Below are 72,089 nucleotides of genomic sequence, written 5' to 3'. Positions count from 1 at the left end.
TCGCGGTGGGGGTGTGTGCTGCGAATCGCGGGAGGGGGGGTGGGGGTGGTGCCGCGAATCGCGGGAGGGGGGGTCGCTCACCTGGTGTGTCGGGTGAGTAGCTGTGTCTTTGCTGGGTAACATAGGGAGGCAGAGGGTGTCTCACTGGGCTGGTTCTCTGTCATGTGAGTCAGTAATGTGAGTCAGAGGCTCCACCCAGCGTTAGAGAGTCAGACACACTTTGAGTGACAGATGTAGCCAAATATATAAGAGATAAATCAACATTGAGTACAACTGTGTATCAGGCCCATTGTGCCTAGTAAAGGGAGACCTTTGCCAGGCTGGACAGATAGACATTTTAGGGGCTACACATATTCATCCACTACAGTCAGTTGCATGCTAAATATTGGCACAGTAATGGCTGCAGACAGGAAGCATGCTCTTAAGGGGCCTACACATGGGGCAATTTGAGGGCATTTTCTAAGTGATCTCACTAGATCGCATAGAAAATGCCCCTACATCGCTCTGTGTGTAGGGGCCATAGCGATGGCTGGCCCCGCACAATTGGTTTTGCCCGGTGATTAATATCCAGCATGCTGGATAAATCTACTTAATCTCCAGTCGGGGTCATTGTTCTTACCTGAGAACACTGACCCTGACAGATCGCTCAGCACAGTGTTGGCACATTGCTGTTCAGCGCTGTGTGCTGAGCGATCTAGCATCGCTCAGGGCGTTCAGCATATCTCCCCGTGTGTAGGCCCCATTAGACATAAGGTGCCCATACACGCTGCAATTATCGCATGCGGTTTGGGCTATATTGCATGCAATTTGCGTGTGATACGATCGGGACCTAGTTAAAAAAAAATAGGTACTTGTGTACTTTCATGGCGCAGTGTGTCTGTGTCCCCTTGCGGGGCTCGCTGCGCTCGCCCACGCTACGGGCTCGCTACGCTCGCCACGCTATCTGAAATCAACTTCATGCCAACTCAGATAGTGAGGGTACGAACAATCCACGTTGGCATGGAGCTTACAGCCCCGCAGTTGGACACAGATGCACGGCGCCATGCTGCCGCCGTGAAACTACACAAGTACCAAAAAATATGTGCAGCACATACTTTTTGAACTGTGTGATGGGATGCCCGCGGGAGCGCGCATTGCATCGCACAGCAAAAACGCACTGTGTATGGTTACCGTAATAGCTAATAGCAATGCAGAATGCGTATTCCTAAACTGCTAGGTTTCCAGTGACTGACATGGCAATGTGGAAGAGGAGGGAGGAGAGAGACCACTCCTCCAATGGCCACCTGTTGCCCATCACTGACTGAACCGATTTGCAGTGCCTAATGGATAAAGTGGAATCATCCAACTCAAGGGCTATAGTCCTGCCAGAGATAAAGATTTAGGACTCTAGTAATTAGCTTCTAGTGATTGATTGTTAGTGTATTGTGAAGTCGGCATTATGTCTGGCTTGTGTTGGGTGCAAGGTCAGTGCTCTCATCCGTCACACATTTTCTCCCACTACACATTGTTCCTACACAGTAATTTCTAATTTAGTGATCTTAATATTAATAGTACATAGTTTTCACTTTGGAATGTATGTATGCTTATTAATGCCTCATTTATTTCTCTATCTGCAACTATTCTACCAACTTTTTTATATGATGAACCAATTTATATCTAGATATATATAATAATACAGGAGTGGTACTAGAACTGTGTGTAATAGGCGAGTTCTGCCTGCTTGTATTTAATCCAAAGCTGTTTCTATTGTGTCAGCAATGGTCTGCAGGCCGTGATGGCAACACAGGAGGCCCTGCTCTGTACCAAAATATACCCTGCAAACGGTATATGGCTTCATAACTAACTTATTTGGCCAGTTATATAAGCAGGAAGATAATAAGTATAAGATTATTTTCTTATTATTATTACTATTATTATTTTCTTATACCTAATTGTGTTAGTATTTATCAAGCACATTGATCTGTGCATAGGGGACACAATTAGGATCTTTCCTATAAACTGAGTGAGGATGGAGAACATATTGTGGTGACTGTATGGGTCCAATCACAAGTTTCCTCCGAGGCCCATCCTATATAATAAAAAACTAATGCTACTTCTCACCTCTATTGGGGAATTGAAGTGTTGTGTGTCGGTGGCCACTAGATAACAAGTGTTAATGTAGGGCAAGAGTTGTGGTATGCTTACACAATGGGGCTTATTCACAAGTGGCTGGAGTTCCTATCAATGCTGCTACCCACCCCCAAACAGCATCAGACTGTCAGTCACTGACCAACCGATGCTGATTTGCATCCCTCATTGCAGGATCCATTTGCACATGCCCAGAACAGGTCCTGCACATGCACAAAGTACTGATAATTGGTCATTTGCTTCAGTTGCAGCAACTCCGACCACATCTACATAACCCCTAATGTACTGTATATCCTGTATGCCTGACGAAGGAGCTTAGAGCTCCGAAACTGTTGCATTAAATTTTGTCTTCACCAAATGCCTGGAGTGCCGTGCGGTTTGTCACCTACTGCGGGACCTACCTACAACCTCTTCTATATCTGATTCTGGCAAAGGCATCCAGGTCCCACTACATCTGCACAGGGAGTGCCAGATCGACAAGCTGTATATATATATATATATATATATATATATATATATATATATATATATATATAATACAAGGTATCACACTGACAGATATAGGTAAAAGTTTATCAGATTGGAGATAAAATTGTGAATGTAGTTGGAGGTATTTTTCCTACACACAGTGCACACCAAATGCAAATAAAGTATATAGTGTCACAAGTCATGTCACGCATGGAAACCTTTAGGGGGGTACACACAGGCAGGCTGCTGAGTGCACTGAGCAATTTTGACTAAGCAGAGCAGCAGGTAGCAGGGGGGACTCCCAACTAACACCCCACCAACACCACACCACGTAAAACTGCCAGCCCCTCAAAAATCGGATGGTCCCGCAAAAATCAAGACAGTTGGGAGGTATGTTTATATATACGCATGGGGTAATCTCATGGCCCCTGCATGATCCTTTGTGTCCTGATGTGTATTTCGATGGCCACAAATTACTGTAACAATAAGGGATGATATCACAGCTGCGATACCTTTCTCCTGGAAGCTCCTAGCAGACTAGCGCTGTGTTGGACCTGCATTGCTCACCTAGCAGCCTCTTCTGTTTATGGAGGGCCATCAAAGATTCAAAATAATCTATGGTTTATGGCTGATGTCAAATACTTTTGCCATCAATAGGGGAGAGCCAGATGTTTTCCCTCCATCGATGGCACTGCAAAACCGATGTTTTGCTTTTGTTTTTCTTTCAAAGTGCTGGGACACAGAGCATGGCTCCGCCCCCGGCACCCATGAAGCCCCACCCCCCATGTTCAGATTGGCCCACGGGCCAGTCAGTCAAAGAAAATTGATGACCATCGATAGGTAAAACTATCGATGGTCATCCAACACCTCGTTTATTACTATCGATGGCAACTGCACCGCTGGCCATCTCTACTTCTGTCCCACCTCCTGTGCATGTGTTTGCAAAGAGCAGGTCACACATAATGTAATCCGACTCCCTTACAGCTGGTCTAATTGAGACACATTCAGGGTATTTCTTTCTATATTCCATCCATCTCAAGACCCATGTGTGTTCCATCCTAAAATATTCCCACTGGGAGTTAATTACTAACATGCTGCCAGGTCTGTCCTTCCCCTTCACCAGCCAAGTGGATAGAACAAGATGACTGGAGCAGTGTTTGCAGCAGGAAGCTGTGATATATAAGTTATGTCAGCAACCTGTCTGAGGTCTTTACAGTGGAGGCGAAAGACGTACAAATTAAAATCTGTATTTTATGACTTGGCTGCAGTTCAAGATCTCCAACACAAAAGACAGTTATAAAGAAAGAATGACCAATCATATGTAACCTCCCTTGGAAGACTGCTTCTACCCCAGCCCTGCTATTTACCATCTGCCACATGTTTACAGCCTGCCTCATTTGTTCTAGTTGGCAAAACTCCCCAGACAAAAGGCAGGATTCATGAAGTCACAGAGAACAGCAAGTCCTGCTTACACATATCAGTTCCTCGAGATTTCTATGCTGCAATACTAGACAGGGCCTACTACTACTTTAATACTGGTGACACCCTCCCTAGGCATTGTGGCTAAACATACCCTAAATTAATAATTGTAATTTAATGGTGTGTATATAAAGATAGGACTACTGCAAATTATAAGCAGACATGCACTAAGCATCATCCGCTGGTGATAATCTCTCTTCGAGAAATCTGTGTATAAATATTATTATTTTATTTATTAACAGTTTCTTATATAGCGCATACATATTACGCAGCGCTTTACAGAGAATATTTGAACATTCACATCAGTCCCTGCCCAGGTGGAGCTTACAATCTATATTCCCTACCACATGTACATGCACACACAGACATTCTAGGGTTAATTTTGTTGGAAGCCAATTAACCTATCTGTATATTTTTGGATTGTGGGAGGAAACCGGAGTACCCGGAGTAAACCCACGCAAGCACGGGGAGAATATACAAACTCCGCACAGTTAGAGCCATGGTGGGGATCGAACCCATGACCTCAGCGCTGTGAGGCAGTAATGCTAACCATTACACCATCCGTGCTGCCCTGCCTAAATATAGTACTTATATCTGTATTGAGTAGGGTGGCCAATCCCGGGATCGGGATCGGCGGGATCCCGGGATTTGGCCCTAAAAACGCCGGGATTTGAATCCCGGGATTGGAAGTTCCAATCCCGGGATTACGGGATTGGCCTGCGCATGCGCGAATCTAATGTTGGGCAGCGCTGAGACCAGCTCAGACGCTGCCCGGGCTTCTCCCAAACCCCGGCGCGCTGCTCTGTGGCTGCGTGCAGCGTGACCTGATGTCAGCGGTCACGCTGCGCAGCGCGTCTGATGCTCCGTGCACGCTCACCGCTAGGTACCTGTGCATTCACTGCTGCCCGGGTACTGCGACGTCAGTCTCCCGCACATCTGCAGTCCTCCAGACCACCGCTGCCCGGCTACCGCACATCTGCCCGCCTCAAGACCACCCGCACACGGCATCCAATGAAAGCCGCCGGCCTCTGAACATCACTGCCCGGCTCCCGCAGCAATGGCCGGGTGAGTTAGACTGGGTTTGGGGGGGGACTAAAGTTCGTCATTATATTGACGAACTCAATCCCGGGTATCCCGGGAATCCCGGGATTAGGCATTTTTCAATCCCGAATCCCGGGATTGAAAAATAGCCCCGGGATTGGCATCCCTAGTATTGAGCAATAGAGCCTAGTCACAAGCAACTAGAGATGTGTTTGGTTTTGGGTTCAAAATATAAAAAAATGCTAAAATCATGTATTTGAAACCTGTTTTTGTTCCTACAGTATGATTAACCTCAATAACATTCATTTCCAGGCAAATTTGGCTACCTCATAGCTCACAATAGTCTTCACCAATAATGGTCAAAGGCCAATATATCTGTTTACAAATGTGTTGTAAATTAGTAATGTATTAGACATTTTTATTAGTTATATCTCTATGTAAAATAGACCATCCCCAATGCCCACCCTAAAATCCAACCCACTATAAAAAGAATAACCTTGCAAGATGAAATAGTCCTTGGGCCCTTCCACTTACCCTTATGTTGGATATTAAAAAGGACATGCACAGTTTTACAAACCAAACAATTCAGCTAAAGGGAATATGTTTGTCGCTGAAGTGCTTGGTTTGTTTCGGTCCCCACAAACTAATTTTATGGATGGACTATCTCCAATCACTAATGATGAGGTTGATGATAGGGGTGTTAATTACAAATTATTATTCTTATTACTATTATAATTATGTAAAATTGATTTCACGAACTTGCTGCAAACAACATGGAGGAGGTGTCTAGATGGTTAACATCCCTACCGCTACTAACGTTGGCCTCACAAATAAAGCAGGTACCTTCACAAATGTTGCAGGATATGGGTAAAAATAATCCCAAACCCAAGAGGTAGCTCTTTTGGTCCTATATCAAGGCATTACATTTGCTTTTTTTTCTTATCAAGGGCAAAAATTGCTCCCACTGGTGGCTGACTTACACAAACAGCATCATCAACATCCTTATGATCAATTATCTGATTAGGGTCAGATATAACACAAATATTCCCTTCATCGTTTTGCACTTTCACACCAATACCTTCAATTTCTATTATGTCAACACTAGGAGGCTTCACTATGAGTACATTATGAGAAATTTCAGACTCACACATAGATAATGTGAACACTAGGGCGGAGTGAAAAAACTGAAATTGAGAAATTCAAAATCGGCTAGTGTGGGAAAGTTGTGACTTGACCTTAATAAGAAACGTGCAAAAGCATTTTGATCTGAGTCAACATCTTCTGTTCTGGCAAGAGGCCTGAAGTTTCACTTTTTAGGTGAAAATGACGAAACCTATGAAGATGCTCTGATCTAGTTATAATTATGTCAGGATGTCTTAGAGTGGTTCATTAATATACTTTAGCATAGTAAAAAACAGTACGAGCTTGTCCTAGTGCAAAGTGACTGACTGGCGGGAGAAAAAATCCCTAATAATTGACCCATTTTCATGGTCACAATTGTGAATATTGTGTGTTTTCTCCTGAGCGTGTTTATAATAGAAGAAGCACAAATACTCTAAATGGAATTTCATTGACACTGTGTGAAATATAACACTGCATAATAGCCCTTAATCAGACCTGATCGCAGTACAAATTTGTTCTCAAAATGGGCAAAACAAATGCTGCATTTCAGGTAGGGCAGATGTAACGTGCTGAGAGAGTTAAATTTGGGTGGGGTGTGTTGAAACTGAAATCTAAATTGCAGTGTAAAAATAATGCAGCAGGTATTTACCTTGCACAGAAACAAAATAACTCAACACAAATCTAAAAGTGGCCATACATCTACAGATCGATTGTCAGATCTGGCTGGTTGGAACAAATACCTGGTAATATCTGAATGACAGTTTTTGGCAGTTTTCCAGCATTTCAAAGCAAAGTGCTCTCATCCATTACCAGTATTTTGTTCCAAACAGACAGATCGGACAATAAATCTGTAGATGTATGGCCACATTAACTCCCTCTGCACATGTTACATCTGCCCCACCTGCAGCTGCATTACAGCATATAATTATGCCAAAGATAAGCCAATATATTAACAGTTAAATACATTAAAGTGCATTATGCTGTAATAAGTATTGCTGATCAATCCTGCCTAGCAGGGCTGTCTTTTTGTATGGGCTTAATGGGCACTTGCCCAGGGGCCCCAGGCGTATAAGGGCTCTATGATAGCTGAGGATCCCCTTTTTCCAGGGATACCAGAATTTTGAAAATCGGCCCTGGGGAACTGCAGATATCCAACTTCAAAGCAGCAGTCCACATCCGACCGGTTAATTACAATTTCCAGTCATATTTCTCAGGTTCTCTCTGACACTAGCGGCTTGTCTCTATTGCTGCTTTCAGACCGCATCTCTGGCTTTGACCCTGTATTTGGAAACGTTTCCAAAAATGGGTCTGCCAGATAAAACCCCTTTCACACCGCAGCACTTAAACGGTATATTACCGTTTAAGTGCCGATTTTTTGACACTGGCAGACCCGTTTTTGGAAACTTTCCAAATACAGGGTCAAAGCCAGTGCAGCCTTCAGCCCTCCCCTCCGTGCAGCTCCCACCTCCTCCGCCCCCCCCCCCCTCGCACGTGTCGACCGAGAGCGTGTCAACGCCCCCCGCGCATGTCGACGCCCCCCGCGCATGTCGACGCCCCCGCACGTGTCGACGCCCCCCCCCGCGTGTCGGCGCCCCCCCCCCCCGTGTCCACTTACCCCGTGCCGGTACCTCCGTTGTGGATCCCGGCACTGCAGCTCAGTATGCTCGGAAAGCACTTATGAAAAAAGTGTCTTCCAGAAAATGGCTGCCCCATAGGAAACCCTGTTTAAAAAAAACTGTCTTTCGTATGGGGGCAGCCATTTTCTGAAAGACACTTTTTTTCATAAGTGCTTTCCGAGCATACTGAGCTGCAGTGCCGGGAACCACAACGGAGATACCGGCACGGGGTAAGTCGACACGGGGGGGGGGCGCCGCGTCGACACGCGCGCGGGGGGGGGGCTCCAGTGCTGTGAATACTTAATGAGCGCTCATTAAGTATTCACTGTGCTGAATTTAGGACCCAGCTCATTGGCTGGGTCCTAAATACCGTTTCAGAACCGATTTTGAGCCTAAAATACCGGTTCTGAAACGGGTAGGACCCTGTATTTTAACCGGTTAGAAAAAATGTTTTTTTCTAACCGGTTAAGTGGTCCTGCACCTTTCAGACCGCACACATTACCGTTTTAAAACGGTAAAAAAACGGCAATATACCGTTTTTAAAGTGCGGTCTGAAAGGGGCATATCATGCCCAGAACCAGAGATATCAGCCTTCAAGCAGCCGGTCCCTGCTCCAGCTCCAAACGTCTGGTGTAGTTTTATATTTTTGTCAATGGATTTGCTCTGGCTCCTGATCTCTGATACCCAAGTTCCCAGCACCTCCTGAAAGTTGGGACTCTAGGGGCCAAATGTAATAGGGTGAGAGTTTCAGAAAGTGAGAGATTTTGGGAGAGTTTTCCCATGTTTTTTAAGGCAGCAATCAATTACATGGCAAAATCAACCTGGTTTTGCAGTGTAATTGATTGCTGCTTTAAAAAACATGGGAAAACTCTCCCAAAATCTCTCACTTTCTGAAACTCTCACCCTATTACATTTGGCCCTAGGTTTTTATACTATTGAAGGCTAAGAAATCTATTTCCAGATAATGGCGATATCTGCAGTCAAACAAGCTGCCCTTCCACCGGAAAATGACGAATATTAAGCCCACTCCATTATCCAACCGTCCCCTGTGTATAAAACACCCCCTACCTCCCTGGAAGTCATTTACAAGGGACCCTTCATACAGCTCAGTGCCCCCTTCTACACGTTAGTGTTCACCCTCCCACCACCTGTGCAGTAAAGGAGTAATTAGCAGAAGTTACTGCTCCAGGTCCTACATGTTGATTGGAAGATAGAGCACCCCCTGCCACCCGTGGGACATCAAAGCTGCTGCTGATAGCACCCCCCACCCCTAGGAGGGGAGAATGGGTAAGGGCCCCCATGCATTGCTTTGCCCAGGGGCCCACACTGCTGTTAAGACGGCCCTGCTGCCTAGAAATGAATACAGTGATTGGCATATATGTACTGCTGGACACCACTCATAGAATGATTAACCTGTTATTTTTTGAATCAATGTTCTTGTTTTTTTTCCCCCTAAACATTAGATGTATTTGTTTATTTATTTAGTTACAGTTTCTTATATAGCTCAGCAGATTCCTTTACGCTTTACAATAGTAGACAGTGATAAAACAAACTGGGTAATGACAGACAGACTTGGGGGTTAGAGGGCCCTGCTGCAAGCTTACAATTTATTACATCATAATACACTTCAACGTATTTAACAGTTAATATATTGGCTTATCTTTGGCATAATTATATGCTGTAATACAGCCCAATCATGTTCCCAGTATAAGGGATGCAACACTGTTTTTCTGTCAATAAACAGAAGTGATATGTAAAATGATACATTAGACAGTTTACACTGTTACTTGTAATACTTATTGTAACAGTTACTGTTTTTCAATAACAGACTGCAACAGTTATTTCTTATTTATATACACAGGATTGTCTATCTTTGTATATGCACTGCAAAGAGAGCAGCATAAATCCAATTTCATGTATTTCAGTGACACTGTGTGAAATATAACACTGCATAATGGCCCTTAATCAGACCTGATCGCAGTACAAATTTGTTCTCAAAATGGGCAAAAAAATGCTGGACTGCAGGTGGGGCAGATGTAACATGTGCAGAGAGATTTAAGGTGGCCATACATCTACAGGTTTATTGTCCGATCTGTCTGGTTGGAACAAAATCCTGGTAAAAGATGAGAGCAAATGACAGTTGACCATTTGCTTTGAAATGCTGAAAAACTGTCATTCAGATATTACCAGCTGTTTGTTCCAACCGGCCCAATCTGACAATCGATCTGTAGATGTATGGCCACCTTTAGATTTGTGTGAGTTATTTTGTTTCTGTGCAAGGTAAATACCGGCTGCATTATTTTTACACTGTAATTTAGATTTCAGTTTCAACACACCCCACCCAAATTTAACTCTCTCAGCACGTTACATCTGCCCCACCTGCAATGCAGCATTTGTTTTGCCCATTTTGAGAACAAATTTGTACTGGGATCAGGTCTGATTAAGGGCTATTATGCAGTGTTATATTTCACACAGTGTCACCGAAATTCCATTTAGAGTATTTGTGCTTCTTCTATTATAAACACGTTCAGGAGAAAACACACAATATTCACAATTGTGACCATGAAAATGGGTCAATTATTAGGGATTTTTTCTCCCACCAAAGTCATTCGCTTTGCACTAGGACAAGCTCGTACTCTCTTTTACTATGCTAAAGTATATTAATGAACCGCTCTAAGACATCCTGACATAATTTTAACTAGATCGGAGCATCTTCATAGTTTTCGTCATTTTCACCAAAAAAGTGAAACTTCAGTCCTCTTGCCAGAACAGAAGATGTTGACTCAGATCAAAATGCTTTTGCACGTTTCTTATTCAGGTCAAGTCACAACTTTTCCACACTAGCCGATTTTGAATTTCTCAATTTCAGTTTTTTCACTCCGCCCTAGTGAACACCCCTAGACCATCCTAGTGGATTTGTGAACACGGATTGGTATTCAGTGCTTTTTTGGAGCATTGATTTGTCAGTTTTTAAGTTAAAGTTTTTTAACATTGTGAAATTTCATGTATCCTTTCTTAAACTTTCTGCCCCCACCTTTAGTAGATGTTGTAATACTATCATGACTGGCAGCAGACACAGCATTAGTACTTGGTTGCTGCTTCTGCTCTTCCCTCGGCTGATTGTGATCCATATTGTCAATGCCACTGCCTAACCCTGAACGCACAATTTTATTTTATTTATTTTAACAAATGACAACTCAACACTTTGACTATGTTATGATTATGCATGACCAGCAGACCTCAAGCCTCCTGCTAGCTAGAACTTCACCTCGAACAGCTACTTTTCCCTGGTGAATTAGATCCACCAGGTAGTGAAGTGCCGCCAGGACTTATTAGTGAACAAGGTGGCTATTAGAGACTGGGCAAAGTAAGATGGAAAACCAGGTAAGATGAATCCTACAGAGCAGGAGAACAGAACTAAACTGCTAAAGTGACACAGGTAAACTGATAAAAATAAACAGTAAAAAAATGCTAGTATGAAATTCAGCATTGCTAGCTATCAGTGCTCCAGTGCAAAGGTGGAGTATGAACAGGGAAGGACACCAATAAAACAGCACCAAAGAGTAGCTAGCAGAATATAAATGCAGGTTTTAAATGTAACAATGCACAGGATGTTATAGATACAGTTAATAAAGGAAAGATTTAAATGCAACAATGCACAGGGGATGATTAAATATAAAGGCAAGGGTTTAAATGCAACAGTGCACAGGGTGTTTATAATGCAGAATATAAATGCTATTGATAACTAGAGGAGTAACAAAAGAAGCTCCCAAGTACTTAGCTTAAAAGCGGACTGCCGAGGAATAAAGGAAACCCAGAGACTGAAGCCGAGAATGGAACAACAGCAGGATATGGACTGGGACCAGGTAAAAAGTACAATAACCAATAACTGTCATCAGGTAAAGAGCAGGCTGGGTAATACAGGTAGCAATACCCAGGACAGCCAGGAATGGTAGGCCTCCTGATACACGGACGCACTACAGACACAAGGTAATGGTCAAATTATGTGACAGGTGAGGCTGCACAGATCAAACATACACAAGTCAGGCTGCAGTTACACAGATCTGCCAGAGGGGGCTATAACAGTCATAGTGCTTATATTATAACAAGGTTAAACAGAGGTTGTGACTATTTTACCTTCATGAAAAGGACCAGGATGTGATGTAAGGTGAGGGCGGAAGTGGTTACATGCCTTCACAGTGTTTTGTATTTCGTCTGGAAATAAGGTCGGTGTAGGTTTTTTTTTTGTTTAGATCAGCTGGAGTGGACCCTACAAAAATAACTTAAATGAGGAGGCTTTCACCAAATACAAAGAATCAAACAAAATTTGCAAAGGGGCAATCAAAGTAGCTAAAAGGGATTATGAAGAGTGCATAGCCACTAAAAGTAAAACTAACCCCAAGAAGTTTTTCAAATACATAAATAGTAAACGTATAATTAAGGACAACATAGGCCCGCTAACCGATATCACTGGAAAAAGTTTTACGGAGGATAAGGGAGAAGCAGAACTGTTAACTGTTGAGTTCTTCTCATCAGTGTTTACGAAGGGAGAGCAGACTGTGGAACGCACAAATGGGATGAACAAGCCGGACCTCAATATTGATTTCTCTACTGAGGAAATATTGAGGCTCAGCAAAATCAAAACAAATAAATCACCTGGGCCAGATGGGATTAATCCTAGGGTACTAATGAAATTAAGGGAGGAATTAGCTTCCCCTCTACATTAGATCTTTGATAATTCACTATCATCAGGAAAGGTACCAAAAGACTGGAGAATAGCAGAGGTAGTGCCATTATTCAAAAAAGGAAAAAAAGAGGATCCCGCTAATTACAGACCTGTTAGTTTAACATCAATAGTGGTTAAACTATTTGAAGGATTTTTAAGAGATGGTATCCAGGAATATTTAGACCTTCATAGTTTACTCAGTAATAACCAGCATGGGTTTGTGAAAAATCGTTCATGCAAAACTAATCTATTTGGTTTCTATGAAGAGGTTAGCAAAAACCTTGATAATGGAAACGCTGTAGATGTGATTTTCCTAGATTTTGCTAAAGCCTTCGAAACAGTACCAAGAGGTTGATAAATAAAATGGAGGACATGTGATTAGGGGCAAATATCTGTAGATGGGTAGGGAACTGGCTGTGTAATAGAGAACAAAGTGGTCATGAACAGTGCCGTATCTAATATGATACCAGTACTAAGTGGAGTGCCACAGGGTTCAGTTCTAGGGCCCATCTTATTTATCATTTTTATTAACGATATTGGAATGGGGTTACTCAGAAATGTATCCATCTTAGCGGACGATACAAAACTGAGCAGAGTTATTAAATCATCAGAAGATGTCACCACGCTTCAAAATGATCTTGACAATCTAGATGAGTGGGCAAAAAAGTGGAACATGAGGTTCAATGTGGACAAATGCAAGGTCATGCACCTTGGGAGACATAACCAGTGTGCTAGTTATAACCTAAGCGGGGATGAATTGGGTAATTCAGTACTCGAAAAGGATCTAGGAGTCCAAATAGACAATAAACTGGGGTGTAGTGCTCAATATAATATAGCAACAAAAAAGGCCAACAAAATTATCGCATGTATTAAAAGGGGCATGGAAACTAGGGACTCAGAAGAAATTATGCCTCTGCACAAATCATTGGTTAGACCACACCTCGAATACGGAGTACAATTCTGGGCCCCGCACTATAAAAAGGACATCATAGAACTAGAAAAAATTCAAAGAAGAGCAACATAGCTTATTAGGGGAATGGAGAATTTAAGCTACGAGGAAAGATTAAACAATTTGTGACTATTTACACTAGAGAAGAGACGTTTAAGGGGGGATATGCTCAACATGTATAAATATATTAGGGGCCATATAAGGAACTGTCAAACACCCTTTTTTCTGCTAGAAAGGAATCTAGGATGCGAGGGCACGAGTTTAGATTAGAAGAAAAAAGATTTTGTTCATCTAGAAGAAAAAAATTCTTTACAGTCAGAACAGTCAAACTTTGGAACTCTCTTCCTGGAAAAGTGGTGTCGGCAGATACTATAAATACGTTTAAAATAAGGTTGGATAAACATTTATTGGTTAAAAACATCCATAGGTATGAATAAGTAACATAATCTGTCTTTAAAATATCAGAGCATACTATACAACAAGGGATAAGCTACTATAAACATAGGTTGAACTAGATGGACGCAAGTCTTTATTCAGCCCCACCTACTATGTAACTATGGGCCTTATTCTAGTTCACTCTTAGAGGCAAATTCCTTCTTAGCTGGACAAAACCATGTGCACTGCAGGTGGGGCAGATGTAACATGTGCAGAGAGAATTAGATTTGGGTGGGGTTTTTCTTCAAAGTGAGATCTGTATTGCAGTGTAAAAATAAAAGCAGTCAGTATTTTCCCTGCACAGAAACAAGATAACTCACCCAAACCTAAATCTCTCTACAAATGTTACATCTGGTTGGGGGCGTGATCACGGCAGGACGTGAGTGAGAGCGTGCGTCTCTCCTCCCCCGTGTACACCACACCACGTGTATGGGGAATGCTCCCTTGAATCGATAGCAGCCCTGGGTGAAAACCAGCTCCATATTACCGTCTGCCGCTTGCCGTTACCTGGGTAAAGTGAGGTCCGGAGGCCCTGTGAAGGACGTAAGGTGGAGAGAGCGCAGAGGCACCTGGTGAGAGAAGGTGTCCGGCGCAGTGACGCGTGCTGTGGGGTCCTTGGATCTCTGTCCGAAATTCTGCCTGTTTGAGTGTGCTGCGGTGGACGGACGGAGACAGCAGAAACAGCGTCAGGAGTGAGCGCTGCCCGCCGGCGCCTGCGGGTGTGAGACGCGGCGACCGGGGACAGCCTGATCGACCTGCCTTCTGTCAGCCTTCAGATGCTGGGCGCCTGCGGGTGAGAGCCGCCGACATACCGTCCATCTATATCGATAAGAGACCTCCTGCAGGAAAGGCCTGGCAGCGAGGAACTAAGGACAGCCGAGAACCGTCCAGCGTTATACTGAGGTACTTTGGTATATAGCCGTGTAGAAGGCTTCTCAGTGTCAGCCTAAAAAGCGGGGTTCAATTGGCTCTATCTCGTTTGTCGGAACCCTTCTCCGGTCCCTGGGTGTGAGGCAGGGAGCCGGGTTGGAATATACCGAGGCTGGTGGACGGATTGTTTTTGTTGGAGGCTTCTGCTGGAGGCCGAGGGAAATAAAAAAAAAAAAAAAATAGAAAAAACAAAAAAAAAAAAAAAATAAGCAAGGCGCGCAGGTGGTCCCTACTGCTCATAGTAAATTGCTTGCAGAGGCAAAACTACCCTGCGAGAAAGGGGAAAAATTAAGAGCTGCATTTTGTATCGACTCAGTTTATCAGGTTGTGTCAACAGGGGGCACGGGCATCTTGTACCCCGGGACTATATCCTGTGACAGTACTGAAGTGTGTAAAGACTTTGAACCAGGGGGGATATACGTCCTGTGGGAGATATCGTCAGGGGACTGATTTGACTGTAACCATGGGCAAAACAGGTCAGACAGCCGCAGCAGCGAGGCTGGAGAAATATGCCCGATCACAGGCGGGAAACAGTTCACAGTCCAGTACTCCTCTTTCTACCCCCACTAAAGAGAGTAAAATGCCTGTGCCGCCTGAGGTTACGTTGCAACAAGTGCTCGAGGCGATCAATACATGTGAGACCCGTTTGCTTGAACAGATTAATAAAGTACAGTCCGACATTTCCTTGCTTAGGAACGATGCGCAAGTACTGCGAGAGAGGGTATCCGAGGCCGAGACCAGAATCTCAGCGGTCGAAGACCTGGTTGGCCCATTACAGTCTCAGGTTAAGGAGATGAGCGGTCAAATGTCTGAAATACGGCACAAAATGTCGGACATGGAAGGTCGACTGAGACGGAATAATATTCGTTTTATAGGCTTTGAAGAAAGGATTGAGGGAGATGCCCCGGAAAAATTCCTGGTAGACTGGCTGCTTCAGATATTTGGGGATAAGGCCTTTACAGCCCAGTTCGCAATTGAGAGAGCTCATCGGGTTCCTGGTCGGGCTCCCCCTCCAGGAGGGCCTCCCCGGACTTTGATTGCGAAGTTCTTAAATTTCAGGGATCGGGACTTGGTTTTAAGATTGGCCAGGGACAAGGTGGACTTTGTCTATAACGGTAGCAGGATTGCTGCCTTCCCGGACTTTCCCCTGGAGATCCAGAAGGACCGGGCTAAATTTAGGGAAATAAAAATCCGCTTGAGGGAGTTGGAATTGAAATATTCTATGCTCTATCCGTCCAAACTGAGAGTAGTGGCGGATGGGGCTACGAAATTTTTCTTCACTCCCGGGGAGGCGGCAAGGTGGCTCGATGCCACATATCCCGGAAGGAAGCAAGTCCTGGCAAAGTGATAATGTGCCTATTTTTTTCTTTTTCCTCTTTGCGTACTGTTGTTTATTTTTTGTTTTTATTTCTTTAAAATGCTTACTGAGAAAAATCTCTGCTGACCGCTTAGGCAGTGTTGAAGACATGGTCGGTTGTTAAAGTGTTTAAGGCAGTATGTTGCATAAAATTGAGCTTTGGTAAAAGCGTTGGTGGGGCGGTCCCTGTGGTACGATAACAGGGAATCTGGTGGTTCAAAGAGAGATATTTTTTGTATTGATGGTCTTTTCGCCAGTGTTTGGGAAACTTTTGTTTCTCTCTTTCCAGCCACCATGAATTGATTCTTTTGAGGAGTGGTGTGGGGGTGTACGGGGGGGGAGGGGGGTGGGCTTCTTTGGTGGTCATTAGTAAATTGCTCCTGGGGTGTATGTGTTAGTGTAAGAAGTGGGTTTGTGGTTGGATGGGGGGTAGGGTTTTAGGTATACCAGGGGGGTTGGGTATACAGGGAGGGGGTGGTGGGATGGGGGGGTGTGTTTGTGTATGTGTATGTTGTTACTTTGTGTTTTTATTTAGTCACAGCAACTTTAAGATAAATTCCTCCTTTAGTTGGGGCCCAAGGGGCCAGGCCGGCCGGGTGGGGACAAGAGGGGTCTCAGGTACCAGTCGGAGAGGACGGGATAAATGTAAAAAGTGGCTTATTGTTATTTCCTTTTCTTTAGATGGTCAGATTTTTGACATGGAATGTTAGAGGCCTGAATTGTCGGGTCAAAAGAGCTCTTGTTTTGAAACAGTGTAGGAGCCAAGACTCCGACATTATTTGTTTGCAAGAGACCCACTCGACAAAGGAACGGGTGGGCTCTTTAAAACGTCCCTGGATCGGCCATATTTTTCAAGCCCCTTTTTCCTCCTCTTCCCGTGGGGTTGTGATTCTTATAAAAAAAACCGTGGTATTTGAAGTGGGTAGTGTAAAGATTGACCAGGGGGGCAGATTTATCTTTCTGGAGTGTGCTATTGATCATGTGCGGTTTTGTATTTTGACAGTATATATTCCACCGCCTTTTTCATACGATGTGGTGAGACTGGCGGTGGAATTCGCTGCATCCTTTCCGGACAATCTGGTAATTTGTCTGGGGGACTTTAATAAGGTCCTCCAGCCACGTTTGGATAGATGGAATAAATCAGAGAGGGAAATCTCTAGAGAGGGTAATGGGTTTTCCGAGTTTATAGAAGAAATAGGGTGGAAGGATCCTTGGCGACTGAGGAATCCCGAGTTACAGCAGTTTTCCTGTTATTCCTCCTCCCATAAAACATTTTCCAGGATTGACCTGATTCTCGTCTCAGTTAAAACTCTTACTAAGATCAGACATATAGATTACAAATCCCGAGGAATTTCCGACCACTCCCCGGTTACTATAGAGTTGGATTTAGATACCCCAATAGGGTTTAGATACTGGAAACTACAGGCATACTGGCTTGAGCAAATTGGAGAACAGGAGGGGATGGAAGCCATGATAGAAGAGTATTTTGAGGGCAATGAAGGGTCCGCCTCAAATAATTGCGTTTGGGATGCCTTTAAGGCCTATTTGAGAGGGGTGGTTATTAAGAGGATAGCTTTTTTGAAGACCTCAAATCGCAAAAAGGTTAAGGAATTAGAAACAAAAATGACGGACTTGGAAAATGCTTTTTTGGTAAACAAGACAGACTTAGATAGGGCTGCGTGGCAGACTGCCCAGAAAGAGTGGGTAGAGTATCTCCAAGAGGCGACGTGTCGGAGGTTGGGGTTTGGGGCACATAAGTGGTACGCAAACTCTGATCGTTCTGGGAAATTTCTGGCCCATCTAATGAAGCAGGAGAGCCCCCCCAATATCATTTCTATGATTAAGTTGGAAAATGGTCAATCGGTGATAAAGACTCCCGAGATCACAGAGCTCTTCTCTACACACTTAGAAGAAGTGTACAGATCTAAACTTAATCGTAGCAATGAAGAAATTGATGAGTATTTGGCACGGGTGGACCTTCCAAGTTTGCTCCCCTCTTCAAGTGCGATTCTGGAGGCCCCCTTGACAGTAGAGGAGGTGAAGGAGGCGGTTAATTCCTTTCCGGGGGGTAAAGCCCCCGGCCTGGATGGCCTTCCCGGGGAAGTGTACCAGAAATTTATAAACAATCTAGGCCCGCGGTTGCTGAAAGTTTTTCAGCATATGGAGATAGAGGAGAGCATCCCTCAGTCAATGACTGAGGCTGCCATAATAATGATTCCCAAAAGTGGTAAAAATCCTAACCGGGTAGATTCATATAGGCCCATTTCTTTAATAACGGCAGACGCCAAGATATATGCCAAAATTTTGGCAACCAGACTCCAGACCGTGATTCATCAGGTGGTTCACCCCGATCAAACTGGGTTCATGGTTGGGAAATCCACCATGATTAATCTCAGAAGGGCTTATACTTATTTACAGGGCATAGAAATGGGGGGGTCGGACGCCTTGCTCGCGTCGTTCGACGCGAGCAAGGCGTTCGACTCGGTCGAATGGCCATTCTTGTGGAAGGTGCTGCGGGCTTTTGGGTTTGGGGAAAAGTTTATTAAACGGATCTCTTTGCTGTATCGGGACCCTAAAGCCAGAGTGACCATTAATGGATTCACGTCTCCTCCCTTCTCTCTCACCAGAGGCACACGCCAGGGGTGTCCTCTATCTCCACTGCTGTTTGCGGTGGTGGTGGAGCCCCTGGCGTGCGTTCTACGGACAGCCCTGGGGATTGGGAGCGGGGATGGGGGGCCCTGTAGAAACCTTGTGTCGCTCTATGCGGACGATCTCCTGGTCGGTCTTGCATCACCAGGAGATCTTCCGGGGGTGATAAAATTGATTCAGGAATTTGGGGGATTCTCAGGGCTCTCAATGAACTGGGGCAAATCTAATTACATGAGGATAGGGGGAAAAGTAGGTATAGGCCCAGCGTTAGATGTACAGTTAAAAGCCGTGGAGAAATTTCGATATTTGGGAATAGTGGTTGCAAGAAATTCGGTGGATTATATCCCCGACAATCTCACCCCGTTTATCACCGACCTTAAGTTAAAGTGTAGAAGCTGGGCAAGGCTCCAGATTTCACAGATTGGCCGGGTCAACCTGGTCAAGATGGCCATATTGCCCAAATTCCTGTACATTGCCCAACATTCCCCAGTCTTTATCAAGGACGAATTTTTTAGGAAGATGAAGAGCATTGTCTCCTCATTTATTTGGAGGGACAATGCGGCTAGAGTCAGAATGGAAATTCTGTGTCGGGATAGGGAGAGGGGTGGCATGGCCCTTCCGGATTTTAAATTGTACTATATGGCCGCGCAGCTGGTACAAATCTGTGCATGGGTTAAACCAGAGGAAGCACCTGATGAGTTACGTAAGCTGGTGGAGCAGGCGGATCCAGATTTCTCGCCCCTCCAAAGATTGTTTGTAAGAGAGCTCCGTCGGGATCTACCTCCTTTAATTAGCCAATCAGTTAAGGTATGGAGATGGACCTGCAACCTAACGAAAATGGTGGGTTTGGACCCGGATACCCCTATCCTATCCCTGCCAGGAATGAGGGCACTCAAAGAACAACTAGGTGGGTCAGTTTGGAGGATTTACGGAAACACGAATGTGGGTCAATGGTGCCAAGACGGGGCAATAAAATCCTTTTCCCAGCTACAATCAGAGTTTGGACTACCCAAGGAAGTATTTTTTAGATATCTACAAATAAGAAGTGCAATGACGCAGGGGGGGAGGTTTGACCCTGGGGTGGTGGAGGAGGCTCCTTGTAAAATTTTTATTAAGCAACTTCCCAATGGGAAGCGTATGTCTAAGATGTACCAGTACCTGCAATCTTTTTCTCAATCTGAGGAGTTGGGGGCCCTTCGGGCCAAATGGATTGAGGATATTCCTCAGTTGGACGAGTCTGGCTGGAGGGTGGCGGTGGCAAGTCCCCGGCACTCCACTAATCTAATGCGGACACAACAGGTCCAATTTAATATTCTTCACAGGACCTACATCACCCCGGTTAAAATGAAAAAATTCGTGGGGTCTGCATCAGATGGCTGTCCAAAATGTAGGGGTAGGCCGGCTACGTTTGACCATCTAATCTGGAGTTGTAAAGATATCAGTAGGTTTTGGGGGGAGGTAAGGGAAACCCTTGCTCAATTAGGGGTTCCGAGAGCGACATTAATTAAAATTAATATGGTTTTAGGGATATGGAAGGAGGTCGCAGTTAACGGGGAAATGAGGCAATTGGTTAGGAACCTAGTGGCCCTTGCTAAGGTTATAATAGCCAGACGATGGATGTCACCCTTGGCTCCGCATCATGGAGATTGGGTCAATCTGGTAAACCAGACTAACGAACATGAGAAATACTTACATGCCTCAAGAGGCACATTGGTAAAGTATCAGGGAATATGGGGCCCCTGGAATAGGTCAGGTTTTTATAAAACAAGTAATACGGAGGGGGTGGATCGGTAGGGTGGGGGGGGGATGGAGGGGAGAAGGGTAGAGGATCCTTTTTTTTTTTTTTTTTTTTTCTCTCCTCACTGCGGTAGTCGGCTGGGCGGCTAGTTCAGCCGTGGGTAGGGTAAGGGCACGGGGGGATCCTCGGATCAGTATAGAGATCTGAGGTACCGCCCCACTTTAAATAAAGTGTATCTGACAGGCACACATTTACACAGAGTGTACGGTCACATTACGGGCACTGCAGCTAGGAACCGAGCCCTGAAGGCAGGTATAGTGTGTTTAGCCAGTAGGCAATAAGACTCGTAGGATTAGTATGCAGGTCCTTCACTGAGTCACAGCACAGGGGGGTTTAGATATAAGTGAATGTAAAGGTTGAGTAATAAGGTTTAACTCCGGTAGATAGTGGGGGGGGGGGGGGGGGGGACTAGTAGGGGGGAGGGTGTCACACAAGATGTAGCACATAGGCACTAGACACGATCCCGCATATCTGATAGAGAGGAATTAGTAATGGGGGAGCACAAGTCACCCTCCTTATTGTGATAAAGCATAAGAGGAATATATATTTCATTTAGATCCTTTTTTTTTTTTTTTTTTTTTTTTTTTCTTTCTCTCTTGCCTATTCTCCCTCCCTTTTTCTTGCCTCCCTCGCCCCCACCCTCCTCTCTGACATGCCCTCTGCCCTATAAAATAGGGAGGTAGCATCTAAAAGAGGCGGGAGAATCATAGGAGGGGATAAGAGGAAGGCAACGGAGATAGGAAAGGCAGACTTAAGGGAATCAACAATCCAGGAGAGTTCAAGACAAGTAAATGACGGGTCAGTAGGAGGCAGGAGAGAGAGGGGAAAGAGAATTGAAATGTGATAGGAGGACTGCGAGGAGACGAGGTGAGGGATAGGGTACTGGGACCAGGTGAATAACTCGGAAAGGGCAATCATGTTTTGGTGTATAATGACTATAGGAGGCTTAATGTAAAGCTATGTCTTAGTACTCGTGGAGGTTATTACGCTGTGACTATTTCTGAATGTATATGCTTTTTTTTTTTTTTTTTATTTATTAAGTTTTGTCCTTGTCAGTGGAATGTATTGTGTCATGCTTGTTTGTTTGTATTTGTTACTGGAAAAGTAAAAATAAATACGTTAAAAAAAAAAAAAAAAAAAAAAATGTTACATCTGCCCCCCTGCAGTGCACATGGTTTTGCCCAGCTAAGAAGGAATTTGCCTCGAAGAGTGAACTAGAATAAGGCCCTATGTAACCACTATGCCGGCGGGTAACCCGTACCCGGAGGCATTACTGTGCAGGCGGGTAACCCATAGCAGGAGGAACCACTATGCAGGCGGGTAACCCATAGCAGGAGGCATTACTATGCAGGCGGGTAACCCATAGCAGGAGGATCCACTATGCAGGCGGGTAACCCGTTCCAGGAGGCATTACTATGCAGGCGGGTAACCCATAGCAGGAGGCATTACTATGCAGGCGGGTAACCCATAGCAGGAGGAACCACTATGCAGGCGGGTAACCCGTACCAGGAGGCATTATTATGCAGGCGGGTAACCCGTAGCAGGAGAAACAAATATGCAGGCGGGTAACCCGTAGGAGACACCACTATGCAGGTGGGTAACTTGAACCCAGAGGCACTATTCAGGCGGGTAATCCATACAAGGAGGCACCACTATGCAGGCAGGTAACCGCACCCGGAGCCACCACTGTGCAGGCAGGTAACCCGCACCTGGGGCACCACTGTGCAGGCAGGTAACCCGCACCCGGAGGCAGCACTGTGCAGGCAGGTAACCCGCACCCGGAGCCACCACTGTGCAGGCAGGTAACACGTACAAGGAGGCACAACTATGCAGGCAGGTAACCCGTACAAGGAGGCAGTACTATGCAGGCAGGTAACCCGTACCAGGAGGCACCACTATGCAGGCAGGTAACACGTAGCAGCAGGCATTACTATGCAGGCAGGTAACCCATACAAGGAGGCACAACTATGCAGGCAGGTAACTCCTACAAGGAGGCACAATTATGCAGGCAGGTAACCCGTACCAGGAGGCACCACTATGCAGGCAGGTAACCCGTACCAGGAGGCACCACTATGCATGCAGGTAACCCGTACAAGGAGGCACCACTATGCAGGCAGGTAACCCGTACAAGGAGGCACAACTATGCAGGCAGGTAACACGTAGCAGCAGGCATTACTATGCAGGCAGGTAACCCGTACAAGGAGGCACAACTATGCAGGCAGGTAACCCGTACAAGGAGACACAACTATGCAGGCAGGTAACCCATACAAGGAGGCACAACTATGCAGGCAGGTAACCCGTACAAGGAGGCACAACTATGCAGGCAGGTAACCCGTACAAGGAGGCACAACTATGCAGGCAGGTAACCCGTACCAGGAGGCACCACTATGCAGGCAGGTAACACGTAGCAGCAGGCATTACTATGCAGGCAGGCAATCCGTACAAGGAGGCACAACTATGCAGGCAGGTAACTCGTACAAGGAGGCACCACTATGCAGGCAGGTAACCCGTACCAGGAGGCACCACTATGCAGGCAGGTAACCCGTACCAGGAGGCACAACTATGCAGGCAGGTAACCCGTACAAGGAGGCACAACTATGCAGGCAGGTAACTCATACAAGGAGGCACAACTATGCAGGCAGGTAACCCGTACCAGGAGGCACCACTATGCAGGCAGGTAACCCGTACCAGGAGGCACCACTATGCAGGCAGGTAACCCGTACAAGGATGCACAACTATGCAGGCAGGTAACACGTAGCAGCAGGCATTACTATGCAGGTAAGTAACCCGTACAAGGAGGCAGTACTATGCACGCAGGTAAACCGTACAAGGAGGCATTACTACGCAGGCAGGTAACCCATACAAGGAGGCATTACAATGGCGGCAGGTAACCCTTACAAGGAGGCATTACTATGCAGGCAGGTAACTCGTACAAGGAGGAACAACTATGCAGGCAGGTAAAGAGGCATACACACAGAGCAATTGTGTGCTCTTTTCTAAGCGATTTAAGCGAAATGTAACCTGTACCCAGGGACACCATTAAGTGGGCAAACTCTACCCTGGGACACCATTATACAGACAGGTAACCTGTACCCAAGGACAACATCATACAGACAGGTAACCTGTACCCGGAGACACCATCATACAGGCAGGTAATCTGTATATGGAGACACCACTATACAGACAGGTAACCTGTACCTAGAGACACCATTATACAGACAGGTAACCTGTACCCAGGGACACCATTATACAGACAGGTAACCTGTACCTAGAGACACCATTATACAGACAGGTAACCTGTACCCAGGGACACCATTATACAGACAGGTAACCTGTACCCAGGGACACCATTATATAGACAGGTAACCTGTACCCAGAGACACCATTATACAGACAGGTAACCTGTATCCAGAGACACCATTATACAGACAGGTAACCTGTATCCAGAGACACCATTATACAGACAGGTAACCTGTACCTAGGGACACCATTATACAGACAGGTAACCTGTACCCGGAGACACCATCATACAGGCAGGTAAGCTGTAGCAGGTAATCTGTATATGGAGACACCACTATACGGCAGGTAACCTGTACCCAGAGACACCATTATACAGACAGGTAACCTGTACCCAGGGACACCATTATGCAGGCAGCTAAACTGTACCCGGAGACAATATCATACAGGCAGGTAAGCTGTAGCAGGTAATCTGTATATGGAGACACCAATATACAGGCAGGTAACCTGTACCCAGAGACACCATTATATAGGCAGGTAACCTGTACCCAGAGACACCATTATACAGACGGGTAACCTGTACCCAAGGACAGCATCATACAGACAGGTAACCTGTACCCAGAGACACCATTATACAGAAAGGTAACCTGTACCCAGACACCATTATACAGACAGGTAACCTGTACCCAGAGACACCATTATACAGACAGGTAACCTGTACCAGGAGACACCATTATACAGACGGGTAACCTGTACCTAGGGACACCATTATACAGACAGGTAACCTGTACCCAGAGACACCATTATACAGACAGGTAACCTGTACCCAGGGACACCATTATACAGACAGGTAACCTGTACCCAGGGACACCATTATATAGACAGGTAACCTGTACCCAGAGACACCATTATACAGACAGGTAACCTGTATCCAGAGACACCATTATACAGACAGGTAACCTGTACCCAGAGACACCATTATACAGACAGGTAACCTGTACCCAAGGACAGCATCATACAGACAGGTAACCTGTACCCAGAGACACCATTATACAGAAAGGTAACCTGTACCCAGACACCATTATACAGACAGGTAACCTGTACCCAGAGACACCATTATACAGACAGGTAACCTGTACCAGGAGACACCATTATACAGACGGGTAACCTGTACCTAGGGACACCATTATACAGACAGGTAACCTGTACCCAGAGACACCATTATACAGACAGGTAACCTGTACCCAGGGACACCATTATACAGACAGGTAACCTGTACCCGGAGACACCATTGTACAGACAGGTAACCTGTACCCAGAGACACCATTATACAGACAGGTAACCTGTACCAGGAGACACCATTATACAGGCAGGTTATCTGTATACGGAGACACCACTATGCAGGCAGGTAACCTGTGCCCGCAGACACCATTATACAGACAGGTAACCTGTACCCAGGGACACCATTATACAGATAGGTAACCTGTACCCAGAGACACCATTATACAGGCAGGTAACCTGTACCCGGAGACACCATTATACAGGCAGGTTATCTGTATACGGAGACACCACTATGCAGGCAGGTAACCTGTGCCCGCAGACACCATTATACAGGCAGGTTATCTGTATACGGAGACACCACTATGCAGGCAGGTAACCTGTGCCCGCAGACACCATTATGCAGGCAGGTAAGAGTATTATGTAGGCAGGTAATGTGCAGGGAGTACCCCATCCCCCCGTGTATGGGGGTGCGGGGTTCCTGCTGACCCAGGCACTAGAGGAGAGGCTACCCTCAGGCAGGGTGCAGCGCTGCTGACACAGTGGGGTGAGGCTGCTGTGCAGAGACGAGGCCTCCCCCACCCCCACCTCACCCGCCCCCCTGACTCCCCCTCTCCGGACAGCGCCCCGGTGCATTGTGGGTGCAGTCCGTTGTTCATTTGCCATTCGACCTCGGCCGTGCAGGAAAGACGCGGCTGCGGCGCCATCTCTTCCACGGTGCTCGGCTCTGGACGCGGTGCCGCTGCGGGAAGGAAGCCGGCTCCGTACTAAACGTCGGCCGCCGGGTGAGCTGTTCGGTGAGGCGGCTCCCTGTTGGCAGACACTTCCCGTCTCACCGGGCTGCGGCACGAGGAAGGGCGCGTGGGCTGCCCCCCCTTCTCCCGGTAGGAGCTCGCGGTCCCCCGGTTGGACGGTCCGGGAGACGCCGATATGGCGGAGATGAACCGCAGGACCTTGGCCTTCCGGGGAGGTGGCGGCCTGCCCGCAGCCGGACCCCCCGTGAACAATAACAACAACAATGGCGTCGGCTCCGGGGTGCTCTCCGTGGAGGAGGCCTCGGCCTGGGCCCTAGGCCGGCAGCTGAATGGGGGAGGCGGCGGGCCGGACGAGGAGGAGGTGGAAGTGGAGCTTGAGGCCGAGGGCCTGCTGGATGACGACGAGGAGGAGTCCGAGGCCTATCCCGGGGTGGTGCTGGGTGCCCGGGCGGAGCACCGACAGAGTGCGGCGGGCAGCGCGGTGACTGGGGCCTCGGTGAGCGGGGACAGCAGCGACGACGATGAGGAGGACGACGAAGAAGAGGAAGAGGATGACGAGGAAGCGGCGGGTCAGGGCGGGAGGGCAGAGCCGGCGGCGGCCGCGGAGGAAGGAGACGGGCCCCGGCGCTTTGGCCTTATCCCCGGCGCCCGCTCCCAGTCCCTGCTGCCCAGTATGCAGTGCTCCTTCCAGGGCTCCTGGCTGCAGGAGTTCTCTTGGCTGCGCTTCTGCCAGGAGACCGGCCTGATGTCCTGCGCCTGGTGCCAGAAGGAGCCGGGCCACGGCGGCCACGACGAGCTGGCCAAGGGCACCCGCAACTACAAGAGGGTCCTGCTGGTGCGGCACTGCCAGTCCGCGGAGCACCGACTCGCCGACCCCGCAGCTCAGGTATGTAAGGGCCCGCCCGCAGCACTCACTCTGCCCCTGGTATACATTGTACGGCCTTATTATTATTATTTGTACATGGTGACCTGGGTGTCACTACACCCTTCACAGCCGATGGGTGACTCCCCGGCAGGTGACAACGCAGCAGCCATGGTACATACGGGGCACATGCATGTACTGTATATGCAGGGGTTAATCTGAGCATATGGGGGGGGGGGGGGGGGGGGTGTTGTGGGTTCACCATCATGTGCACCACAAACGAGGAGTGGAGGGGGATTGCGATTTCGGGTGTAGTATTAGAGATGGGGGTGGGGGCGCCTTTGTTGGACAGCTGGGAAGAATGTCCTTGTAGATATCGCTGATCTCCCCCACCCTCAGTGTAAGCTGATTACTGTATCTGCCTCTCTCCGGGAGGGGTGGGGTGAGGAAGGGGTGACCTACATACACATAAGAGGGGCCTTAGCTCTGGTGTGGGTCCCAGGCCGGAAGCCGCTCCCCGCCCTCTCCTGCCAGTCCCCCATCACCCCTTCCTGTTACTCTCCCCTCCCCTGTCCCCAGGTGGGCGCCGGGTCAGGGACGTGTCAATACGTGGCTGCTCCCCAATATGTTTGTCCATGTGTGTTACTGCCAGTGGCCGTGTGTGATGATGTCACGCTCCTGCTCTGAGAGGTCTGCGTGTAGTGTGCAGATACAGATCCCAGGGCATGAGGAGTATTAGCTTAGTGGTCATGGTCCTTCTGGTATCTGATGTGATTTGCCCTAGGGCTTGCCTTGCAGTCTTACTTTACACCCAGTTTTACAGCAGGGTGTATATGGTAAAATAAGAAGGACTTCTGTTTTCAGCAGGTGCTCCATGATCCAGCATTGAGCCATAATACCAGTGCACACCTGTGTTGGTATGACAGTCCATAAAACAGAATCCTATATGCAGTTCTGTAGGTTACCTAATTAGTCTGTATTTGTGGTTTTACAACTTTATACAATAACACCTTTATGATGCCTATGGTTTTTGGGTATAGTCAAAATATATATTTAAATAAAACCTTAAGAACACAATAAATTGTGTGTAGGGGCGGGGCATACAGTTAAGGTCATGAACTTGACTACAATTATAATCTGCATATATGTAACAGCTTTTATAGCCTGCCTGTTTTTGTTTTAACCTAAATTGCAGAATTCCTCACAATTGCTGTGCGTTTTAACTATCGATTACATTGATTTTTATATTCGGTAACCATTTAATTGTTCTTTATAGGAGCCTGAAATAAAACAGGAAGTGCCAGAAAGCTACGGTGACTATAGCACTAAGCCAAATGAGAATTCCTACTGCTATCAGCTTCTGCAGGAACTCAATGACCAACGAAAGAAAGGCATTCTTTGCGACGTCAATATAGTGGTAAATGGCAAGGTGTTCAGAGCTCACAAGAATATCCTGGTTGCAGGCAGCCGCTTTTTTAAAACCTTATACTGTTTCACAAACAAAGAAAGCCGTGACCAAACCACTGTTACGTACTTGGACGTTGTTGCTATCCATGGTTTCTCAGTCATCTTGGACTTCATGTACTCTGGTAACCTTGTACTTACCAGCCAAAATGCCATTGAAGTGATGACCGTGGCCAGCTATCTACAGATGACGGAGGTTGTCCAATCATGTCGTAATTTCATCAAAGATGCCTTGAACATAAGTATAAAATCTGAAGCTCCAGAGACCGTTGTTGTAAACTATAACAAGAGAAAGAATAAAGATGGGGTTTCTTCCCGGGATCAGAAAACCGCTAGCTTCTGGGCCACCCGGAATCTTACTAGTTTGGCAACAAACGCAAAGCTGGAGACTGATGGCTTCAATTTGGATGAAACACCTCCTGATAACTTCCAAGCCAATGATTCTACGTGGATTCAGGACAGCTCTCCTGAAGTGACAGAAATTGAGCCCCCAGCTCAGGGAAAGGTGTTTGTGTGGAATGATATGGGTTCTAATTCAGTCAGTGTTCAAGAGGCCAGCAAGCCACGGAGGAAAAACCAAACCACAAAAAGATTTGTTTATAACATCCCCCCGAACAGTGAACTTCAGGTAGATGGCAATACAATGCTCCAGCAACCTGTTCCTTACCAAGAAGACGATGTGCAGTGCTTCCAGGATGGAGCAGGTAGGTTGCTGGTCTCAAAGTGCTGAAGTCATTGCGACGTGTACCCCTCTTTATTTATTTCTTAGCAGTTATCTCATTTATATTTGTTAACTGTTTCTCATATAGCGCACACATATTCCGCAGGGATTTACAGAGAATATTTGAACATTGAAATCAGTCACTGCCTCAGTGGATAATACAATCTAAATTTCTGCCATATTTACATGCACAAACAGACATTTTAGGGTTATTTTTTTTTTTTTATTGGAAGCCAATTAACCTACCAGTATATTGTGGGAGGAAACCCGAGTAAACCCATGCGATCACAGGGAGAATATACAAACTCCACACAGTTCAGGCCATGGTGGGAATCAAACCCATGATCTCAGTGCTGTGAGGTATTAATGCTAACCATTACACCATGGGTCTTCAACCTGTGGCCCTCCAGATGTTGCGAAACTACATGTTCCAACATGCATTGCCACATTTTCTCCTATAATAGCATGCCCAAACTGTCAGGGCATGCTGGTACATGTAGTTCCACAACATCTGGAGGGCCACAGGTTGAAGACCTGTGCATTACACCATCTGTGCTGCCCATTGACTGCCTTATGAGCGGCATAAACTAGACTTAGACTTTATCTCTCTGTTTATTTTATGTCACCATATGTTCAAAACGTTTGCCGTTTTAAGGGGTTGGTCTAGTATTTGTATTGTGAATAATCGTGGAGGTTTATAATTTTAGTTTTTTCCCTTGCATTTCATACCCTTACGGTGCTGTGAAAAAATCCACTTGCAGTGACTTACTACCACCATATAGAAGAGGGGAGAATATATAAACTCTACACAGTTGGGGTCATGGTGGGATTTGAACACATGACTTCAGTGCAGTGAAGCAATAATGTTAACCATTACACCATCCCTACTGTCCCTGGAGTTTTTCCTTTCTCTGCTTTGCGCCATTCAATTAAGTCAGGAGATACAGTTTATTGTGATTAATGACCAAAGCTTAGTCAGCGTAGACTGTATAGAGCACAATGCTATTGCCACATGTGGTAAGCCCCGACGTACCATTGCAATGCTAGCTAGGTCTGATTTCTGCTCCCACCTCAGTAGGGTGTAAGCAAAAATCCCCGTAGTCACTGGTTTACTGCGTGGCCAATTGAGTAGCTCTGGGCACTCATTCCTGGAGCCAAACATTGCATTCAGTTGAATCCCTTCCTTTTGGTTGGATGAGTGATCATGGCAAGTAAAGGTCTGTTGTAGCACCAAATTCTGCATCAATCTATAGTCCCTAAAGGAAAGCATTTAGGGAACAGGCGCTTTGCCTTTTTTTTTGTGTTGAAAAATAATATTCTGCAGAGAATTCACTTTCTCTATAATGCCTTGAAGACATATTAAGTACATGAAACTAAGCAATATTTGATATACTTGCCAACTGCATGTGGGGGTCAACTACAAGCTTGAACTTAGCTCAGTGTATTAAGCTACCTGTAATTTGTAAAGTAGCAGGTAGTTGCAAAAAATGTTTGCAGCAGGCATTTAGATGCAAGCTTTGTATTTAGCCGATCATTTATTGGCTGACCTATCTAGTACTAGTTATATTATCGGTCAGTTACAGAGCTCTGGGGAGTTGTGCAGTTAGGGAGTTAGAGGTGGTTCTGTAGGAGGGGTAATACTCCTGTCCTGACAACTAGCTATTCTGTTAGATAACAATGCCCGTTATATATGGCTTACCACCAAATACATAGCATGCACTTTCTATTCTTTCTAAGGGGGGTATGCAATGTGCCGCCGCTATTTCCGACGTGGAAAATAGCGGCGGCTCCCTATTCAATGCTGTCAATAACGACAGCATTGATGCGGGATCACGGCAGAACGGGTCCATTCTGCCGATAACGGCAGTGGATTGTCATGATCCAGACCAAAGATTGACAATCCACGGCTGTTTTCGCTCCCACACCCCCTTTGCTCCCATTGGCAGGCGGGACATTGAATCCCGTCTGTCGTTATGCGATCGATCTGACCACAAACGGGCGGGGATCGACAGTCGTGATCCCAGATTTATAACCCTCCTAAGTGTTCATGTGGATGTTGGCTTCCGTTTCAACTGCACATAAAATCTGGAAGTCTCCTGTTTAATGGTTAAAGAAATGTTTCCATATTAAATTGAGATCGTTTTAACGTTTTTGTTTAAAGAATTTAAACACTTAGGGAAATATCCTATTATCTTCGAAGCTGCTTTGGCCAATTAAAAACAGCCGACAATAGCGATTAGTAACCTATGGTCATTATTGCGGTATCCAATTAGCGTCTGTTTTTATCCGGCCAAACACATGAATGTGGATAATTCCCCAATTGCATGTGTTACTGAGGGTACCGGGGGCTGCTTGTGAGGAACGTAAAGCATAATCACCGCCAACAGCGGTTATTGGAGGAGAATGGTTGCCGGTACCGTAGCTAATAGGCTATTCCCCCCTCAAATTACAAACTATATATATTTTCTGAGTATTAAGTTATTCAAAGCATTTAGCTGTGCTATCTTATCTATTGGCTAAACATCTGGTTGCAGTGAGTAAAACCACCTTTTGATTGTGTACTATTCTATCACCTGAACTCCTGCATGTCTGGAATTTTATAGATCGTAAGAATGGAGAACCTTTAAACTTTCCTTTAGGATGTTTCCAATTAGCTGCTAATAGATGAAGCTACAAATAATATAAATACTCTATCTGTAGACCACATAACCCTGTCAAGTCAGCTACAGTATGAGTCAGTCCTTTATATCTTGGCCATTTGAGCCTAATAAAAAAAGCATAAGAATATTTGGGAAGATGTTTTTGTAATCCTTTTGTAGTGTTGCCAACAATAGTGAGAAGTGATAATGCTTTGAGAATAGTCTGCAGTTTACAATCAGTGGGGGCTGTACAATTCAGAGCAATGGTAATCGTGGCAGAAAGGAGGTCACGGAGCTATGCAGTTGTGGTCATCGCGCCCTGGACTTTGTTGAGAGGAGATGCCCGTTTCCATTCCGTAAAGCAGGTGTTAGTCACTGAACAGGTATTCTCCAACCTGCCATAATGCACGGTGACAATAGTATAGTATGATTTCCGCTCACACCTCACGAGGGGAGTGAGATGAAATCCTCTGGTTGGGTGCAACAGCACAATTGAATAGCTCCAGGACCTCCTTCCAAAAAAAGCATTGAATTGAACTTCAGGCTGCCTGTGTTTTTCTTTGGTCGTTGGCACTAAAATAAGGCGTAACATTTCAGTATACAACATGTTAACCCCTTCACGACATTTGACGTATATATACGTCATGGTCGGGAAGTACTTCCTGACACATGACGTATATATACGTCATGGCTTCTAACTGTCACTGCGTCTAGAGATGCAGTGACAGAGGGACGATGTCTGCTGTCCCCGACAGCAGACATCCCCCCCTCGCCGCCCGGGGGGGGGCAGGGATGCCTCCCCCGGTCGGCGATCGCTGTGATTGGCTGTTCAAATCTGAACAGCCATTCACAGCGTTTCCTGTGTTACCGGCGGCTAAGCCGCTCGGTAACACAGGGATCGGTGGTGATCGGTGCTGTCAAGTACAGCACCGATCACCACCGATGTGCAGCCCCCCCCTCGCACCCGCCGGGCACTCACCCGGCAGCAGCAGCAGCTCCCCCGGCTCCCCCGGCAGCAGGCAGCTCAGCGCAGCAGCGCTGCCCTCCTCCCCCCCGCAGCAGCAGCATCAAGCTGCACAAATAGTAAAATATAGTAAAATTAAATATTAGGTACTGAATATATATATATATATATACACATACACACACACACACACACACACACATATATAGATATTCCCGACATATGACGTATATATACGTCATGGTCGGGAGGTACTTCCCGACCGAAGACGTATATATACGTCATGGTTTTAAACTGTCACCGCGTCTATAGACGCGGTGACAGTTTGGAGATGTCTGCTGTCCCTGACAGCAGACATCCCCCTCGCGGCGATCGCTGCGATTGGCTGTTCAAATGTGAACAGCCAATTGCAGCGTTTTCTGTGTTACCGGCGGCTAAGCCGCTCGGTAACACAGTGATCGGTGGTGATCGGTGCTGTTAAGTACAGCACCGATCACCACCGATCGCCAGCCCCCCCCCCCCTCCCACCCGGCAGCCCCCCTCCCACCCACCCGCCTGCCGCAGCGCCAGCACCCCTCCCACCCCCCCCGCCAGCCGCAGCGCCAGCCCCCCTCCCAAAGCTGGTGACCAAAATGGGGTCACTTGTGGGGGGGTTCCACTGTATTGGTGCTTCGGGGGTCTTGCTAATGCGACATAGCACCCACCATTCATTCCACCACCAAATATCACTCCTTCCCTTCTGAGTCCTGCCATGCACCCAACTGGTATTTTTTGGTCACATGTGAGGCATTGCCGTACTCGGGAGAAATTGGGGCACAGATTTTGGGGTGCTTTGTCTCCTTCATTCCTTGTGAAAATGAAAAATTTTGAGCCAGAACTGCATTTTTCTGTAAAAAATTACATTTTTTTACAGAAAAATGCAGTTCTGGCTCAAAATTTTTCATTTTCACAAGGAATGAAGGAGACAAAGCACCCCAAAATCTGTGCCCCAATTTCTCCCGAGTACGGCAATGCCTCACATGTGACCAAAAAATACCAGTTGGGTGCATGGCAGGACTCAGAAGGGAAGGAGTGATATTTGGATTTTGCAGCACAGATTCTGGTTGAATGACCCCCGAAGCACCCATACAGTGGAACCCCCCCACAAGTGACCCCATTTTGCAAACTACACCCTTCAGGGAATTCATCAAGGGGTATAGTGTACATTTCAAACCCCCAGGGGTTTCACCAATTTTGATACAACTGAGCTGTGAAAATGAAAAATTAATTTTTTTCATTTTCACTGCCCAGTTGTACCACAATTGGTGAAACCCCTGGGGGTTTGAAATGTACACTATACCCCTAGATGAATTCCCTGAAGGGTGTAGTTTGCAAAATGGGGTCACTTGTGGGGGGGTTCCTAACTTTTAGCATCTTATGGTGCCTAGAAACCTACATGGTGCCTAAAAAAATCTCATAAAAAGGAGGCTCCAAAATCAAGTAGGTGCTCCTTCTATTATGAAGCCGGTGGTTTGGTCACCGTGCACACTAGGGCCACATATAGGATATTTATGAAAACCAAAGAATTGGGGGAATCAATTTTTAGTCACATTTCTCTAGTAAAATCTACTGTGTTCCTTAGAAAAATGTATTAAAATTGCAAATCTGCAAAAAAAAATGAAATTTTGAAATTTCACCTACACTTTCTTTTAATTCCTGTGAAACACCTAAAGGGTTAACAAACTTCCAAAATGCTGTTTTGAATACTGTGAGGGGTGCAGTTTTTGAAATGGCATCATTTATGGGGGTGTCTCACATACAAGTCACTCAAAGTCACATCATAACTGACCTGGTCCCTAAAAAAATCAGTGTTTGAAATTTTCTTGAAAATTTGAGAATTTGCTATTCATATTTGAAGCCTCCTAGTGTCCAAAAAAATGAAAAGGAGGTTGAAATAATGATTGCAACATAAAGTAGACATATGGTCTTTGTTAGTTATTAACTATTTTGAGTGGTATGTTTATTTGTCTCACAAGCAGAAAATGTGACATTTTGCAAATTGCAAAATTTTCCATTTTTTCACGACATTTTGGTATTTTTCACAAAAAAACACAGACTGTATCGACCAAAATTTACCACTAACTTGAAGTACAATGTGTCACGAGAAAACAGTCTCAAAATCACTGGGATAAGTAAAAGCAAAAAAAAGTTATCCCCACTTAAGTGAGACATGTCAGATTTGAAAAAAAGGGCTCTGTCATGAAGGCACAAACTGGCTCTGTCATGAAGGGGTTAATAAACCAGTTATGCTGGCCACACATCAGACCAACTTTCCTCCAACCATCCAACTAGTTGCTTGGATGGAATAAAAATATGGTACTGGATGGGAGCAAAGAAAAATCAGAAATGTGCTCACAAACCCAGGAAAATGGACAAAAACATTCAGTCAAATTGTTTAAATCAAACAGGTTCAAATACAGTACCGTGGCTGAGCGACAGATTTTGGGAGCACGTTTCTGAAGTAAATATTACATTTGCTCCCTTCCAGTACCATATTTTTATTCCATCCAAGCAACTAGTTGGATGGTTGGAGGAAAGTTGGTCTGATGTGTGGCCAGCATAACATGTACATAGTATCTTTAATCTTTCTGTAGACGTCCGTGTAGAAATGAGAAAAGTTTGAAGACCTTGCTCCTTACTGAAGCATTACAGTGTTACTGATATTCCGGAATGTAGGAGGGATGTCACCGGCATCTCTGACTGAGAGTCGCTACAGTATAATGGGGCAGAGGAAACGATTGCTAGGCCTCATGTACTGGCTCTGATATGAGGGAGTTGTGTTTGTATACTAATCGGCGTGTCTACGTATGTTTTGGTGAATGTCAAATCCATCTATGAGTAAATGTTAGATGTCAGTAATGGTTTATTAAATATCAATGTGTTATGGCATTTCCATCTTGAAAAGTACTAAAAGGTAGTGTAATTTGATATTTACAGTATTTTTTTTTTTTTTCATAGACCTTATGTAAATCCATGCTTAATTATATTCTCATCTTGGATACGTTTCAAAAGAACTTTATTCATGTTGTCACTTGCTATTCTTTTGGATGCTGCCAGTGCATTGTCTGATTCCTATTGTTGTGTTGCTTACAGTTGGTTGGTATAATTAGGTTGTGTAAAGAACCACACCTGGGGGCTCAATTACATGATGGCTTACTGCTGAGGTGACGCCTGGTCTTGCTGTGAAGTCACACCCTCCTCTGTGTGTGTGTGTAACATGAGACGAGTATTGTAAGACAAAGATTATATACATACAAAGGCTGGGGATGAAACGACTTGTTTTTGTTTTCAAGAATGTTCCCCCCAGAAGCCCCCACTAGTGTTAAGTTACCAGGTGATCATAGGTAGGGTTTACATGAAAATGCTTGATTGTCCACTAGGATACTGTAATGCGTGCAAGCTGCCTATACAGGTCCGTACAAGACATTATGGATTTTGTTGATACATATGGATTTTGCATATTGGCAAAAGGATTAATGATCCCCATTATTTTAAAACAAAATGTTCCATTTAGCTTCCGTGCAGGGGACTCGGTGGAACTTTCTTGCACCAAATAAATTGTAATTTCCAAGGGTCTGCAAATATTTATGTTTTTGTTTCCACAAAACTTTCCAATTGTGTGAAAAATAAACCTCTTTGGGCCTGTTTGATTACTGATGGTGCTTATTCAATTGGGCACTCTGCATCCCCCCCCATGTTTATTCCAAAATATGTTTAAAGCTCCGTACACACAGTTCAACGACATCAAAATCGAATACAAAAATAGTCTAAATCGAACGTGTACACTGCACCGTGTGACTCGATTCGAATTGGGATTGCATAGAAAATTAATTGTCCCTTTGCTTTGGAGCATGACGCGTCTTTTTCTGTCCAATATAAAAGCCAGTAGGAAAATATATATACTATAAACAATTAAGAGTTTATATAGCGCACAAACTTCAGGCTTTCCAAACCTTTTTGAAGGAATTCATTTCAAAGCGATGTTTTACTACTAGGGATATATTGCCAACATGACAAGGTTTTTTTTGTGTGTGTGTGTGTGTGTGTGTGTGTGTGTGTGTGCGCGCGCGCGCGCGCAACTCTGGGGAATTCAATTCAGTGTGACTTTAAGCAGCAGTGATGAGTCCCAGATGTGAATCAATTGGCCTCTCTAAATGGGTGTGGTACAGGGGTCCGACAGTCATTAGCCTGACGTCGGGATCCTGACTGTCCGGAATCAGACAGCATGGTCAGCGCAACTAAGCCCCTTGCGGGCTCGCCACCTATTCTATTCTCCCTCTATGGGGGTCGTGGACCCCCATGAGGGAAAATAGCAGGTGGCCTTCGGGAACCCGGCTGACAGTGTTTTGACAGTCGGGATCCCGACGTTGGGTAAATGCCTGTCGGGACCCCATCCGGCACCCCCCTAAACCTACAACTAGAGGATTACTGCTGCAATACAAGTTGTGGGATCAGCGAAGCACCCTTCATCTTTCAAAACCTGTGCATTTCCTCCTCCCTGTCTGGGGTGTTTCTCTCTGCTTTGTTGCTTTCAGCACAGGTCTGTTAATAGTAATAATATCAGTGCCGAAATATAGGCCACACTGCTAGAAGCACCACAGCAGAGAGCGACACCCCAGGCAGGGAAAAGGAACCACACAGGTTTTGAATGGTGCAAGATGCTAGAATGAACACTGCTAAAGCCAATCGCATTTGTCACACTAAACTGCATCTCCAGACTTAAGTGCCAGCTGCGGTGCTGTTAATCGAATAGCCTCCAGCGCTACATCCTTGAAATTCCCCCTATTGGATGTATCAAAAAAACTTAACATAGTGGTGGATCTAATGTGCCATTTACAAATGGTATATCATGCGTCCTTTAATTCCGTTCCAATGTATGTTTTCCCTCCCGCACCCCAGCCCTTTTTTAATTGTCATTTTTTGTTTTTGTTTATCCAAATGATATTTAGTGTGCCCAGTACCTCCATAGTGATGCTGGCTCCCCCTTTTCCAGTGTGCATGGTACACACATAGGGGTACAATTAATAAGATAAGTGTTCAATTGAAGATGGGATGTTGCCTGTAGCAACCAATGATATTCTACTTATTTAGCACCTTCTAGAAGATAATAAATAAAATCAGATTGGTTTCTATGGGCAACATCCCATCTTTGATAGAATTCCCGTCTTAGTAAATTTACCCCATGCTGTACCTTGCCCTGGCTACATCCTAGCAGGATCACTAGGTGTCAACATAGTCACTGCCTACCATTAGTGGTCAACCTAAACATTATCTAGTCAGTGACCTTATACCCTGTAATTGCCCCGTGTGTATGGCCCATTATCCAAATCTAACCCTCTGTCTGCACAATTTTATATCAGCCCCACCTGCAGTGCACATGGTTTTGTCCATCTAATAAAATGCGCCCTGCTATCCGGTCCGAATTCCACTCTTAGTACCACAGTTATTGAGTTAAGAATCTAAACCTAGTGCACGGCTCTATATAAATAGATCAATATGTAGTGCATCCTGCCCATGGAATTACCATCTGAGGTGCACTGTATAGGTTGTTGCTGGCAGGCTGCACAGATACTACCAATATAGCATACGGGGGGATTACAGGAAGAAAATGTAAGAGAAAAACAAAACTTAGTGGTATAAAAAGCAGTATTATAACAGTGGTAAGGCCAATATAAAATGAAAGACATCAGATTTCACATGTTTCATGGAGCAGATGATAAGATTTGCAGTGGTAAGGAAACCGGGTGGTCCAGGTGTGGTATTCCTTCAGTAAGCCGGTAGTTGGCTGGCAGGACGTCCGAACCAATGTGCATGGGACTGCGGATCAGAGGAAATGTCGAACACATGCGATTTGCCTCAATTTCACCCGATTTATAGTCCCAAACAGTCAGAATTGGGCCAAATCATACTAGTGTATGGGCACCTTAACTAGAAGTACAACTGTAACAAGGTGTCCTCACTAATTTCACCCTGCCCCTAATAGCTTTCCTTCCACAACATCAAGTAACAGATGCTGAGAGGACACTGATTCACCGGACTTACCTTTCAATAAATGTTTATTCAAGTTTGACATGGCAGAAACAAAGAAGGAGGCAATACAATGGGATACAGTGCAAGTGAAATGGGATTGCAGCGGTCATAAAGAAGCCGAAGATGAAAAATCTTGAAACCAAAAATCATGTCCCAGAAAATACAAGCAACCTGGAATTTGCTTGTCTAATCCTGCTTAAACAATAAAATACCTAACATATAAGTATTAATTCAGAATTTTAATACTACTTAATACTGTGCAGTCAATTACCTAAAAGTTTCAAAGCTAGGCTATAGAAATACAAGGGTTGGGTGTTGTAGTCAATTCGACGACAAGAAGCAAAGATTCACATCAGGTGATGGAGGCAAATACAGTAGAGCAATTGAAACATTCTTGGGATGGGCATATTGATATCCTTACAAATAAATAAGGATCAAATATGGTTTAAAAAGGGGCAGACTAGATGGTCCAAGTGGTTCTTATCTGCCGTCAAATTCTGTTGCACTGTCCCTTCCCCAGGCATGAATATGGTTAGTGATAATAACTCCAGCTGTGATGTAAAAGGTGTAATAACACTGTACACTAAGCACTTTGAATCTGAGCAGCCCCGACTATGCATCCAACAGTCTTGTCAGTTGTTTCCTGGATGCGCACTGAATAAACTGCATGTACAGTGCAATTTGTCTGAACCAAGGGCAATATAAAACCATAATTATCAAAGGCTTAACATAAATGATATGATAGTAGTAGCAGAAGTATCCTGGTCCTGATCCCGGCACTTGGAGATTGTCATCTCCAAGCGCCTCATCCATGTTCAGTGTAAATGGTGCCAGCCTGGGAATATTCCTGGTCCGCACCCTAGTGTAAATGGGGAAAATCATGGATCTGACCCAGAATGGAACAGTGTTCCAAATACCGGGTCGGACCTGGGATTTTGGTGTAAAAGCAGGTTTTTTTTTTTTTTTTATTTTCAATAAGAAGCTTTTGGTCTGTTGGTGCCGTGAAAAAAATTCTAATACTCCTAGGGCAATGTGATTCAAAAATGTGTAGGAACCATTGTTATAGCTGGCATAACTAAACATGAAATGTGTGTTTTAAACCATGAAAGCACATTTCTGTCCTAGATTCAATTTATTGTGAATTATGATATACATGATACCTAGAAGCTGATTGGTTTCTGTGAGTAACTTTGTTACCTTTCTGCTGTTTGAATTATGATATACATGCAACTTTGTTTAAGGTCTGCACTTGATAAATGATACCTAGAAGCTGATTGGTTTCTGTGAGTAACTTTGTTACCTTTCTGCTGTTTAAGGGTTTGCTACATCTCCCCCCCCCCCCCCCCCCCCCCCCCCCCCCCCCCCCCCCCCCCCCATCTTGACCTTTTAAGTATATAGTATGTTTCCATTGACTTATCCTTTTTATGTTTTGTGTTTTTAGGGCCATCAAGCGATTTTAAGTTCGGAATGTTTCCAGAATCGTGGCCAAGAGAAACGTGGGAAAACGGTAACCTATTACTTCTATTAGGAATACCAGATTTTGTTACATTTTCTGCCAGTAATGTGCCTTGTTTAGCTTTCCCCTTTTTGTAGTAATTTTATGTTAAGGATTAATCTTATTTGTGTAGGTAATGTAGAAAAAATGTTTGTCTCAAAGTTTCAAGTTACAATGGTTATAATTGTAGATTTGCCCAGGTGTACAATGGTAGCGTTATATCATAGCTCATTGCTGTTGTAATATTTACCTGCACAGTGCTGCATATATGTTCCGGTAATGAGCTCACAAGCCCTATACTAAAATAATGACCTACTGGCATTCAAAAATGTACTTGTCTTTTCTCTTTTGTAATTTTATATTTGAATTTGAAGTCCTCAACAGCAAATACCTTTTTATAAGAACAGAAATGTAGCTGATATAATGCCGGTGATTATTGGATGTCATTGGTTCTACATAAGGCCCTGAAAATGTTATTTTTTAAGTGTATGTCACACTAGCAGGTGTGATAATTATATTGGTGTTCATCTCTTCATTTACTGACCGATCACTAGGAGCCAACTAAGTAACATATCTGTGGTTGCTTGTTAGTTTTTTTTTGTTTTGTTTTTTTGTTATCACCCCACATGTTACTGAGAACAATGCATTTTGTCTAAAAGCTCTACCACATCCCAGTTATGAAATGTTTGCATTGGTGTATGCTAACACAGACTTGGAAATCAGGTTTGCCATGATGAATTTTTTTTATAAAAGATATGTATTTTCAATTTTGAACTAGAGGCGTATATGGGTGATAACTGGCAACCTGTGTTGTACTGTACAGACCAGTAGCTGTTTAGGAGCCATACATCTGCTTCCAGGCTCTGCTGTCCGTACTAGTTTTTGGGACCCAATGGTCAGGGAGGACCCAAATATTTCTGCTCTGTTTAGTGATACCTGCTAATTCCAGAGCCTCCTCACCAGTGCTTGTGGGACCCAAACCTAACCATAGCTGAGTGGCACAATGACAAGATTCAACTGTTTTCAAGAAAGGGGAATATAACTGATCTTTATCAATAGGTGTTGTCATTACCTGCTGATATTGGGCCTGTTACTCATTACCGCCTGCATAGTGTTCACTCCACTTTTAGGGCATGGCATTGGAGCATGAGGAGGGCATATTTTAGTCTGGACAGGCACCATTTTTAGATTTCACATATGGATAAAGCTATTGCAGTGTAAACTATTATTGAAATATACTGTCTATAGGCTGTGTACAGTGGCATATTTATATTGCTCCCAGATTGTACTCCTTTTGCCAGTCAAAAAGCGATCTATACAGTGATGAGCAATATGAGGTATATTATAGACTTAATCTATCACACATATGGACTTAAGTCACTGTAAACTTAGACAATTGGGAAGAAATGAGAGGCGCATTCAGACCCTCTGCCCACAAGTAGCATGTGCTGCTGAGAGACTTCCCTCACTGGAGTGGCAGCACTACACATACTACTTACCTAGTAATACGGTCCTCTATCCCCTGACTCCCATGTAATATGGGGTCACCTATTTATCACAGCACACAGCTTTCACATTGTAGCACCAGCGTGCTAGAGAAAGGATCCTCATGCTATGCTGCCCACATGCGGATAATGTCTGATCCTGGCAATCCATGCCCATAGAGCAGTAATGACAGTCAATCCAAGGCATAGGCTCGAATGCTGCGGGCAAGCAGTTGGGGATGTGCTGACAGCTTGAACACATCAATTTAGTACTCTGCATTTCTCTTGGTAAAGGGGGCGCTGTGCAACTAGAAAAGGCTAGCATGGCCACTACCTGCAGAACATGGCTGCATGCAGGGCTAGAGTTTTGTCACAGCTGTATATGGTATAGACTGAAGAGAGGGGAAATGTAAGAAGGTGCTTAAGGTACGGGAATGTTAACTATGAGGAGGGGTTCCTCAGACCTAGATGAGTCTCTGTGTGTGGGAGTGACAAGGGTGTGGTCTGTTAATCATCCTGCGGAATGATCTGGTCACTGTCGCTAGTCATTCTCATATAAACGTTCTGTGGTTTAAAAATACATGGTGCAGTTATTATGCCTTAGCAATTAGCTAAAGGGACTGCACTGTACAGTTCTTTACCCTTTGTGTCTGTCACTAAATTTAAATAGTTATCAATTAAGGTGTAAAAATATTTTTGTGACTAAAGGTGCCCATACACGGTACAGTTATTGTAAGCAATTAGGACTAGATTGCATCTCATTGCATTGTAAAAGTATGTGCAGCACACTTCTGGTGCTGTGTGATGTGCTGTGCACGCATTACATCGCACCTGTTAAATTGTACAGTGTATGGGCACCTTGAAGTGTGCTTATTACAGTATATATGTTGGTGCTAGTCACAGTCCAGCAGCTCAGGCCATGTGGCACAATGACATGGAATGTGTAACAGGCAGGGCTATTTTTCAGCAGGCTCCAGCAGGAACTGAGGCCCTTATTCTAGTTCACTCTTTCTGACAAAATATTACTTAGATGGACAAAACCATGTGCACTGCAGGTGAGGCAGGTGTTACTTGTGCAGAGATAATTAGATTTGGGTGGGGTTTTACACCTTCCTCACCTGCAGTGCACATGGTTTTGTCCATCTAAGAAATATTTTGTCAGAAAGAGTGAACTAGAATAAGGGCCTCAGTTCCTGCTGGAGCCTGCTGAAAAATAGCCCTGGTAACAGGCATTGTGATACAACACTGTAAGTTTATGTATAACCAATGTAGTATATTTTTAAGAAGTAGAACTTTACTTTTTCCCAACCTCCAATTCTGAGTTCTTGCCATCTAAATGTATATCAGAACATTGAATTTACAACCCATATTTGTATTAAACATACACATATTCCTTTTTAATATATATTTTTTTTATATATTTGCTTTTTTAACTACTGACACACTTATGTATGTCCTGAGAAGCGTATTTAAAAAAAAAAAAAAGAATATGATTGGCTTTTAATTTGAGTTTAGTGACTAGGTAAATGTTAACAGTCTGGCTGATGCTTCTGGGTGATCCTTCCGTGTTTTAAATTAAAATGTTATATGTACTTTTTTTTTTCTTAGGAGACGCTTCAGCTGGGCTTATGAATAAGTTAAAATGTCCTCACTGCAACTATGTAGCAAAATACAGAAGAACACTTAAGAGACACTTACTAATTCACACTGGGGTGAGATCCTTTAGCTGTGACATCTGTGGAAAGCTGTTTACTCGCCGAGAACACGTCAAGAGACATTCCTTGGTAAGTTCTACTGAACCTTGCTTGTCATTAAATGAAGCTGGGTAAATTACAGCTTGTTCCTCTGTGAAAGAGCCATTCGGATTATTTATAACCGAGCGAGTTTACTGTATTAATTAGCCAAAGAAGGTATATTACAGAGCACCCTTCATTTCCTGCATTAGTGATCTGTAACTGTGTGCAGCATAGAGGCCCTGTTCTACAAGAGCAGAGGGAGGGCACATTTTAAATTAGAAATTCACATTAGAAACAACAAGACATAAAAAATTGCACACTGCACTAGGATTACGCCCATTAAAAATCGTCATACTCTGCTATGCCCGTTACAAAGTCTGTCGTAATTGCAATTACACATTATTGCACACACTGTAATGCCTCTTACACATTATACCATAATGCCCATTACACATGATGGCACACACTGAAAGTTATCAGTGACATATCAGTGCGGTGGGGGTTAGTGTAAGGGCGCACAGTGCTACACACTGAAAGGGCTGGGTGCATTTTGAGGTTCTTAAAACGGGCAGGGTGCAGCACCCTGCAATTGAAGCTTAGAGGGAACACTATTTTAATGTAATTGTGATGTCTGTGTCTGCAGTCCCTGCAGCCAGTGTACAGGCAGTTGAGATTTATCGGCACACGGAGGTAACGTTCACGGCAGTTTTAGAATGATGCTCATCAATGTCTGTTACTCAGAATCCAATATAGGATTCTTTATATTGGTGATCAATGAGAGTAATCTTTAATGCACACTTCTAAGTATTTCCATATATGCGTTGGAACTTGTATTTTGTTGTTATATAAAGTAATGGGTGATTAGTAAATACATAATTTTAAAGTATTTATAATCTGAAAATATTTCTCTTGTGTTAAATGGAGGAATGAAGTGAGCATAGGCTTTAATCTCCTCCTGTTTTTGGATACATTCTATTTCTTTGGGACACAGTGCATTTGAGGACATCTAACTATGCACTGTCTTTTACTGTGAAGTGTATTCTCCCACCTGCATGGAAGCAATGGGGTACATATAGATTGACTGACGCACTGCTCTGGTTCTTCAGATAGGCTGACCTATACACTGAACTGCTGTTACTGTAGTCCTCCTTATGTTCAATGGTCAATAAACTGTTTTTTGTTTTTCCTTTCCCCCATCTTGCATTCAGGTGCATAAGAAGGACAAGAAATACAAGTGTATGGTGTGTAAAAAGATATTCATGCTGGCAGCGAGCGTAGGAATCCGACATGGTTCTCGGCGCTATGGAGTTTGCGTAGACTGTGTGGATAAATCCCAACCAGGGCTTCAAGAGTCTGGAGTAGAACAGGTGAATGACCCAGACTTTCCTAGGGATGAAGAATATGACGATAATGACCCTGTGGAGACAGTCGATGCAGATGACGATCTAGTGGATGAAGGAGAAGATCAGAATGACCATTCCCGTTGGTCAGAGCAAAACGACCCCTCGCGCTGGGGGGAACAGAACAATTCCTCACAGTGGGAACGACAGAAACCCCAACCACGGTGGGATGAGTCAGGAGACGTTTGTATGACAATAGATGACTGACTGCCAATTGGCATTTAAACTCAAGGGTGCTGCAGCTGGATGGGGGTGGAAAAGCTGATGGTTGAAACGCTATTGGACTGAAGGCTTATTAAATATGGTACTCTGCTGGACAATAGTTGTTGCTGTGAAACCTGTAGGGTCAAAGCCTTATAGCAAAAAAAGTTTATTTTCTTTTTTTTTCTTATTTTATTTGCACAGGACTGTACAGAATACAACAGTGTATGGTTGAAATTTAGAGTCCTAACATCTCCAATCAGTTATCAAAGAAATGTATTTTTATTTATAGGATATAGCTATGTCGGTCCTATCAAAGCCTAAAAAAACTACTATTGTAATGTTAAGTTTTGTTAGAATGAAGAGAAATTATGTTGAATCAAGGTATGAATGTGACGTCCCTTACACTACTACAGGAGTAAATTCATGCTAAACCCCTCCGCCCCTCCTGAGGGGACACTCAACTACAACTGCTTTAAGCTCAACTGCAGCCCCATCTCAAACGGGCTGTAAGCGAGGTTAAACATTTTGTTAGCAAGTTTTTGATTAGTCGAAAGAAAGCAAAAAAGCAAAAAAAAAAATCTTGGCTTGTGTTAGATCACATTTCTCCCACCTGTAGAAATTTAGGTTTTTGAATGATTCACTGTAATTGTATTCACATTTTGTTAAGTTATTTTTAAGTCTTGTTGATTCTTTGTTGCCCCCCCCATCCCTATGTGTTCACTGCTCTGTCCCCGGAATTCAGGTCAAGCCAAGTGTCTCAGTCACGCGCTTGTTGTACGGCGATATCACAAGCCAGGATGGGATCAGGTCTACATTTTGCATCATGTAAAGGGATTACTGAACAGAAGTGATCAGCAAGTCTTTCTAGACTGCATTTGTCTTTTTCTAGTTCGGTGACTTGCTCATAAATTGCTGCTTTTTAATATTATTAACAATGTTTTTCCTAGAATATGGGTGACTGTCATCTTTCATAATCTGGCAATGTAGACTCCTACAAAGGATGTGATTTCGTCTTACGTTAAAGCTGGGCATACATTATACCATTCACCCGATACTTGGCTAATTATGCATAAATGATCTTACAGATGTATTTTATTTTAATATGTTATAACAACTGGCCTATGTTAGAGCAGACACTGTGTTCTCCTTATGCATTGCAGCATCCCAGTTGGTAATGTCTCGCCAAGTGGGTTGGATTCAGATAATTATGCAGTAATAAATAGCTCCTTAATTCGTGGACTATTCCTGAGTAAGAGAAGTCCTGTAAGAACACTGAATGAGGGGCAGATTTATTAAGCTCGGTGAAGTGATAAACTGTCTGGTTTTTATCGCCGGCCGGCCAATCAGCTATTACCTGTCATTTTTCAAACCAAGCCTGTAGCTTCACAGGTAGGAGCTGATTGGTCAGTGATAAAAAACAGACACTTTATCATTTCTCTGAGCTTAGTAAATCTGCCACTGAGTTCATTTGGCTCTTCTCTGACCTGCTTTATTGATTTAAAATGAAAACACACATTATGGCCCTTATTCTGGTTCACTCGCGAAGGCAAATTCCTTCTCAAATGGGCAAAACCATGTGCACTGCAGGTGGGGCAGATGTAACATGTGCAGAGAGAATTAGATTTGGGTGGGGTTTTACTTCAAAGTGAGATCTATATTGCAGTGTAGAAATAAAGCAGTCAGTATTTACCCTGCACAGAAACAATATAACTCACCCAAATCTAATTCTCTCTGCACATGTTACATCTGCCCCACCTGCAGTGCACGTGGTTTTGATCATTTGAGAAGGAATTTGCCTTTGCAAGTGAACCAGAATAAGGGCCTATATTCCTACATCTCTGGTTCTTAAAGTCAAACAGATTTTGATTCGGGATCTTATGGTCTGTAGGGTTGCACAGGTGTCTCTGTGGGATGTTTCAGGCGTTTTCCACAGAAGGAAGCCACGTTAGACTGAGTTTTTTTTGGACCCGGTGTAAGATCACCACAAAATATAGAGCAGGGTTTGTTGGTGGCATGGAGCTTACACTATCCTTAATGTACTGTATGTTGTCCCATATTTCGCTTTGTATCCCTTTTTTCTTGTTTTTATAATAGGTTGGAAATAAATTGTGATAGCTGTTTGGAGTTTTTATGTAGACTGCCAGGCAATTCTGAGTGCTCAAACAAATTTCCTATTTGTTAAATAAATGCTTTATTATGATCACCCCTTCTGTTAATAGGAATATCCCGTCAGGTTGAGTATTTCAACTGTGTATAAGCTGCAATTTATCTTTACAGTTTTATTATTTATTTTATATATATATATTTTTATTTTGTGGGGGGGAGGGGAGCAATATTGCAATGACTATCTATTTAGAAGAGCGATGAAGTCATAGATTAGCCAACTCTAATGTCTCGCCCCCACCATTTTATTCTTTTGCTTCTTACACCAGCATGCACGGCGATGCCGTCTCTCTCTGGACCTCTCCCTGGTACGGTTTAAGCTGAAGCTGCTTTTTCAGGAGGTTGGTTATAAGACCCGTTAAGCTAAGAAAAAGGGAATAAAAAGCATTTCAGACCAGCAAGAAACGTTTACTAAGTGGCCCATCTTCTATCCGGAATTCTGCACTGCGCTTTTTCCAACATCTTACTAAATATGATTGCTGCATAACGATACCACATTCAGTAACAGTCCACCGTATAGGATAAAGATTGCATTTCTGCAGTCAGAATATTAAATCACTGAAAGCAGAATACCTCCTAAGCGTGTAACATTTTTCCTCTTGGTATATGATTATTATTATTTTTTTTTTTTTCCTGGTGGGGTCCAAAATAAATTTTGTTTTAAAAGTTTAAAAAGAGTGTATTTTAAACATGTTCTGCTTTTTGTGAATATGTAAGTAGTTTATGTCTAACTTTTTTTTTTTTTTCCCCCATCCATTTCCCATAAGTCTATAAATAGATGAAATAATTTGCTCCTTGTAGAACTGTCAATATATACATTTATATATATATATATAAATATTTAAATATAATATATATACATTTCACAAAATTCTGCTTTTTATTAGGAGCAAATTCACTCAGAGCTTAGAACCTTGGACCTGGCTTTAAATTCTGTTGTGCTTTTTTTTTTCTTTTCTTTTTTTTTTTTTTTTTCCACAAGATCTTATTCTATTGAAACAGAGTTGTTTTCCTACTTCAATCATTTATGTATATTCGATAAATTATGACCAAATGTGATGTTAGATTGCATACAGTAAATTTAAATATACACTTGGTACACTAACTTATTGTTGTGGCTTTTATTTGGCTTGGTTGTTTTAATGAAATCTGTGACATTACATACTTTTTTTTACTATAACATGGCTAGCGGATATGCTGGACAGGACGGCAGCAAAAGGTGTGCGTGCCCAACTTCTATTCAAGTGTGTTTACACCAACAAGTTCAAGAAAGTTTTGAAACTTTTGTTCCAGTTGGTCAGTTCTTTCTAATTACTAAGGGGGGTTATGCAATGCTCCACCGCTATTTCCAACAGGGGAAATAGCAGCGGGTCCCTATTCAATACCAACAGTGTTGAAGAGGAATCACGGCAGAACGAGCCCGACTTTAGAAGCTGTCGTGCCCGTTCTGCCGATAACTGCCATGAATTGTCGCGAACCCGGCCGCAGATCGACAATCCATGGCTGTTTACGTGGACACGCCCACTTTTCACCTGCCTGTTTGCTGTCAGGCAAATCGTAACCGGGCCTGGATCACAGCTGTCAGGAGGTATCAATAGCCGTGATCCGGGATTGCATTACCCCCCTAAGGGGGAAATTTACTAAGACGGGAGTTGTATTTCAGATGGGATGTTGCTATGGGCAACCAATCAGATACTATCTATTATCTTCTAGAAGGTACTAAATAAGAAGTAGATTCCAATTGTTTTGCCCGTAGCAACATCCCATCTAAAATAGAACTCCCATCTTAGTAAATTTCCCCCTAAATGTAATAGCCTCCAAGTTTTCGGCGGGTTGGGATTTTGTGTGAGGCGTCCTGTTTTTATTTTTTAAGCGGCAATAATATACAAGGTAAAACCAACCTGTTTTTGGTTTGTAAATGATTTGCTTCTTCAAAAAAAAGCAAGCGACTTTGTGCAAAATTTTGAACCTCTGGCAACTTGGAGGCTAATACATATAGGGGGATATGCTATTACCTGCGTTTGCTGATCGCAGGTAATAGGCTCACTCGGGGCTGCCCAATTAGCCCACCATAAGCCTGCAGGAGCTGCTGCTCAGCAGGTATTTAGCATGTGAAACTAAATCCACAACGAGCAGCCCTGTGTTCTGCGAAAAATGGTTGCTTCGGGTTAAAACCCCCACGTTTCACTGAATGTGGGTGTGTTTGAGAGGAAGCGTGTCTTTTCTTGGGATCGGCAAAAACAGAGAAAAATATATTTTTTTATCCTCTAAATCAGTAGTGTCAAACTCATGGCCCTCCAGCTGTTCTGGAACTACACAACACAGCATGCCCTGCCACCGTTTTAGCAATCCATTATATAAAATCTGTGTCAGGGCATGCTGGGACGTGTAGTTCCACAACAGCTGGAGGGCCATGAGGTTGACACCACTGCTCTAAATGTTTTCCTGGGGATAATAGGGCAGATTAAAATGAGAAATATATATATATATATATATATATTCATGAATATAATCAATATATTGAAATTTCTCATTGCCAAATGGATCATACATTCCTAAGGGGCTAGTAACTGACTATGAAAAATTTAAACTATATTGGAAATACAAATTGTAATTAAAATTCCATCAATTGGAGCAGGTCTGCGTCTCCTTTCAGGCCTGTTTCGCTGTCGCCACTTCACCAGATAACGCGGCTTTTGGGAGTAAGCCATGTTTCTATAAGGGGTTGCCAACCAGAGAGTAACAGCGCTTTAGCATGGGCATTTTGGTAAGCGAGCTCTGGATCCTTGTGAGATCCCATAGCACATGCTGTGTGTGTGTGTGTGTCTGTGTATAATATGTATTCCTGCATACACTAGTATTTGCCCAATGCCTTGTCAGCAGCTTCTAATTTTGGAAGAAAAGTGTTGTGTAATGTTTAACCTTTTTCCCTTCAAATTTGTCATTGATTAAAACTTCCCTGATCTATTTTAGCCTTAAGCTGTGTACACGCAGTGCAATATTGCTGGCAATATGATAGCTGTGCATGCTCCCGTGTTCAGCCCCCTAATGGTCGCAAGAGTATGCTCCTGCTACCAGCTGTTTCCCTCTGCGGCTCCCCCGGCAGAGTCTCCTTTTCAGCTGATGAATAAGGGACACTGAGCGATCTATTGCACCGTGTGTACACAGCTTTACAGAAGATATATTTGGAAAATGTGTTTATCTTGGTCACCATCACCTCCGTATTAAACTGATACTTTGGGGGCTATTCAATCTGTGCACTCACCTATTGAATGCTAACATTAATGACAGCATTGAAGCCTGTCGGATCTGACTGTTTTAAAGTTGCATCTGTTTTGTCGGATATGGCTGTGGATTGTCAAATTTGGGGCAGTTTTCGCCAATCCACAGACTTTTCAGACTTTCCGAATCCCGTTCCAACATTCGGAATCCTGGATTGAATAAACCCCTTAAGGTGGAGAGAGATGTCTGCTTGGAGAGAAAGTATCGGCCAATCCGCTCCTGTCACCCTTCAAAACTAGTCTGTAAAATTATAGAAGCTGACAGGTACATTATCTCTCTCCACTTTATCTCCCTCCAAGGTTAGGTACATCATCATTAGAGTGATGAGAAGGTCACCTTTGTTTTTAGGGTGTTTGTATATGCTGTTTGGCGCGCAGTGTAGAAATGTATTATTTATTAACAGTATCTGATATAGCGCACACATATCCCGCATCGCTTTACAGAGAATATTTGAACACTCACATCAGTCCTTGCCCAGTGGAGCTTACAATCTATATTCCCTACCACATGTACACACACACAGACATTCTAGGGTTAATTTTGTTGGAAGCCAATTAACCTATCTGTATATTTTTGGATTGTGGTAGGAAACCGGAGTACCCGGAGGAAACCCATGCAAGCATGTATTTAATTTTCTCCGGATTCCATGATGGAATCATGCATAACTCCTACAGCAGTGAGACCCCTTTGGGGGAGGAAAAATCACCCCATACAAGGATCTTACTTTATTCCAAATTGTAACGTGATTTATTATGAATATACCCTCTTCTGTAAAGTGTATGACTTCACCTTGGATTTGTATGGGTGTGGTACAGGGGTCCGACAGTCGGGATCCCGACTGTCATTAGCTCGACGTCGGGATCCCGACTGGCCGGACCCACACAGCATGGTGAGCGCAACTAAGCCCCTTGCGGGCACAGTGGCTCGCTACGCTAGCCACCTATTCTAGTCTCCCTCTATGGGGGTTATGGACCCCCACGAGGCAAAATAGGTGGCCGTCGGGAACCCGGCTGTCGGTGTTTTGACAGTCTGGATCCCGACGCCGGTTAAATGCCTGTCGGGATCCCGTCCGGCACCCATTTCTATGACCTGTAAAAAAAGCACTCTGCATGCAACCTTTTTTTTTTTACTTTGTCACAGAATGCTTTAGTGGCTTCACCTAGTACTTACTGTTAATAAAATAAAAATAACAAAAGATAACCAGTTCCTATAGTATAGAGGTCCCCAGGCATAAGTGAACTGGCTTTGTAGATTTATGATTAATTGATTTCTCTAATATCCACTGCACTATACATAACCTACATCTCCATTTCAGTAATACAAACACCACAGGCGTAGCTTCTTGTTTGATATATTTGTAAGTGACTGCTGCTGTATCGGTATAAGAAATGGAATGTTGCAACATTTTCCTGGAATACTGTAATGTAGCATTTCATATGTGTATACAGCCAAAGTCACAGACTGAAGAGAGACATGACGAGTATTGTTTTAATCAGCAGAAGCTGTTTGTGCGTCCTATCCATTTTTGCAAAGAAGATGCTATTTAATGTGGAAAAGTTACATTAAAGCCATCCAGCCCGACTTGAATCGCTGTTTAATGAGGAAGGAGCCTAGATGTACGTGGACATATCTGTATGTTGCATTAGTAGGTGAAGGCTTTCATGTCTGGTTCATGGACTGCTAATTTACTACATGTTTTACTTTATGTATGATCATTTCTTGACTCATCAAGGCAAATAACACATTGGGGGGAATTTACTAAGATGTGTATTCTACTTCACATGTGATGTTGCTATGGGCAACCAATCGGAATCTACTTATTTATTTAGCACCCTCTAGAAGACTGCATCTGATTGGTTGCCCATAGCAACATCACGTGAAATAGAATACACGTCTTAGTAAATTTCCCCCATTTTGTTGGCCGTAGCGGACTTCCAAACTCTTTGCCTGGTTGTGTGCTATTAATGGTTTAGTACAAACAATGTTGTTGGTATAGGATATTGGTGGAATAAAAGCTATAAAGATTGTGCCATAAGACACTAAAATAAATGCTGATAGAATAATAAAGTTTAAAGAAAAGGAAAAGGTAAAAAGTGAATGAGTGAAAAAGTCCCGGTTTCTGCACTGTCCCTGTCTTACCCTTACTGAGCGGTGTTCCTCAGACTTGCTGTTCGCTCATCAGATGGATTTTGGCCGATGGATGCGGCAAAGAGACTGTGCTGGCGGGACGCGGCTTGGTAACGTCACCGCAATGTCTGTGGCACATGGGTGAGGGAGATAAAGGCGGGTCCTAGTGTAGTTGCCGGGGTTTTCAGTGCCAATGCGTTTCGTACCTCTCATCTGGGTGTGCACTGTCCAGTATACCTGCCTCACACCTGGGTGTACCCTGCACAGGCCCTTATTCAGATCTGATCGAAGTACAAATTTGTGCGAGGGGGCCGTCCTGCTGCTGTTTCCGACATTTCGCAAACTGTGGCTTTTAAGTAACGCAAGTTTTGAACATTAAAATAGGGCCAGTAACCTCTGGACCACAGAAGGGTTTTCAGTAGCACACCAGTACACTAGAGAAGAGACGTTTAAGGGGGGACATGCTCAACATGTACAAATATATCAGGGGCCAATATAAGGAACTGTGAAGCACCCTTTTTTCTGCTAGACAGGAATCTAGGACGCGAGGGCACGAGTTTACATTAGAAGAAAAAAAGATTTTGTTCCTCTAGAAGAAAAACATTATTTACAGTCAGAACAGTCAAACTTTTGGAACTCTTCCTGATGAAGTGGTGTTGGCAGATACTATAAATACGTTTAAAATAAGGTTGGATAAACATTTATTGCTTAAAAATATCCATGGGTATGAGTAAGTAACATAATCTGTCTTTAAAATATCAGAACATACTATACAACAAGGGATTAGCTACTATAAACATAGGTTGAACTAGATGGACGCAAGTCTTTATTCAGCCTCACCTACTATGTAACTATGTAACCAGATGTCACTCCGGGAACCCCTTTTGTTCATTCATCTTGTAGCTATTTTTGGGTTACTATACTATTTCTACTCTAGCACTTATTTCTATGCACTATAAATGCCACGGAGCTGGTAATTATGGCACGTTCCTCTGACTTATTTTAAAATTGCCTTTGTTTAGAATGTATGTGGGAGATTTAGTTTATGGGCCATCTTCTATATGTTTACCAGTTTTATTGTGGAATGAATTAAACGCATACCCCCATACGCCAGCAAAGGAGCATCCCCTAACGATTGGTTTGCTGAATCTAACATTTGTAACATGGATCCTTTCCTTGCAAAAGCTCTATGACTAGGTCTTGTGGTAGTTCAACTGACAGAATTATGAAGCTGGGTACACACTATAAGATCATGCTCTATTTCATATTATCATTGATAGCGTCTCTAGGACCTGATTCTGGTTCACTCTCAAAAGCGAATTCTCTCTCTAATGGACAAAACCATGTGCACTGCAGGTGAGGCAGATGTAACATGTGTTACATTTGGGTGAGTTATTTTATTTCTGTGCAGGGCAAATACTGACTGCTTTATTTTTACACTGCAATATAGATATTAGTTTACTAAAAACCCCAACCAAATCTAACTCTCGCTGCACATGTGACATCTGCCCCCCCCTGCAGTGCATATGGTTTTGTCCATTAGAGAGAGAAGTTGCTTTTGTGAGTGAACCAGAATCAGGCCCCTGGTATGTAACCACTTTCGTTAATGATACACGCTCCTGTGGGTCATAAACAACCCCGCCTTTTCATCTGAACATAAAGTCAAATTTGACTTAATCTTTAATGACTGCATGTTCAGCAGGGGGCTGGGCTACGTCACTAATTTCTTTAATGATATCGCTCATGGAGGAGTCATATAGTGTGTACCCTGCTTTAGAGACGACGGGGAGCCAAAGAAATGTCAGGTGTAGGATATGTGTAAGAAACGATAAGTGGCAGATTCTACCTAGGGACTGCAGCCCGCACACAAATCTACCACCTGCAGAGACTGCATAGAACGCACTCCCTGCTAATCACAGGCAGATCCAGGGAAACTATTTTAGGACTGCAAGTGTGCCTGCTTTATCAGGGAGAGCACATCCCGTGGAAAGTCAATCCCCTACTCTAACACTAGCCCCACCTGGCTTCTATGGGCTATAGCTGATGCAGTCTGTAGAAGCCAGGCTGTTTAGCAGTGCCAAACCTAAGACCAGCACCCACTACTGGCACACCATCAGCCCCTGTTGGTAATAACACATTGGCCCCTATATGGAAAAAAAAACTATCAAACTGTTCCCCACAGGTTACAAAAATATAAGCTGGGAACAATTTCCCAGTGTGTAAGGAAATGTGCACATGGCTAGAAAACATCGGTACTTGTTTCCTAGCACGGCCACACCGATTAAGATCGGGGTGGTCGTGCTGAAAAAAATCGGTCGATCGCATCGCATGCGATTTGGTCGCATGCGATGCGATCGACCGATCCGACCGATTTTTGACCCGATTTTTTCATTAAATCCAATGTAAATTGGGTCCCTGGGACCCAATTTTACATTGGATTGAATGAAAAAAATTCCAAACCCCCCCAAATTGAAGCGCGTACACAGCGCCCCACGATAGACGGCAACCCGAAGCGTGGCGAGCGCAGCGAGCCCGCGAGGGGCGGCGGTACGCGTCCTCCGACCTTTTCATGCCCTACTATCCACTAGGGCGTGGAGTGAGAATAGAATAGTGTGGCGAGCGCAGCGAGCCACCGAGCCCGAAGCGTGGCGAGCGCAGCGAGCCCCGCGAGGGGACGCGGATACCTTCACAGGTAAACGCGTCCCTTCGCGGGCTTCACAGGTGTCCGTGGCGACGCCGACACCTGTGAAGCCCGCGAAGGGACGCGTTTACCTGTGAAGGTATCCGCGTCCCCTCGCGGGGCTCGCTGCGCTCGCCACGCTTCGGGCTCGGTGGCTCGCTGCGCTCGCCACACTATTCTATTCTCACTCCACGCCCTAGTGGATAGTAGGGCATGAAAAGGTCGGAGGACGCGTACCGCCGCCCCTCGCGGGCTCGCTGCGCTCGCCACGCTTCGGGTTGCCGTCTATCGTGGGGCGACGACGGGGACATTTTTAATGTGAAATGGGTCATATTGACCCATTTCACATTTTTTAACATTTTTACACCATTTCAATGTTAAAATTTTTTTTAACATTGAATCCTATGTAAAAATCGGGTACATCGCGTCGCATCGCGTCGGGACCAATGTTAATGGTCCCGACCGACGCGATGCCCCCGATATTTTACAGTTCCCGACAAGATTTCAATGTTAAAATTTTTTTTAACATTGAAGTCAATGCAAATATCGGGGTCATCGCGTCGGTCGCGTCGGGACCAATGTTAATGGTCCCGACCGACGCGATGCCCCCGATTTTTGTTTCCTAGCCGGCAAAATGGACCTGATTTCAAAAGAAATCGGGTCCATCGGGCTAATCGTGTCCCTTAATTAAGGGACACGATTAGTTACGATTGTGGCCGTGCTAGGAAACAAGTACCAAAACATCTTCTAGCTTTGCTGCTATTGATAAGTCACCTGTTTTCTTAAGTAATGCTTTGGATGTGTATAGTTATCTCTTAAGTTGACAAGGCTGAAATAAACCGAGCTTGTGTAGGGTATTAAATCAGCAATCCCACAAATGTTTATTTGTCTTGATATAGCAAGATAAATACCTTTTTTTGTAAGCTTATTTTATTATAAAGCTGACAAAATAATCATTATCTCCTTTTCAAAATTTTCTGGACAGCGCATAGTTTGGCTGCTAGCGGAAGAGGTAGAAATGAGTGCGATGATACTTCAATACATAGATTAGCCTTCACACATCAGGAATTCAAAAGCTTCAATGCTCACTACATTATATGACTGTGGTTGCCATGGTAATGATATGATCTTGTAGAAACAAACAAAAGGATCCCAAAAAATTGATTTGGATTATTAATGTATAGTATCAGGATTATGTGTAAAATCACCTTGGGTACACCTAAAATGTGTAGAATGTATTTTATTACATTATGTTGCATTAATTAAACTAGTAACAGATAATTCTTTTATATGGCTGAGCAATGTTATTATGCAAACAGCAATATGAGTTGGAGGCATGGCATTCTTGGCTTGTAGTGTGGGAGCGCACACAAAGTTATATACTAATATGCAAAGCTTAAAGTAGACTACAATGGCAGCAATGCTAGGAAGAACAGTAGGGCATTGTGGGGGTTTAAGTGCTGCGTATATTTGTTGGGTTGGAGTTATCGGAGTTTTGGCACATTACCTTGTAGTGAATAACCACACGGGCATTATATTTTAATACATATGGTATGTGTGTGCATGCAATTTTTGCAATGACAACTGAATTGAGCATTAGACAAGTTTCAACTGCAATGAACAAGATGCAAATGTTTAACGTATAACAAGAATCTATGAGAATATATCTGTGCCCAAGAAAGTGTGCTGATATGTTGGAGATGTGTGCTATGTTACAGAGGTGACTAGGTGGGCACACTCAGAGCCAGATTAAGGGGGGCTCTGGGGGTATGTATCTCCATACCCCCCTCTCTGAAAGAGTCCCGTCCCCCCCCCCTTCCCCCTTGCCCGACAATCAGTCGAGCCAACTGACCATTTTTTTTTCTTTTGCCCCGCTGAGGTGAACCCAGGGAGGAAGCTGTAAATGACATGCTGCAGAGCTGCATGTAGGTGGCGCTGAAGCGCACAGCTCTCAGGCAGCTCCTCTCTCTTTACCACATTGGGCTTTGAGACTGAGCTGCTGCTGGGCTGGCTGCCTGAGGTTGACTATACGGTAGCTCAGTGGCGTAACTAAGCCTCCGCAGCCCCCGCCGTCGCGGGGAGGCGCAGAGTAACTATGGGCGCCGGGGGGGCTGCGGTGCTATAGTTACCCGCTGCGCTGCTGCCCGGCCGCATCTGCGGTCACTGTCCCGTCACTCGCTTCCGGCGCCGGCTCCTGCTGATAATGAAAAGTGACACTTAGACAGTGACCGCAGATGTGGCCGGGCAGCAGCGCAGCGAAGACTGGAGCAGCGCAGCGGTGACTGAGGGAGTCTGGACGGGACAGTGACCGCAGATGCGGCTGTCAGGTATGGGTATGGGGGGGGGGCCGAAAAAGTTTGGCAGGGGGGCACAAGATATATAGTTACGCCACTGCGGTAGCTGCTAAATTCTAGTGGGCTAAAAGACCTTTCACACCCAATGGGAGGAGCAAGGCCAGAGATGCCTGCTCCTTCACTATCCACACCACCACTGGTTGCCTTTAGTAACACGGTGCCGAGCCACCATGCCCGAAGCGTGGCAATCGAAGCAAGCCCACGAGGGTCCGTTTGGGTCCCTTGTTCCGACCTTGCTCCTCCTCTCTGCCCCTGACTAGGTCCCTTACCCCATTGTTATTTAGACCTAACCCTGACAATGCTGGTGTGTCACATGAAAAGCGCCAGCTGCATGGGCAGGGGGGTGAGGTGTGTGGGCACCTTTAATATATTACTGTATGCTGGCCCTGTGAGCGCTTGTCTTGGTAGGTAGCTGCAGTGGGTGTTTGATGTGACATCTAATTGCTTGTGGGGGTTATTTGCTTTAACACTGCTGTATGTAAGTATGCTGTGTGTATGTATACTATGTTATGTGTGCCATGTCATGTGTGTGTATGTATGGTATGTGTGCATGCATGACCTGTGGTATGTATGTATGGTGTGTGTGTGTTCATGTGTGTATGCATGCCCCGTGTGTATGCTATGTGTGTGTGTGTGTGTATGTATGATATGTGTGCATGAATGACCAGTGTGTATGTATGGTATGAAATGTGTGTGTATATATTATATGGTATGTGTGCATGTATGACCTGTGTATATGTATGGTATGTGTGTTCATGGAACACTGGGCGGACTTCTCGGTCAGGCGCCATCTTTTTTGCCGTGATGGATTGCACCTGAACGAGGAGGGGGCTGCGGTGCTGGGGGGAAAGATGGTTAGAGGGTTGGAGGAGATTTTAAACTAAGCGACGGGGGGGTGGGGGCAGCAAGACATTATGGGACCATCAGGGAGAGAAGCCGGACTGGGATCAGGAATCATATGGGGGAAGGAGATGGGGGGGGGGGGGGGAGACATAGACAAAGCCCTGGGACATAACAAGGGTATAATCGGGGGTAACTCTCAGGGTGCATCAGGAATGTCATGTAATAAAATGTTATGTTGTAACAGTCACGTTACCCCATTACAGTTCTTAGGTATACGGGAAGGAGGGAATGACAGAGGAAGAATTCCCGGAACTATGGAGAGGGCAGGCAGTGTGCATGGTGGGGAGGCCTGTAGAGAGTCTATTGAAGGGGAGAGGGGAAAGAGGAAGCTAGTAAAGAATTCAAATGGGTCCTGGGGTGAAACTAATCACAATATTAGAGCCATATCTAAAAATAAACATAAATTAAAATGCTTACTGGCTAATGCAAGAAGCTTAGTGAGTAAAATCGGGGAGCTTGAAACGGTGATCAGTAGGGATGACTACGACATCATTGGTATTACAGAAACATGGTGTAATGAGTCGCATGACTGGGCATTAAACATGGAGGGATATACACTCTACAGGAAAGACAGGGAAAATAGAAGGGGCGGGGGTGTGTGCCTATATGTAAATAATAACTTAACATCATGTGAGAAAAATATGAGCACAGACCTGGAAGACGACAACTCGGAGACAGTGTGGGCAGAGATAACCGACAATAATAAGAAACCAAAAAACAAATTTATAATAGGGGTATGCTATAGACCACCAAATATAAATGAAAGGGAAGAGTCTCTTCTTTTAAACCAAATCAAACAAGCATCAAATCAGGGTCAGGTATTAATTATGGGGGATTTTAATTTACCCGACATTGATTGGGAAAACGAAACAGGTAAATCAGCAAGAAGCAATGGGTTCTTAAGCTTACTTAAAGACCAGTTTATTACACAAACGGTAGAAACTCCAACTCGTGATGAGGCGCTCTTGGACTTAGTATTAACAAATAGCACAGGCTTAGTTTCAAACACGAAAGTAATTGAACAATTAGGGAATAGTGATCACAATATGGTTTCACTGGAAATCAACTTCAGTAAATTACATCAAAAAGGATCTGCAAAAATACTAAACTTCAGAAAAGCGAACTTTGAATTATTCAGGGAAGCCCTAACAGGAATTGGGTGGGAAACGGTTATGGAGGGAAAAAATGCAGAGGAAATGTGGGATACTCTAAAAAAGGTGCTTGATTCACTAACTATTGAATACATTCCTAAAGTAACTAAAGGTAAATTCAACAAAAAAAAGCCACCATGGTTGGACAAAGAAGTAAGGTCAGCTATCAACAATAAAACCAGAGCCTTTAAATTCTATAAAAATAACTTGAATGAGGAGGCGTTCGCAAAATACAAAGAATCAAACAAAACTTGTAAAGGGGTAATCAAAGCAGCTAAAATATTATATGAAGAGTGCATAGCCACTGAAAGCAAAACCAACCCAAAGAAGTTTTTTAAATACATAAATAGTAAACGTTTAATTAAGGAAAACATAGGCCCACTAACTGATACTAGTGGAAAAAGTGTTACTGAGGACAAGGGAAAAGCAAAACTGTTAAATGAGTTCTTCTCATCAGTATTTACTAAGGGAGAGCAGACTGTGGAACGAACATTTACCACAAACGGGACAAATAAGCCAGATCTCATTGTGGATTTCACGCCAAAGGAAATAATACTGAGGCTAAGCAAACTCAAAACAAATAAGTCACCAGGGCCAGATGGGATTCAACCGAGGGTATTAATGGAATTAAGGGATGAACTAGCTACCCCCCTACATTATATCTTTAGCAAGTCACTATCGTCGGGTATAGTACCAAAAGATTGGAGAATAGCAGAGGTAGTGCCAATATTCAAAAAAGGAAAAAAGGAAGATCCCGCTAATTACAGACCCGTTTAACATCAATTGTGGGTAAACTATTTGAAGTATTTTTAAGGGATGGTATCCAGGAATATTTAGATCATCACCGTCTACTCAGTACTAACCAACATGGGTTCGTGAAAAATCGTTCATGCCAAACTAATCTACTAGGGTTCTATGAAGAGGTTAGCAAAAACCTCGATAATGGAAATGCTGTAGATGTGATTTTCCTAGATTTCGCTAAAGCATTTGATACTGTCCCACACAAGAGATTGATTAATAAAATGGAGAACCTAGGATTGGGTGAAAATATCTGCAGATGGGTAGGGAATTGGCTATGTAATAGAGAACAAAGAGTGGTTGTGAATGGTGCCGTATCAGATATGATACCGGTACTAAGTGGAGTGCCCCAGGGTTCGGTTTTGGGGCCCATTTTGTTTAACATTTTTGTTAACGATATTGGGATAGGGTTACTCAGCAATGTATCCATCTTTGCGGACGATACAAAACTTAGCAAAGTCATCAAATCACCAGAAGATGTCACCATGCTTCAAAATGATCTTGCAATTCTAGATGAGTGGGCAAAAAAATGGAAGATGAGGTTCAATGTAGATAAATGTAAGGTTATGCACCTTGGGAGACACAACCAGTGTGCAAGTTACAACCTTAGCGGAGAGGAACTGGGTAATTCCATACTTGAAAAGGATCTAGGAGTCCAAATAGACAGCAATCTAGGATGTAGTGCCCATTGTAATGTAGCTACAAAAAAGGCCAACAAAATTCTGGCATGTATTAAGAGGGGAATGGAAACTAGGAACTCAAGGGTAATTATGCCACTATATAAAGCATTGGTGAGACCTCACCTAGAGTACGGAGTACAGTTCTGGGCGCCACACTATAAAAAGGACATCATAGAATTAGAAAAAGTCCAAAGGCGAGCAACAAAGCTTATTAGGGGAATGGAGAATTTAAGCTACGGGGAGAGATTAAGCAATTTGGGACTATTTACATTAGAAAAGAGACGTTTAAGGGGGGACATGCTCAACATGTACAAGTATATCAAGGGCCAATATAAGGAACTGTCACACACCCTATTTTCTACTAGAAAGGAATCTAGGACGCGAGGGCATGAGTATAGATTAGAAGAAAAAAGATTTCATTCAGCTAGTAGAAAGAATTTCTTTACGGTCAGAACAGTCAAACTCTGGAACTCTCTTCCCAGAGAGGTGGTAACGGCTGGCTCATTAAATGCGTTCAAGGCAAAGTTGGACAAACATTTACTGGAGAAAAACATCCATGGGTACAAATAAGAAATATAATTTGTCTGTAAAATACCAGAACCTACCAAATCAGCAATGGATATCTATACCAGGTTGAACTAGATGGACGCAAGTCTTTTTTCAACCTTACCTACTATGTAACTATGTAACTATGTGTGCATGCCCTTTGTGTATGCATGGTATGTGTGCATGTATGACCTGTGTGTCTGTATTGTATGGTATGTGTGCATGCATGAACTGTGTGTATGTATGCAGTGGCGTAACAATAGAGGGTGCAGGGGATGCAGTTGCTATGGGGCCCGGCGGCTGGCGGGGCCCGGGCCAAGCAAACATTCCCTGCACCCTTTCAATTTTTAAAGTAATGCTGCGGCAGTGGCAGGCTGACAGTGCCGCTGTCCCGTGTCTCAGGGACAGCGCAGCACTGTAAAAGCGGTAGTCCAGACTCCAGCTAGTCTGTTCTGGCCGGCGCTTAACGTCACTCTCCCCCAGCGCGACTGTGCACAGTTTCCGGCGCTGAAGTGATGTGAGGTGTACAGACCAGCACAGTTGTGAACTAAGACTCGGGAGACCCAGCGCGAGTGCAGCTCCCGGCTCAGCAGGACACAGAGACCCGGCGCGGCGGTGATCAGGTGGCGTGCTGCGGAGCCCCTGACGATGCGGAGACCCGGCAGGGTGAAGACTTGGTGTAGAAAACACACCATGCTGCCAGAGGTACCGTCATCTGCCCGGGGGGGCTTACACAGCGGCACCTGCAAGTAATGGGGGTTTGGTAGCAGTTATGTAGAGCCATCTATAGGGGTGGGGGGTGCCAGTCGTTCTCTCTCCCCCCTCTTTCTTCCCTGCTCTTTTTCCTACTGCACATCTTTCTCTCAGCCCAAACACTCACTCCACCTATCTCTCTGCCCAGAGCTGAATTTCCCATTAGGCACGTGAGGCACCGGCCTGGGGGCGGCACTTGGATGCCTGTGATGGTACTGTCAGCCCAAAGTGTACCAATAACTGCAAATTATCCACTGTACTGTACCGTATTCCATCTTAAACAGAGTGTAAATGATAGGACATGCAGATACTGCCCCTGTAAACTGTCCTACTTAGTAATATGTATACATAATAAAAGAACGTCACAGTTAGTGGCTTTTTTTAATAAATCCATTATATTGGCTATTATCAAATGAGGGCTTATAAGTAATCAATAAAAATAATATAATTAGACAGGGGGTGGCGTTATTGTTGTGCCTAGGGGCGCCGTCATCCCTAAATCCGCCCCTGTCTCTGCCCCTAGTCGTCTCCACTCTCTCCTACCCATGCTTCCTCTCTCTCTCTCTCTCTCTCTCTCTCTCTCTCTCTTTTTCTCTCTCTCCTTCCCCCTCTCTCTCTCTCTCCTCCTCCCCCTCTCTCTCTCTCTCCTCCTCCCCCTCTCTCTCTCCTCCCACCCCCTCTCGCTCTCTCTCTCTCTTACCTGTGCTCTCTCTCTAGCCCTGTCTCTTCCCTGCACCTTCTCTGACAGTCTATCTCCCCAACTCTACCCGGCACTGTTTCTCTCCTGACACCCTCTCTCCCTCTTTCTTCTGGCACATAGCAAAATCTTGGACGGGCCCCCCCATGTGGGGCGAGGGGGGGCCCGTCCAAGATTTTTCTATGGGGCCCACATCGTTCTAGTTACGCCTCTGTATGTATGGTATGTGTGTGGATGCCCCGTGTGTATGCCATGTGTGTATAATATGTGTGCATGTATGACCAGTGTGTATGTATGGTAGGAAATGTGTGTATATATTGTATGGTATGTATGCATGTATGACCTGTGTATATGTATGGTATTTGTGCATGCCCTTTGTGTATGTATGGTATGTGTGCATGTATGACCTGTGTGTATGTATTGTATGGTATGTGTGCATGCGTATATGTGTATATATATATATATATATATATATATATTGTTGTTGTTGCTGGCTGGCTTTTAAAGAGACTTTCATCCAGTAAGAAACTATACAAGTGCAAGTTTGAAGTCAACGTTTCAGGCTGTTATGGGTGGGTTCCCTCACAATGGGGCAGATGTATTAAGCCTTAACTAGAAATCAATGCAAGGGTGATAAGAAGAGATAAACGTCCAGCCAATCAGCTCCTTACTGACTTTTTTCAAACACAGGCTGTAACATGACAGTTGGCAGGTGATTGGCTGGACGTTTATCTCTCCTTATCACCCTTGCATTTATCTCTTGTTAAAGCTTAATACATCTGCGCCAATGCTATTTATGTATGTACTGAGTGTATTGTACTGTGATTTGTCTTGATAAAGTTTGACTTCAAACTTACACTTGTATTGGATGAAAGTCTGTTTGAGTGTCAGCCAGCAACAACTATATATATTTTCCTAAAGGAAGGTGGGCACCAGAGCAAGTTGAGCATGTATTATCTACGAGTGCCTGACACCAGCTCTATTAATCCAGCTCTGGGCACACTCCAATGTAGGTTGCCACCTCCATGTCAGCAGTGCAGCTGGCATTTAACTAAATACTGTTTTGGTGGTGCCCTAAGTTTTGCTTTCCACCTTAAATATCTTCAACCCTGGAGGAGCTTAGGATGGAACATTTTAGTGAATTGCACTTGATTATGTACACCTTCCAGTTCTATTTGGCATAATATGAATTTGTTGTACTACTGTGTGGCATAAAATGGGCATAGGTAAGTGCAATGACAAGTTTTGGGGGTGATAAGAAATATTATGATATGGGGGGGACTGTTGAATATAATAGGTGTCAATCATTCCTAGGTTGTTGTTAGACCTCCTGTGCAATATGCGTACTGGAGAACGGCAGTGGGGAAGCTACTCTGTTAAATTTGTGGCACCCATCCTAAAGCCATACTTACCAGTTCCAGCAGGTCTGAGCTCCGGTTGGGTGGAATGGAACTGTAGTACTGCTGATAGTGTGATTGTATCCCTGCTGACTCCAGAAGTGGTGGCATGTAGGCATTCTACATGCCACCACTTCTACAGAGTTGCACACTACCTAAAGCCAGGAGAGTTTGCCAGGAGAGTTGGCAGGTATGTCTCGAGATATCCGTCTGTAGATTTTCTGTTCAGACATTATATATATATATATATATATATATATATATATACACTGCTCAAAAAAATAAAGGGAACACTTAAACAACACAATGTAACTCCAAGTCAATCACACTTCTGTGAAAACACACTGTCCGCTTAGGAAGCAACACTGATTGACAATCAATTTTGCATGCTGTTGTGCAAATGGAATAGGCAACAGGTGGAAATTATAGGCAATTAGCAAAACACCCCCAATAAAGGGGTTGTTCTGCAGGTGGTGACCACAGACCACTTCTCAGCTCCTATGCTTTCTGGCTGATGTTTTGGTCTCTAGAAAGCTGGCGGTGCTACAACCCACACAAGTGGCTCAGGTATTGCAGCTCATCCAGGATGGCACATCAATGCGAGCTGTGGCAAGAAGGTTTGCTGTGTCTGTCGTAGTGTCCAGAGAATGGAGGCGGAAATGTAAAAGAAGTCTCATCTTCCCTGTGTACACCTGGTGGCTACAACAAGGAGCAGCCATGGGGAAAATGTAGTAGGACACGTTTTAATTGGTGTTTATAAACAACAACTAAAATATAAATAAAATGAATATTGTGCTGCCAATGTTTTAAATAGATGTTCTTAACCTAATAAAAAATTCTGTGTGATTTTTGGAAAAATATTATTATCTAGTTTATTGGTTAAACTTAAAGGCTTTATTATATTATGTGTTGACCACAAGTACAGGTTCTTATAGACTCAGAATTCTTTGTGATGTTTCCCCAGCGAATACACGCCCCACCCCCCGCTGCCATTTCTCCTCCTCTGCATGTTCCCGCAGCAGGAGAAATCATTCGATGGTGCCCGCAGCAGGAGAAATCATTCGATGGTGCCCGCAGCAGGAGAAATCATTCGATGGTGCCCGCAGCAGGAAAAATCATTCGATGGTGCCCGCAGCAGGAGCAATCATTCGATGGTCAGCGACCATTGAATGATTCCCCCTGCCTTCACAAATACATGTCAGTGGAGACTGAGTTATATTTGCGGACACCAGGACGAAGACAGGGCGGGCGGCTGACGTCATGTGACATCAGCCGCCCGCCCCAGGCACACTTCATCCTGTCCGCATTGGCATGGGAACGCCCAGCGTTATCATGGGGATGCCTATGAAACGCTGGGAGTTCCCATGTCCCATCGCAGCCTCCGCCCCCTCCATCCCTGCTGTGAATGGCCCGGCGACAGTGTAAATCACAGAGGCCGTTCACAGTCGGGGATTGCACATGCGCACGTGTGCGCAAACCCCAACCACCGGGGCAGGGGCCGATTTCAGTTAATGCTATGACATGACATCTGTGTACAACATCAGGGGCAAATACAGTAGAACGGTTTGATGACTACTTTAGCTGGAGTTCAGTGTCTACAATAAGGCTTTGTTAGAGGACTCCCGCTCCCAGACAGCTGCCGGTACCAAGGTCTTATCAACAACATTCAGAACGTTCTGTAAAATCTTCTGTTATCTTCTGTGTAATTCATGATGTCAGTGTGACCTCATTCTCTTTAGATTTATAATATGCGCTAATATGCTTTTTATATATTTTCTCTCTTTTGGCTTCAGACCGAAGATACTCAGTTCTTACTACTATATTGGAGATCTATCATTGAAACTTATTTATTTTATATATATTTACAGTCTCTTATATAACGCAGTATATCCCATTGCGCTTTACAATTGGAATCAGCAGTGATAAGACAAACTGAATGATTACAGACAGACATAGAGGTAGGAGGGCCCTGCTCGCAAGTTTACAATCTATAGTGAAATACTGTAGGAAGGATACACAAGGATAGGCGCTATCTAGAGCAGGCATTCCCAACCACGGTCCTCAAGGCACACCAACAGTGCAGGCTTTGTAGATATCCAGGCTTGAGCACAGGTGACTTAATTAGTACCTGAGTGATTCTGATTAAACCATCTGTGCTGAAGCCTGGATATCACTAAAACCTGCACTGTTGGTGTGCCTTGAGGACCGTGGTTGGGAATGCCTGATCTATAGCTGTGTACACATGGGGCGATAGGGGCTGTAATCGCTGGAAATATGATCGCAGGCGACCATATTGCCAGTGATGGGAGTGTGCCCCGGCGATTAATCGCCAGGTGCACGCTCCCGTTTTCAGACCCATTCTAATCGCTGGTCGCAGGAGCTTGCTTCTGCGACCAGCTGATTACCTCTGCGGCACCGCCCGGCAGAGTTTCCCTTTCATCAGCGATCATCTCTGGTCGCTGATAAAAAGGAGAAACTGAACAATATATTGCTCAGCCATATATGGCTGAGCAATATATCTCCCCCGTGTGTACGGGGCTTAAAGTATAGCAGTCCCAGCAGATTACCAATAACAGTCCTGATGGGATGTAATCAGAATGAAAGCTTTTGAAGGTCATGTGGGCGGTTCACGAATATGATAAGCTTGCCTGAAGAGAGGAGTTTTCAGGGAACGCTTGAAAGTTTGGAGGCTGGGAGGGCATTCCATAGGGTGGATGCTGCCCGAAGAAATGCTAAGGGCCACCATTGCATTGGACCCAAAGACAGTAACTTATTTATATTCGCATATGGATCAAAGAGCATTATATTTATAGGCTAGCATATATTATATTATTCTGTAATATGTTAAACAAGGGAGTACATCCTAGATTGCAGATGCAGGCATTTTGATATTTACAACTCACAACAGTAATTACCTGAACCATGTCATTTTCAATGTTTTCTGCATACAACATTTGTGTCATTAATGCTTATTGGGCCATTCTGGGTTACATGCCCAATGCTATGGATTTACCGCATACAGTAAGCACCAAGGGTGCATGTAAAGTGGATATTTGTTCAAACCCCCCTTCACATTAAATGCACCCCCTAGGTGTACCATAAACCATAATTGAATAACACATGTGAGCTAAAAGCCAAGCTAAGTCCCATGTCTAAGTGATGTGGCCCCATAGATTTTTCAAGGGTAGCTACGAATTTGATTTGGCACTTTGGCAGTTAGGAGCTGACTGGCTGCTATTTTTATCTGTCTCCTCTTCTCCCAAGTACATCTGCCTCTCAAGTATATCACTCTCCAAGTACATCTGCCATCATTTTGAGAACACATAAAAAGATCCATACAGAAATTATTTTATATATGATGGCAATTCATACATAATGGGGGACTCAAAAATCCAGTCCCCCCTCCCAGCCCCCCGAAAGGCAGTGCGGCCCATTTGGCACATGGGAACGCCCAGCGTTTTATGGGCGTTCTCATGCTTATGGAGCCGTGACGGACAAGCGGAGGGCCGGCAGCTGACATCACCAGATGTCAGCTGCCTGCCCCCTTCCCCCCCGAGCGTACACGCATATGTAAGGCTGCTCAGAGCAACCGCACATATGCGTGCACCTTCCACATCTTTCAATGTCGCTGATCATCAAAAGATGTGGGAGGGTCCCAGTGGCATGTGAATGGAGGTTTATGTAAAACGTCCATTCGCAGCCAGTGCGAACGTACGCGCCTTATGAAACGTGGGCCGGCGTACCACCATTCCCAAGGTGGGATCTGGTTCACATGCAAGGATGCGAATTTGCATCCAAGCGAATTAACCAGAATCCCCCCAAATCTGAGATACCTGACTGGTGCCTCACCTGATTGGCAGTTGTCCTGTCCTATTGTACAGAAGTATATCAGTGTATTATTGGGAAAGCAATTCCACTGATGTTCCTGTTCCCTCTTCTAACATGTCTTTGCCAAATGCAGTGTGTGGAATGTTCCCTAGGTGTTGGAGTCAGGGTGGAGAAATTCTTCTTGATTTGGCTCCTGTACTGTAACACACTAACTCCCCCATGTGAAGGAATTCACTAGGCAAACAATCTGGCTACTTGGCACAATGAGGAAATATTGACCTGTGGTCCTCCTCTTTTAGTAGTTTCTGTACTTTTAGAGATCTGTGACAGTCTACATCACTTGTTCAGTCCTTCATTAACATGGTACTGGTGTGTATGAGCAATCCCATCCGACATCTGTCTGACTAGTGCCCATTGTCAAAGTGTCTGCCCAGCTTCATGTTTTCCATAAACATCTAAAAATAAAAAAAACTGAGCAGGAACCCTGAAAGAGTGACAGTTTACATGTGTGATTTCTAAGCTGGCATTTGGAACCAATGCTGGGTACATCAGACCTGTAGGGTAGAAGAAAGTGAGAAAATTCTATCATTTGGCAAAAGACTTGCATTTCATTTAGTCTGCCGGCCATTGAATGGCTAGGAAATATTAACCCGTGTCACGTTTGATTTTATTGATTGATTGATTAAGTTATTGATAGCAATTATTCATTTGAGTGAATACTCATATCAGTTATTGTCTAAACCTATCATGTATGGAGTCTATTTATCATTCCCCTCATTTTAGCTTGAAAACTATTCTTATTCCCACATAGCACAGCAATGAATAATGTATTGTAATAATTTCATAAGGGGCTCATTCTGGGTCATGTGCTCAGATATGGGCCTAGTACCCCATTTTTAGGCTACAATTCTAACACATTTATTTATTTATTTATTTACAGTTTCTTATATAGCGCAGCAGATTCCGTTGCACTTTACAATAGTAGACAGTGATAAAACAAACTGGGTAACAACAGACAGACTTGGAGGTTAGAGGGCCCTGCTGTAAGCTTACAATCTATAGGGATATAGGAGGGAAACACAAGGACAGGCACCAGTAATAGCATAGCAGTCCCACCAAGTTACAAGTCCAGAAGGGAAGCTATATAATACATAAGTGCTTCAGAGGGTTATGCGTGTAGAACTTAAATATGATAGGCTTGCCTGAAGAGGTGAGTTTTCAGGGAACGCATGAAAGTTTGGAGGCTAGTAGAGAGTCTTATTGTACGTGGAAGGGCATTCCATAGGATGGGAGCAGCCCAATGAAAGTCCTGTAATAGTGAATGGGAGCTAATGATCCGTGCAGAACAGAGACACATCTTGTGCAGAGCGTAATGGTCGAGATGGGAGATATTTTGTGATAAGTATAGAGATATATGCTGGTGCACTATGGTTAATAGCTTTATATGCAAGTAGAAGTGTTTTATATTGAATACGGTAAGATACAGGCAAACAATGGAGGGACTAGCAAAGCGGATCAGCAGATGGTGAGCGTCTTGCCAGGAAGATCAGCCTAGCAGCAGCATTTAAAATGGATTGCAGTGGCGAGAGTCTAATTCAGACCTGTTTGCATGGCAGCGAATTCGCACGGATGCCGATTCTCAATACACTACACTATACACAATTGTATACACGCGCAAGGTCATTCCGCAATGATTTCCTGCTACTAGATCTATACGCTTGCAATTGGCAAGGTGATTGATATGAAGTAGGCATCTGGGGGTGGAAACAGACCATTTAGTGGGAGTGGTTCAGTACAACGTATGCGTGCCAGAAAAAGCATAGGGCGTGTCAGGGAAAATGCTGGCGTGCCATAGTGTTTTAGGGGAGGATGTGTAATTTTAGCAATAGGCCGGATATGTAGGTTTTCATCTCAGCAGCCAAGTAAGTCCAGGGCAACACAACACCTGTTATGAGTTGTACCCAGTGTAAAAATAATTTGATGGTTTGGTGGCTTTGGACATATTTGCTCAAACCCGCACACGTCCACACACGCTGAGCGAGCATATCAATTGGCAAGATTTCAACTGAATGCTGGTCGTGCGATTTCGTGGTCATGCAATCAGGTATGAATTGGGCCCACAGTGCCACTCTGCCACCCACTCTTAACTGATTTGCTCATGGATCCAACACTCACCGACTATCTGAGAGTCCATAACTTGGGTTGCTCTCCCTGACTCCTGTGAGAGTGGGCAAGCTTCCTGCACACCGTCCAGTTGCCGATCATTTCATTGTGGTACCATCCCATGGTTTGCCATGTGGCAAGTCACAGCTTTCAACAGTGAGGCTAAAAAGGGATCGTTGTACCATGTCATGCTTTCTGACACCACTGGGACGCTCCCAAAGTACACATAGTTTGCTTGCAAAAAGCAAATCACCATTTATGACATATTATGGTAATTAATGTAGTGTAGTTTTGCACAATTTTTATGTAATCTGCTGCACAGTACAAAGAAAGGAAAATAAAAACATTGTTGTAATCCTGATTCTCTTGTCACTAATCTGGACTGTAATAAAAGTAAGCTGCAAAGGGGAAGTATGTAATTATATCATTGCAACTCAGTTTAAAGTCTGCAATTATTTGGAAGAGTTTGCACAAACATGGTGTTGCCGTGTCCTCATGTGACTGCTATGTCTTTTATTACTCATGTTGAAACCTCAGGTGAGTTATGCCAGGAATTTCATCCATGTAAACAAGAGCCAAAATGTCATCCAGGAAGATTCTTGCTCAGTCTGGGACATTCCGGGGTTTATTAGGATAGTTGCCCCACTAGTACTGAACTACACTGCTCAAAAAAATAAAGGGAACACTTCCTAGATCTGAATGAATGAAATATTCTTATTAAATGCTTTGTTCTTTACATAGTTGAATGTGCTGACAACAAAATCACACAAAAATGATAAATGGAAATCAAAATTATTAACCCATGAAGGTCTGGATTTGGAGTCACACTCAAAATGAAAGTAGAAAAACACACTACAGGCTGATCCAACTTTGATGTAATGTCCTTAAAACAAGTCAAAATGAGGCTCAGTAGTGTCCGTGGCCTCCACGTGCCTGTATGACCTCCCTACAATGCCTGGGTATGCTCCTGATGAGGTGGCAGATGGTCTCCTGAGGGATCTCCTCCCAGACCTCGACGAAAGGGAAACATGATGTCACAGATGTGCTCAATTGGATTCAGGTCTGGGGAACAGGCGGGCCAGTCCATAGCATCAATGTCTTCGTCTTGCAGGAACTGCTGACACACTCCAGCCATATGAGGTCTAGCATTGTCTTGCATTAGGAGGAACCCAGGGCCAACCGCACCAGCATATGGTCTCACAAGGGGTCTGAGGATCTCATCTCGGTACCTAATGGCAGTCAGGCAACCTCTGGCGAGCACATGGAGGGCTGTGTGGCCCCCAAAGTAATGCCACCCCACACCATTACAGACCCACTGCCAAACCGGTCATGCTGGAGGATGTTGCAGGCAGCAGAACGTTCTCCTTGTTGTCTCCAGACTCTCTCACGTCTGTCACATGTGCTCAGTGTGAACCTGCTTTCATCTGTTAAGAGCACAGGGTGCCAGTGGCGAATTTGAAAAAACTAGGTGTTCTCTGGCAAATGTCCTGCACAGTGTTGAGCTGTAAGCACAACCCCCACCTGTGGACATCGGGCCCTCATACCATCCTCATGGAGTCTGT

At 44.3% G+C, this 72,089-nt stretch overlaps 1 protein-coding gene across 1 annotated transcript; it reads left to right on the top strand.

Annotated features, from left to right (window-relative positions):
- Positions 1–25,836: 25,836 nt before the first annotated feature.
- On the top strand, positions 25,837–47,125 carry ZBTB10 (zinc finger and BTB domain containing 10). The gene is made up of 5 exons (XM_083187322.1): positions 25,837–26,853; positions 28,106–28,997; positions 40,128–40,193; positions 43,274–43,449; positions 44,610–47,125. Exons 1-5 carry the CDS (start codon positions 26,143–26,145, stop codon positions 45,006–45,008), a joined length of 2,244 nt encoding a protein of 747 aa, XP_083043448.1. The 5' UTR covers positions 25,837–26,142; the 3' UTR covers positions 45,009–47,125.
- The last annotated feature ends 24,964 nt before the right edge of the window (positions 47,126–72,089 follow it).

The sequence above is a fragment of the Crinia signifera genome, chromosome 5 (assembly GCF_055691185.1).
Source record: "Crinia signifera chromosome 5, ASM5569118v1, whole genome shotgun sequence".
Classification (NCBI taxonomy): Eukaryota; Metazoa; Chordata; class Amphibia; order Anura; family Myobatrachidae; genus Crinia; species Crinia signifera.
This window is presented reverse-complemented; position numbering and strand designations above follow the sequence as displayed.

Excerpts from the sequence above, each read along its gene's own strand:
- ZBTB10 (XM_083187322.1), top strand. The coding sequence starts at position 26,143 with ATGGCGGAGATGAACCGCAGGACCTTGGCCTTCCGGGGAGGTGGCGGC. Across the intron at positions 28,998-40,127 it reads GTGCTTCCAGGATGGAGCAG|GGCCATCAAGCGATTTTAAG; the intron begins GTAGGTTGCTGG and ends TTGTGTTTTTAG. Across the intron at positions 43,450-44,609 it reads ACGTCAAGAGACATTCCTTG|GTGCATAAGAAGGACAAGAA; the intron begins GTAAGTTCTACT and ends TCTTGCATTCAG.